Here is a 72,089-nt window from a genome sequence, read left to right as displayed (position 1 = left end):
GACAAACGAGATCTGCAGTGTGTAATCTTTCAGCAGCTACTAATAAATAAGTCTTGCTGAAATTGTGCTGGAACTACTCGTATTATACTCATTCAAAGACACATGGTGAGAGTGTGGTCCTACCACAATATACCGCATAAGATATCAAATTGTTCAGTTGTGAAGAAACGAGATAGGTAACAACCAGTACAGCATGCACACATGCATGCACAGACACACATGCTGTCAGTTCCTTCTTCTGCCTGGAGGAGGCATATCTCTGATGATGCTTCATGATGATGATGATGATGATGATGAGGCTTTCACTATGCAGTACAGAGCACAAATGATGGGTTCACTTGATGGCTAGTAAGCCTGTGTTGAGGATAAGTGGTGGGGATAAATGACTGCAGTGGCATGGGAATGGGATCAACTACACTCCTGGAAATGGAAAAAAGAACACATTGACACCGGTGTGTCAGACCCACCATACTTGCTCCGGACACTGCGGGAGGGCTGTACAAGCAATGATCACACGCACGGCACAGCGGACACACCAGGAATCGCGGTGTTGGCCGTCGAATGGCGCTAGCTGCGCAGCATTTGTGCACCGCCGCCGTCAGTGTCAGCCAGTTTGCCGTGGCATACGGTGCTCCATCGCAGTCTTTAACACTGGTAGCATGCCGCGACAGCGTGGACGTGAACCGTATGTGCAGTTGACGGACTTTGAGTGAGGGCGTATAGTGGGCATGCGGGAGGCCGGGTGGACGTACTGCGAATTGCTCAACACGTGGGGCGTGGGGTCTCCACAGTACATCGATGTTGTCGCCAGTGGTCGGCGGAAGGTGCACTTGCCCGTCGACCTGGGACCGGACCGCAGCGACGCACGGATGCACGCCAAGACCTTAGGATCCTACGCAGTGCCGTAGGGGACCGCACCGCCACTTCCCAGCAAATTAGGGACACTGTTGCTCCTAGGGTATCGGCGAGGACCATTCGCAACCGTCTCCATGAAGCTGGGCTACGGTCCCGCACACCGTTAGGCCGTCTTCCGCTCACGCCCCAACATCGTGCAGCCCGCCTCCAGTGGTGTCGCGACAGGCGTGAATGGAGGGACGAATGGAGACGTGTCGTCTTCAGCGATGAGAGTCGCTTCTGCCTTGGTGCCAATGATGGTCGTATGCGTGTTTGGCGTCGTGCAGGTGAGCGCCACAATCAGGACTGCATACGACCGAGGCACACTGGGCCAACACCCGGCATCATGGTGTGGGGAGCGATCTCCTACACTGGCCGTACACCACTGGTGATCGTCGAGGGGACACTGAATAGTGCACGGTACATCCAAACCGTCATCGAACCCATCGTTCTACCATTCCTAGACCGGCAAGGGAACTTGCTGTTCCAACAGGACAATGCACGTCCGCATGTATCCCGTGCCACCCAACGTGCTCTAGAAGGTGTAAGTCAACTACCCTGGCCAGCAAGATCTCCCGATCTGTCCCCCATGGAGCATGTTTGGGACTGGATGAAGCGTCGTCTCACGCGGTCTGCACGTCCAGCACGAACGCTGATCCAACTGAGGCGCCAGGTGGAAATGGCATGGCAAGCCGTTCCACAGGACTACATCCAGCATCTCTACGATCGTCTCCATGGGAGAATAGCAGCCTGCATTGCTGCGAAAGGTGGATATACACTGTACTAGTGCCGACATTGTGCATGCTCTGTTGCCTGTGTCTATGTGCCTGTGGTTCTGTCAGTGTGATCATGTGATGTATCTGACCCCAGGAATGTGTCAATAAAGTTTCCCCTTCCTGGGACAATGAATTCACGGTGTTCTTATTTCAATTTCCAGGAGTGTATTTTGGACAGTGTTGCTGCAAATGCTAGTATGGTACTGTACCAACTGAGACAAAGTGAGCCACATGTCTGTATGAACCACTATAGCACATATTCCTGTACATACACCTTTACAATTCACCAGAAATGAGAGGGTGTGTGTGTGTATGTTGTGAGAGGTGTTACAGACTTTGATGCCACTTCTGCTAAACCGCAAACCTTAGAAAGGAGACTATGTATACTCTGCAGGCCTGCATACAACACATTTTGGAGAACATCTTATATCACTGCTAGCTGACTTCTTTTGCTATGCCTCATGGACATGGAGCAATGGGAAACAAATATGTTCCTCTGTCATGAAACTTTGTGTGTCTGAGTGTGGTGAACTTGTGCAACTTGTACTCTGCAATATCGATTACTATGGAGAGAGTACCTATGGCAGACATATCTTAACTGCTCTTTGACTGTGTTGTCAAGTATTTGTTGGAACATGAAGTTAGTGTTCTGGTCTTCATGGAGCACTGTGGTGTACCATCTGGTACTGGTGACTGTTTCTCATGTTGAAAAGTTGTGTATAAGTAGGGAATGGACCTCCATCAGCAGGATAAATGTGGGTCTCTTGATTTTCTCGATAGGCACATTGAGAGAGAAAGGAGTGGTTTGGCTCCTTCTGCTATTCCAACTGCATATGGAGGAATCGGGGAACGGATATGCGCCTCTGTCAAATAACTCTAAATGTTCTATTGTGGTGAACTTGTGCGACTTGTGCTCTGCAATATTTATCGCTATGGAGAGACTCACCTCAGATATTGCGGTGATTTAGTGTTCTGTGCTGTTCTTGAGGTTACTGCAGCATATTGCAAGTGTGGATGTCAAATGCTGTTGTCCGGCACATGAAAATTCCTGTGAAGGAGTTCATCTAAAGGCTTCAAGGAGTGATAGTCACAGCCTTGGAATGTGATTGTGGTATGCGTTTCATTCGTTGGATAGTGCAGAAGTATCTGATGTCTGCCTGTGTATCATGCACCAGTGGTGAGGGCATAACTGCCAATGTCTGTCACTACAAGCTATCTCGCCATTTGAACTTATGGTAGCTGCTGAAAAGGGTTAAATTATTTCAACTCTAATGTCAGAGGGACTGTGGAGGGTAGCAGAGCATAACACTACTGAACTTGTGGTGGAAGAAGTGAGCCAGCATGGAGCAGAGTGGGCTTCCCCTCTCCACTGATTGTTTAAGATATACAGTGGAGAGATCCAAACTTTGAGTTAGGAGAAGCAGTAACCAGTGACCATACACTTCTGATGGGCCAATACAACAGAATTATATACTGTTATAAATAACCCAACAGGTCTGAGCTGGATTGTGATGCCACAGATCCAGTGGCAGTATTCTAAGTCTTGGATTCTGATGTCATAGAGCTGCACCAGTATGCCATGCTCGATCACCATCTTGCGTTCTGCCATCATAAAACCTGTCGCAGTATTCCAAGTCTTGGATTCCAAAGTCACGGAGTTAGTATTCCAGGTCAGCCATCTTGCATCAACATCTTCGATACTAACATCATAGACCCAATGGAAACATCTGATGTCATTATAATATGTGCAAAACAGACTAAACCGTGAAGTAACAATACTTCAGCGAGGCCCTTACATAAGACATTCAGTGCATGGTATTGTCGTTGTTGATGTATATTTTCACTGTCCTCGGATAGTTCTCTCTCTCTCTCACACACACACACACACACATATATATATATATATATATATATATATATATATTATTATTATTATTATTCACGTTTGGGCCCTACTGGACCACGCGAAGTACAATCACGGGGCATTCAGTTATTTTCTTTTAGACTTACACACACACACACATATATATATATATATATATATATATATATATATATATATATATATATAATGACATGTTCTGCAATGGAAGACGCTAGTTCGATCAATTTTAGAGTGCAATACAAACAGTGTATCGAACGAAAGCATAGATATCCTGTTAGGATCATAACATTCGTGTATAGTCCAGACGGAAGTGTAGCGGTATGACGCAAAATTCACTTCTTTCAGTAAAATTTTCATCGACTTAAGCACAAAGTTGGATGATTTGGCTTTGGTGCGTGCTGGACAAGCGAAGGAAGTTTGTGTTGCACTGTGTTCTTGCTTTCTGCGTCGATGTTATAGATCAATTTGCGATTTTGGCAATTGTGAGGTAGCGTTACTTGTTTGCAGGTGTCAATTTAGTGTCTAATCATTCTCAATCATGTCTGGCAACAGAGCACCGAACACACCTCAACCACAGTTCTTTGTACTACTCCACAGGTACATAGCAATGCGATAATTTAGTTGTCAAAAATTTCCCGACTTCTTCCTAACTGATGTGAAGTGGGGCAGTGCTGTGTTCTGTAAAGAGAATAACATAGAAAACGTTTGTGTGATCAATATTGTGTGTGTGTCCCACACTGCTAGTAGAAATAACACTCCATGTAAATAGCTTATGAGCACAATTTCATAACCACAACTGATTGTGACCATGTAGGCGGCAGACACTAGCCTGGTGCGCTCCAAGCCATACCGTGTAATTCACAGCCCCATTATGCCGGGAGAGTCATTTTCAGTCGTTACATGGATGGATTGAAGGTTCCATTGACTTGCTATCTCTAGGCCATATCAGGAGAATGTGCTGCAGTCTAGCGCTTGATACTGGTGACAGTTTTTCGGGTTCAGAGGCTATGGATAAGAAATGTACCGATCATTACTCCCATAAGATGTCATTGTTTTTCCACTGCCAGCCAGTGTGGCTGAGTGGTTCTAGGCGCTTCAGTCCGGAACCGCGCTGCTGCTACGGTTGGAGGTTCGAATCCTGCCTTGGGCATGGATGTGTGTGATGTCCTTAGGTTAGTTAGGTTTAAGTCTACGGGACTGATGACCTCAGATGTTAAATCCCATAGTGCTCAGAGCCATTTGAACCATTTTTTTTCCATTAACTATAATTGCCACATCTTTGATGGTCACAATTTGTGTTGTAAATATGTATCATCAAACATGTATTGGTCGAAAACTGAATAGTAGTCCCTTGGATTCAAAAGTACTATGCGATGACAGAAAATTCGATCAGCTTGCATGTGGTGGTGCCGGCACAAATCTTCTGCACTACACACTGAAGTGTGTACATGAATCATATAACTATAGTCCTTTTATGGAAATGCAAAGCTTTCTCCTCATGCTGTGAGAGTGTGGTGGAGGTTGTTGACTGCATATTACACCCACGACATGGATGATGACCCTGATGGTGACTGCGGTTCAGTTCTATGCCTTGAAATGTCATTTACAAGTACGGTATTTATCGTTATTCTCATAGAAAATATCGTATTTTCCTGTATGTATCTGCCTCATTTTTCTGGCTACAATTCGAGTTGTAGGTATGTGTAAACGTGTTTCAATCTCAAATGCTGTTGCTATATACCTGGTACACATAAACTCATGTATTTTGTGGCTCCACGATGTTGGTTATGTTATTTTTGGTAAATAGTCATTGTCCATTCCACACAAAATTTGTTTTTGCAGTGAATTTTACAAGAATAGCACATTGTTGTTGCGGTCTTCAGTCCAGAGACTGATTTGATGCAGCTCTCCATGCTACTCTATCCTGTGCCAGCTTCTTCATCTCCCAGTACCTACTGTAACCTACATCCTTCTGAATCTGCTTAGTGTATTCATCTCTTGGTCTCCCTCTACGATTTTTACCCTCCATGCTGCCCTCCAATACTAAATTGGTGATTCCTTGATGCCTCAGAATATGCCCTACCAACCGATTCCTTCTTCTAGTCAGGTTGTGCCACAAATTTTTGTTCTCTCCAATTCTATTCTCCTCATTAGTTATTTGATCTACCCATCTAATCTTCAGCATTCTTCTGTAGCACCACATTTGAAAGCTTCTATTCTCTTCTTGTCTAAACTATTTATCGTCCACGTTTCACTTCCATACATGGCTACACTCCACACAAATACTTTCAGAAACGTCTTTCTACACTTAAATCTATACTCGATGTTAACAAATTTCTCTTCTTCAGAAACGCTTTCTTTGCCATGGGTAGTCTACATTTTATATCCTCTCTACTTCGACCATCATCAGTTTTTTGTTCCCCAAATAGCAAAACTCATTTACTACTTTAAGCGTCTCATTTCCTAACCTAATTCCCTCAGCATCACCCGATTTACTTCGACTACATCCCATTATCCTCGTTTTGCTTAATAGCACATTAACATATTATATTTTTTAGCTTCAAAGCCATCACACAGGTGTCCTCCACCGAAGTGTTAGGCCATCAAATTGGTTGTATGTGCATGATGTCCCTCTCAGCTGGCCGGGCTGTCACTGACAGATGGTGGGCTGGCGACCGGCTGCCGAACTCTTAAGTGACACAGCGATGCTGGTGATTGTCAGCTCTGCCTAACCTTCTGAAAGCATCAGTGGTGTGTGCTGGCGGACTTCTTGACCATGGAAAGGGATCTCTCCCTGAAAATGTATTTGTTCAAATAAAGATGCAAGTGTTCCTGCTAAATGGTGTACAGTTTTGACTTTAACTTAGTGGAATAAGTCGAGAGGGACCGTTTCTGGAAAGTCTGTCCCTCCTGCTGTTTGTTTAAATAAGGATACAAGGGGGAGACCCCCAAATTTGGAGTTAGGAAAAGCAGTGACCATACACCTCTGAGTGAATAGTAGCCGGGGAACATGTTTCAAGTAGGTCAGCAGACAGGCCTGAACCTGCGCAAACATCTTTTGTCTCTGACATTATAGCGCCAGTATTCCAGAATCTCAAGAGCCTGTTCCAGTACGCTCTGGTCGCTAAGTGCGATCGCCATCTTTTATTCCAAGTTACCTCGGATTCTGATATAGTAGAGTCATGCCAGTATCTAAAGTCAGGACTAGACTGCCAGAATTCACACTCTTATAAGCATCCCAACAGGTCTGAGCTGAATTGTGACATCTGAGCTGCACCAGTATGTCACAGTCACCATCTTGCATTACAGGTCAGCCGCCTTGGATTCTGACATCATAGTTAGGCTGGTGCTCGTATGCCAAGTCAGCCAACGTGCCAACGCACCATTTTGAATTTCCCACCAGTTTACACATAGGAAAAGAACCTCCTTCCACATGAAACACACTAGCGCAAATGGGCTATTTTTTTAATTTCCCAACAAAATTTGAATTTCCGCCATTTTATCCCTGGGACAATTCGTCTGTGTCATATGGGATCAGGGTAGGGAAATCCAATGACTGATTGATGATGCCATCAGTGACACAAACTGTGCTTCAACTCTCCTTACATACCTACTGGTATACTGATATCCATGGAGATGCAGTGAGCAATTTATTGGAATTGTAGAGCTTTTTTACAGCTTCCCAACAAGTTGGTGAAGTGCTGTTTCACATGATTTGCCTAGTTGATACTTGTGTTGGTTTACATGTAGAGGAATCTCAGATAACCTCTTTTCGCTAATGTACACATAATGTTTTTAGAAGAAAGGAAGATAGACTGATCGTTCTCATATCCTTAGCCTTGATATGGCCAATTATCCCTGGCTTCAGAATGAAAACAACCCTCACTGTTCTCCAAGCATTCCGAATGATTCCTGCTACTAGGCTGACCCTAAACAATCTACACAGGAATCTAATGAATCCCTCACCTTCTCATTGCAGTAGAGCTGGAAAGATTCCATCTGGGTCTGCTGACCTGAACAGTTGCAACATTGCCACTGCCCCTGAATTTTTTTGTAACTAACACATTCTCTAGTAGATTCCCAATTTTCCCTTTGATTACCTGTCAACCAGTGCCTCTCAGGAACTAACTACTGGTCTGTGTTATCTGCCAGAGTACATCAAGGGAAAAAGAGTCTTTAGGAGCACATCCAGTATCTTATTCACTGTCCATGTATACCCACCATCATCCTTCCTTATCTCACCTCTTGGATTAGTTGGCATGCTAGTGAAGATTTTATGAAGTTTAGAAAAAGTAGTTTTATCTACCACTTCCATCACAGACTATCATCCAGGATGATAGCTTTGATTGCCTCATCAGAAGGTTGTGTTTGGCAAGGAACTCCCAATACTTTGCCCATTGTCCTTCCTTACTTACAAGGTCCAACAGTCTTCTTACTTGCTTGCTTTGCAATTCCAGAGTGTTGTTTCACCAAAGTATGTTTCTATTTGTGTACTTCTTGGGGGCTGGCGATTTTCTAAATATGAAGTCGTAATGGCAGGTGTCACTGCGTCTGTCATTTCCTCAAAATCTACTGGGTTCCTCATCGAATTCCTGACTCTAGATAAGTTTGAGTTTCGTTCTTTCCCACCTGAGTCCCAGTCTGTTTTCCTAGGATTCCTACAGGTAATGGTTTGTTTAACACCCATTTTCACCCCAAACTTAATATATATGTGATCAGATAAGGATGGCTTCAAAGCCATATGCCGTTGTCTGGCATAACTACCCATTAGAGAGGACTAAAGTTATGTCAGTTACTTCTTTCCTTCTATTCCTGAAGTGAGGCTGCCTACCCATATTCAAGATTTTCAAATTACTCTCTATTAGTTATTGGAGTACATGCTGACCTCCACTACTGGTATTGCTGCTTCTCCACACCAGGTTGTGGGCATTGGCATCACAACCAACCAACAGTTGTTCACTCTGCTGTGACCGACTGCCTATCTGTCTCCTCACTTCCTGGGAAGGAGAAATACTGTCCTCGTAAGGAAGGTAAGCTGAACCCAATAAAATTTCCCTCATGCTTGCTTTGTCACACTGTTTCATCATGGTGGTCACAAATGCTCATTGGCATTAGCCAGCCAGTCAGGCAGGGCAGAAGGCCAAGACACAAGCAGCAACAGGGAAGTAAACAATTGTTTGACTGTTACGATTTCCTATCCAGGAGCGAGTTGTATAGTTTCATCTGTGTGCTTTGGTAGTTTAGTTTCTTGAATTTTTGCATGTTAATTTAATATTTAATACACAATTCACATGTCTTCGTTTGTATCAGAAAATAAACTGATTTTGTGACATATTAAAAGTTCCTAATCAGGAACGAATTATTTACTCTCGTCAAGTGCATTGATAGTTCAGTTATTGAATCTCTGCATGTTAATCTTATTTACTAGACACAATTCTTACGTTTTTACCACTGTCTCCAGTAGAGTTCCATAGTGAATGAAAATAGTCCTTTGTTTGTGTCTGTAGTGGAGTTTTCCATGGTCTTTAGTATGGATAGGGATGGTGATTGCTGTGTGCAGATGTGAACTCAGTTGGTGACACTCTGCTTTCAGCTCCAGGCTGTGATGGCTTCAGTTACACAGTTTGAAGCTGCAATGGATGGACATCATTGTTGTGAGTTCGCCATGGGTATCCAATGGGCGTCCAACACATCTGAGTCTACCAATGGATCTGCTCTGGTGGCCAGTCCAGTTACTGCTTGCACTGAGATTAACCCCTCAGCTGTGGTCGAGTGTGAGGTCGCCTCGGGGAATGGCAGGTGGCAAAACACTTCTCAGGGGACCGAACATAAGGCCTCCCAGGTACGTCTGACAAACAGGTTCCAGGTGTGTTTGTGGCTGACACTGTCCCTCAGTTAGATGCAGTCGCTTTTCCTGTTTCAGAGGAAACCTCTCAGCCTGCAAGATTTGGGCAATCACAGAGGGTGGGATTATTGGTAGCTGGGAGCTCCAATGTTACGGACATCTGCCAAGGATGGAAAGAAAGCCAATGTGCATTCCATGTGCATACTTGGTGGAGTCATTCCAGATATGGAATTGGTCCTTCCAGATGCCATGAAGAGCACAGGGTGCAGCCAGCTGTAGGTGTGGCTCACGTTGGTGCCGATGATGTGTGTCACTCTGGATTGGAAGAGAGTCTCTCTGGTTTTGAGTGGCTATCAGAAGTGGTAAAGGCTGCCAGTCTTGCTTGTGAGAGGAAAGTAGAGTTCACCACCTACAGCATAGTTTGCAGGACCAATCTGTGGACCTCTGGTAAAAGCTGAGTGGAGAGTCTGAACAGAGGTTCAGATGGCTCTGCGACCATGTAGGATGCAGACTCCTCGACTTGCGCCATAGGATGGTTGGGTTTCGGGTTCCACTAAATAGGCCAGGAGTCCACCACACATAGGAGGTGGCTCCATGGGTAGCAGGGGCTGTGTGACGCGGGCTGGGCAGTTTTTTAGGTTAGAGGGTCTTGGAGAAACACAAAAAGGGCTTCGGTCACCAGGAGTGCATGTCGAACACAAGAACCATCGGTATAACAGTTGTAGATTGTCGTAGCTGCGTTGGGAAAGTATCAGAGCATCAAGATAGAAAGCATTAATGCTCAAATCGTTGTAGGAACTGAAACCTGGCTAAAACCGGAGATAAGTTCAACCGAAATTTTTGCGAAGGACCTAACGCTGTTCAGAAAGGATAGGGTAAACGCAGTTGGCGATGGCGTGTTTGTTGCTGTTAGAAGTAGTTTATCTTGTAGTGAAACTGAAGTAGATAGTTCCTGTAAGTTAGAATGGGTAGAGGTCATTCTTGGCAACCGGAATAAAGTAATAATTGGATCCTTTTACCGACCTCCCAACTCAGATGATACAGTTGCTGAAAGATTTGAAGAAAACTTGAGTCTAATTTCAAATACATAGCCAACTCCTACAATTATAATTGGTGGTGACTTCAATTTACCCTTGATATCTTGGCGAAAATACACGTTTAAATCAGGAGGTACATATAAAATATCGTCCGAAATTGTGCTAAACGCATTCTCTGAAAATTATTTCGAGCAGTTAGTGCACGAGTCCTCTCTCATAGTAAAGGTTGTAAAAACACATTGATTTCTTAGCAATAAATAGTCCTGAGCTAATAACGACCAGCAAAAAGGATATAGCGATTGGTGAACACAGGGTTGTCATAGCGAAAGTGAATATTGTAACTCTCAAATCCTCCAAAAATAAACGAAAATATATCTATTAAAAAAAAATGTAGATAAAAATTCGCTTGACGCCATCCAGTCTGACAAGCTCCACTCCTCCTAAATTAACAATGTACCGATAAGTGTGGACCAGATGTTGCTTAAATTATCGACAGCAATTGAGATATTTATACCAAATAAATTAACAAACGATGGAGCTTATCCCTCTTGGTACACAAAACGGGTCAGAATACTGTTGCAGAAACAACGAAAAACGCATACCAAATTTAAACGAACGCAAAATCACCTAGATTGGCGATCTTTTACAGAAGCTCGGAATTTAGCGCGTACATAAATGCCAGACGAATATAATAGTTTCCACAACGAAACTTTATCTCGAATCCTGGCAGAAAATCCAAAGACATTCTGGTCGTATGTAAGGTATGCTAGCGACAAGACAGAATCAATGTCTTTTCTGCGCTACAGCAATGGAAATATTATCGATGACAGTGTTGATAAAGCGGAGTTACTAAACGCAGCCTTCCGAAATTCCTACACCAAAAAAGACGAAGTAAATATTCCTGAAATCGCGAATCAAGAACAGCTGCCAACATGAGTAACTTAGAAGTAAATATGTTCGGAGTAGTGAAGCAGCTTAAATCACTTAATAAAAGTGTCTTCTGGACCAGACAGTATATCAGCTAGGTTCCTTTCAGCGTATCCTGATGCAATAGTTCCATTTTTAACAATCATATACAACCGCTCATTCAGCGAAAGATCCGTAACCAAAGACTGGAAAGTTGCACAGGTCACACGAATATTCAAGAAAGGCTGTACGAGTAATCCACTAAATTATAGGCCAATATCATTAACGTCGATATGCAGCAGGAGTTTGGAACATACATTGTATTCGAACATTATGAATTACCTCGAAGAGTACGGTCTATTGCCACACAGTCAACACGGATTCAGAAAACATCGTATTTTTGAAACTCAACTAGCTCCTTAATCACACGAAGTGTTAAGTTCTATTGACAAGGGATTTAAAACTGACTCCGTATTCCTAGATTTCCAGAAGACTTTTTGACTCTGTGCCTCGCAAACGGCTAGCAGTCACATTGCATGCTTATGGAATATCGTATCAGTTATGTAACTGGATTTGTAATTTCCTGTCAAAGGGGTCACACTTCGTAGTAATTGACGGGAAGCCATCGAGTAAAACGGGAGTGATTTCTGGCGTTCCCCAAGGTAGTGTTATGGGCCCTCTGCTGTTCCTTATCTATATAAACGTTTTAGGAAACATTCTGGGCAGCCCTCTTAGATTGTTTGCAGATAGTGCTGTCGTTTATCGTCTAGTAAACTCAGCAGAAGATCGAAATAAATTGCAAATTGATTTAGAAAAGATATATGTATGGTGGGAAAATTGGCGATTGACCTTAAATAATTAAAAGTGTGACGTCATCTACAGAGTTCTTAAAGGAATCCGTTAAACTTCGGTTACACAATAAATCAGTGAAACCTAAAGGTCGTAAATTCAAATAATTACCTAGGAATTACAATTACGAACAACTTAAATTGGAAAGAACACAGAAAATGTGGGGAAGGCGAACCAAAGACTGTGTGTTATTGGCAGAACACTTAGAAAATGTAACAGATCTACTAAAGAGAGTGTGTACAGTACGCTTGTCCATCCTACTTTGGAGCCCAGCTGGACAGTGTAGGATCCTTACCAGATACGATTAATGAAGTACATCGAGAAAGTTCAAAGAAGAGCAGCACATTTTGTGTTATGGAGAAGTTAGGGAGAGTTTCACGGCCATGATACAGCATTTGGCGCGGACATAATTAAAACAAAGGCTTTTTGGTTGCGACAAGATCTTCTCATTTGCTTTCAATCACCAACTTCCTCCTTCGAATGCGAAAATATTTTGTTGACTCCGACGTACATAGCGAGAAACGATCATCATCATAAAATATGGGAAATCAGAGCTTGCACAGAAAGATATAGATGTTCGTTTTATCCCTGCACTGTTCTCGATTGGAATAATAGAGAATTATTGCGAAGGTGGTTGATGCCATGGTGGCTTCCGACGTCCTTTATTACCCTGACAGTAACCTGCGAGAGCCCTAAATACAATTTTTGGTCCTGTTCTAGCATTCCCATCAGAGATTTTTCAGACTGCCACTACAAGTTCTTGGCTACCTACTCCAGTCCGGTCAAAAGCATTACCTCTCCCATCAAAAGTAGAGAGCTCCCTGTGGAACCCGTCATGTGATCTGCTAAGCTAAGCTGCAACCACTGTGCTATGATCTACATGGGCACGAGAACCAACAAGCTGTCTGCCCCATGAATGGCCACCGACAAACTGTGGCCAAGAAACAGCTGGGCCACCCAGTTGCTGTGCATGCTGCTCAACACATCGTTCTTCATTTTAATGACTGCTTCACAGCCTGTGCCATCTGAATCCTTCATACAAACACAAGCTTTTCCTCCTGGCCTCTCCCTGTCATTGTCCTTCACCCCCTATCCCCTTTCCTGTTCCCACTCCAGCACTGCACAGCCCTCTGTTCCACCAATGCTCTCACAGTCCTTGTACTTCTCTCCTTTTTCACCCCCCCCCCCCCCCCCATATTCCATCTAAATTTCCCAGCTGCACCTAGCTGCCCTGCCCCCTCTCTGTCTTGTTCCTGTATGCTCCCACAATTAGCACTTTACTGTCTCCCACCCCTACCCTGCTATCCCTCACCCTCCCTGCCCCAGCTTTCTCCTTAACCTCTCCACCCAGACTGCTGCTCCCATCATGCACAGCTGCTCGCAGTATTGCCTCGGCAGCCAGAGACAGTGCTCATGGGGTGTGGTTTGCGCGCGCGCGCGATTTTGTGTGTGTGTGTGTGTGTGTGTGTGTGTGTGTGTGTTTTTCTTTTTTTGTCTAATATGGAATAAGGCCTTTTGGCTGAAAGCTTACTTGTTTGACACTATTTGTTGCTGTGATTCAACATCTCTGCTACATAGTGAGTAGAACAATATTGTCATTTTTGCATCCTAGATTTTCCATTGTTTGATACAACCTTTTGGTTGATTACTCTCCAGTATTCTGCCAAGACCACTTCATTCCGTTCCCATATATTCTCAAACAGTCTTACAAGGCATATCCTTAAGAAGTTTCAGTACCCAAATTGAAATCTTAGGAGTCTTTAAGAGCTCAGCTGCTGTCTTGAGCAGCAACTTTGCTTCCTCACACAGAGACATTTTGGGCATCATCTCCTTGAGCCAATCCACTGTTCCCATCCCATCAAAGACAAAGGTGAGAGCACAGTTGTCCAGATAGACCATCCTGAATTCAGGGCATGGACTAGCACCTTCCCCAATCTTCTCAAAGACAGTCATCTGAACAAGCTCCATCTGCTGCAATAATGTTGACCAGAAGATATCCTGTCAGTAACTGCTGTCCTAAAAACTAAGCCTAAATTACTACACATCTGTTTTCCCATTTCTTGTCTCAACTTTTTCTCGCTCTGTTTATCCTGAGAATTGGGAGTATTGGATACCTCCCTTGTTCTCTTGTTCCCTCTCTTAGAAGTATAAGACATCTGATAGTCTCTTCTTTGCAGGTCTTAGGTTCAAGGCCTTTTAGTTCTCTCCATTTATGTTCAGGAAGCCATACTTCTTTAACAGCATTTCATATTTCATCAAAGAAGAAGGATTCTGTGTAATTGCATACATTGATAGTTACGTTATTCTATGAGAGCTACTTAGCTTTAATTGAAACCTGTTTGTTGTTGTCACAATGTGTAATCATTAAGTAACTACATGTTTCAATCATATCAGTTTCCATTGAGACTTTGTTTATTTGTAATCTTTAGGATGATTTGGGCACTATCTCCTTGTGCCAATCCACTGTTCCCATCCCATCAAAGACAAACTAATCCCCTTAGTAATGGTACTGAATTGGTCTTTATACAGAGGTGTCTGATACTCTACTCCAGTTTCCTTTATCCTGTGATACCAAGTACAAGGTATAATTGCCTGCTACCATCTTCAGAATTCACACAACCTGCAGAACAATTACACCATACTGTATGAGTGTTCCCACTGATCAGTAGTTACGTAGGGCCACAATCAGCTTTAATGTGTCTACATAAATTGCGAGGATACAACATTAGATCTGCCACTTGATTGTCAAAATACCAAATATACTTTAGATTAGCCTGCATGCTCAAGACAGATAATTAAACTTGTTTCATATGAAGTTAGTGCCTCTTTTGATCAACCAGCATGTGGTTGCAGGGTATTTCAAGTCTGAAGAAAAAGCTCCTTTGGAGAAAATACTTTAATGGGGAAGGAAAAGCCATAATAAATGGTACAATGGGACATACCCTCTGCCATGGACTTCATAGTGGTTTGCAGGGTGTAGATGTAGATGTACACGATGTTCTTGAACAGAATTGATCAAAATTTCAGACACTGTAATCTGACACAAGAATCGCAAACTGCATCCTCTTAGCACGATAATATGAAATCATCAGAGTGCATCCACTTTGTCGCATTGCAGAATGCCCCACACATGTGCGCTCACATAGGAAAATTCAACCTCTGGCCATTTAATATTATGGCATGGTCACCACATTGCATTTGCAACAATTTACTCATGTAGGTATTGCATTATGCACTGCACTGAGTTATCACATTTGCTGTTTCCAGCAATACCTTTTCAAAGTCATTTACCTGGGACATGGTGACATAGGATTCAGAGGAAAATGTTTCTCAATCAAATTTCTTAATAAAAACCTTGGCAGATCATCAGTGGGGCTTGAGTGTGGTACTAATAAAATGAGTGGGTATTGGTCACTATCACAGATATCTCTGTGGTCATGTCATTGTATAACAGCATAAACTCTCTATGGTAAACTGTTACCATAATTAAATTAATTCCTGGCAACTGGACTATTTAATTAGTAGTACAGCTCACATCAAGTAGTCATACTTGTTTTTAATAATCATGACTATGTTCCCCAACCAATATGATAAATGTTAAAGTCATTAAAATTGGTATGTACTATTACTGACTGCAAAAATATTTCGTAACAACAGTTCAAGTTTTGCAACACCTTTTAAATTTCGCTTTTAAATATCAGTCACTATAATTTCTTTGACATTATATGCACACTGTTGACATTATAATTCCACCCTCCACACACAAAAGTGCACTACCCATGACTGTTTTCCCGTTGTATTAACTTCAGTATTTTCAACCTAACCATAGACTCATGTCCATACTGTGGCACCTGACTCCACAGACTCCCCTTGAACCTTCAGACAATGCCTACCAACTGTACTTGTCATGCTGTGGTCCCAAGAGAACCAATGGTGGAATGAAGGATACATCACTCCTGCCTAAGGTAAGCAGTACCCTTTAAGAGACGTGAGATAGATATTGCAGGGCACAAAGTCGATTGCAGGGAAACTGCCACAGGTGTTGGTAAAAAGCATTGTCATCCCTGTATACATCAGACAAAAGTTAAAATCAATGTGCTGCTTGTCTAATTGACACCTACAGTTTATATTCTCGCTGCCCCACAGATAACTGTAGGTGTTGACATCTCCCAGCTGGATAAAGGGGAGGTGTAACTAATGTAATAATTCTTCTGTCTCCTGATAAGCTGTATCACTACCTGGTGAGAGGTGTAAGTTGCAAATCATTACCAAGGCAGAGTGTCGGATTCGAATGGCAATGGCATAGAGTGTGGTGTCTACTAGCATGTGCTCACTAAATGGGGTTGACTATACCAGTCTGCAAACACTGCCTGATGTTGTCATAGCATTAGTTCAATTGTTACTAAAAATGTGGTAATTTTGAACTATAGATGGATGGTCTTCTAATGACTATGATTTCTGTAGTGCAACACATATGGCAGAGAATAGAGAAATCAAGTGCTTGAGTTCAGCCAGGAAGTGGCAATAAGCATTAAAATTACACCATGACATCATTTAAGTAGGGGGCATTGGCAAAGCAAAAGTAAAAGTTGTTTTGGTTAAGTCACTGGTTTCATATATGACTGGTGCAATATCCATACCAAAAGGTAACTATTTCTGCTGTAGGACAAGATTCAAGGTCGAACAGTACTGTCAGAGGCGCTTTTGATTTACATCTGTTCTTTTTCTTCTCTCGTGTATTTTATTTTGAAGGTTTTAATTCTTGATGGGGCTTGTAGGGTTGTACATCCAATTAAGAGACTTAGTTTACTTCTTTACCCAAATGGTTGTTATTTATGTGTGAGTCAGTTAAAACACAGAAGAAAGTCCTAGGTAGGAGCAACCTCCTCTCCATAGACACTGTAGAAGGATAGAGGGCCTCCAGGGGGAGTCAGCATCAGGGTATTCATGTCATGGTACGAGTTATGATCAGAGGAGATGGTAACGTCTCTCTGAAATGGTTTACTGAATTAGGAAGGTGTTCATGACTTTGAACAGTGGAGGTAGTAGCAGTAATCTTTGCAAAATATCCACTGAATGAAGCCATTCATATTGTTTCAGACTCTGAAGTATGACAGGCAGTCAAATATCTCATGTTGATATATTTGCTTTTCCTTTTTAAAAATCGAGTAAACTTTCTGTCAGGAAAGGTAATGATCTGGGCAGTTTGTGAACAGTGGAAGTTCCTCACAAAGGCAGTCACCATGTGGCGTTCTGAAACAGTTTCAACAGATGGTTTCTAAAGTACAGCAATACAATATGTGGCCAAACTGGAAACAGTCAGAAGCACATCATTGGTGGTGGGAAGATGTCTTAACATCACATGTATACACCACGATTTTCACATTTTCCAGTAAGATGTGTTCTTAAAGTGCCAATATGACGACACCTGGGTGAATTCAGTTTTCTTTTGGACCTCTCTGTATGTGCCCTACAAAATGAACGCCGTAATGTTCCATGTTCGCTCTGAGTTATTTTAAAGATTGTAATATAGGGCTTCTGTCTATCTTCTGCCTTGGTACAAGCTTGGAGTACTTGCAGTTGTGTTTTAGTTGCTGCTTTGATCAATAAGGAACCCATTCTATATTTTTTCCAGGGTCACTACTTCACCAAACCTATCATTGATTTCACAAAAAACGTAAGTTTTGTTGATGTGATGTGTTAGTGGAAATTAGATCTTGAGTAAATTGTTTGTTTCATTGTTTCCTACACTGTCCCTCATCCAAAGGTATGGCTATGGAAAGGAAGACTTGAGGCAAAATCAGTTCCTGCTTCAAATTTTCTTCTTCCTGTAACAGACAGCTGGCTCCACAATGCCATTATCTTGTGTAAGTTTGATTCTTTTCATTTAGTCAAGAGCATATATGATAAGCCCACAACAATGAACTGGTTTTTTGGCAGCAGTGGTAGTTGTCATTATACTGAGAATATGTAGGAGATTGTCATATGGCAAGCATAGGGGGGGCCATCTAAAGTCACCTTCTCCAAATAACCTGCACTACTGTCAAAAGTTTGTAAAAATGAAGAAGGTGAGTGAAACTCAGAAGTTGAGACTAAGCATTAATTTGCTGAAAGGCTGACAGTAGAAAGCAAAAGGTGCAATCTTACTCAGAACCTAGGAATTGTCTGAAAAGACATATATGGAAGAATGGGGTCAGGGAACTGCAGTATGGGAAAGGGAGAAAAAATGGTGCAATAGCTCAGGGCCCCATTGTCACCATATACTTACCCACAAAAGAGTTGGGGGAGGGGGTGGGCATCACAAACTGTTCTACAGTGTACACATCTACCCAGAGCTTGGTAAACAATGACCAAGAGTTCCTCTACATACTCTTGTGCAGAGCTAAATGTTTCAAGTTTCTCCTTAAGATTTGATACATACTACTGCCCCTTTATCTAGTTTAATGAGCAATTAAATCTTCCTGTTTGTTTTAGTTGCCCTTTGTGCTTTGGTATTGACTGTTTCTACAGCTGCCTCATGATCACTAACACCAGTTTCAATGTATATATCCTCAAAGACGTCATGTCTATTTTCCATTAGGTCTAATATATTTCTGTCATGACTGGGCTTCTGAACAATCTGTTCTTAGTAGTTTTTAGAAGCATTCAGCTCTGCTTTGCATGATTTTTTGTCACACCTACCACTTATACAACGGTATTTATCCCAATCGATTGTCTGGTTTTCTCCAAAGTTTTGGGTTACATCTGGGATGAGTCTCGTAGCTGATAGGACATAATTCTAAATTTATGGCCACCCTTGACACTGAATTTTGCCCAAAGGATCTCACATGTAGCTTCAGTTTCTGTCTCAGTGGATGAGAGTTTTCTTGGCTACTACAGGGCTTTGGATTTGAAAAGAAGGTGATAAAAAAGACAAAATTTAGCAAAAAAGTAACTAACTTTATTTAAGATGTGACAACATGTATTACAAAATTAATTCTTTGATTTTTTGTTCACAAATGATCTTATTCAACACTTCTCTTTCATCAACTCTAGATTGGACATCACCTGCATCTTCTCTCTGATTTTGAACTTCTTTCTGGTCCTGAAGAGCACCTGTCAGCATCGTCTGGGCAAGCCTTGATTCTTGAAAGTCTTTTTTTCTGTAGGGCAACCTAAAATCTTTCAAGAGCTTCAGAGGTCAGCTTAGCAGCTGTCATATTTTTTCTGTCCCTGTTGTCTTTTTTCTTTAAGTATTTCTTTACATGATTAAATCTCCTTTTCTTCTCCTGCAAGTTTTGTCAACTTTCTTCATCCTGAGCTGTTGTTTTTTCCTCTTCATATCTTAATTTATCCTTCCTTCTTTCTCCTTCTAGGTAATTCTGACATTTCTTGTATGTACATTACACCAAAGGAAGTAGCTCTTTTGGTGTAGTTACCTGTCACCACCACTTCACTTGTCTGGGAATATTTTAGTTCTCCTGTTCCACATTTCACGCTGATAAATTGGGTCCAAACTCTGTCAATTGGAGTTTGTGTTGTATTCCAACTTATGCTGGTTTCCAAATGGAGAAACTTCCAGTCATCCAATAAATAATCACAAGCAATATCAAGTGATAATGCTTTTGCAGTGCTTACAATATCACTGACACTGTCTGCTGGTATTCTGTTCCATGGATGAAGACACTGGAAATGCTGCAGATTCCTTGATCCTGCCAGGTTGGCTTTAAGAATAATGTGTTTACAGAGGAAGATAACTCCTTTTGCTTTAACTTAAGCATTTTTTACATATGAAACACTGTAGATTCTCAACAGAATTCTGTACTTCATCTCCCACTCCTCAGTGAAAACAAGGTTTTCTGGATTATTTCTTTACGACATCCTTACTAATCATAGCAGAAAAATGCTAATAACCAGACTCAAAACCAGAATAATAGCCACAGTAATCAACATAATGACAACCTGACCAATAGCACAATTTTACGGAAAGTAAATCTAAACAAAACATTGCAAGCAAGCTCATTACCGAAACAGCGATGCCTCTTGATGTCTTCTGGTGAGTGAAGGTGTGAGAGCCTATGCTGTGAGGAAACCATCAAAAAGATGCTGCCCCACTCGACTGCTGATAAACTAACAAACAGCAGGCAGTGCAAGGCAATGGTGACACTGTGCGAGTACAGTTGCAGGGGAAGCGCTCATTGGAGGGGAGTGACTCGCGAGCCATACTTTGGCAGGCCTGCAGTACATTGTTGCAAGAACATAAAGGCAACTAGGAAGCCTTATGTCCACTCTCACAAGACCCTGCAATGAAGATATAGCATGTGATGTTGTATGAATCTACAGAAGTTTCAACTTGAAAAATTTTGAGTGAGTCTGACTTTCACACAAGAAATGAGTATTTATGGAACTCTGGTTTCAAGGTATCTATGGAAATGTGGCAACTGGATGATTAAACTAGTCATGATCAATTCTGACTCAATAATTCAGTAACTGGACTCTGTCCCTAATTGGCACTCAAAGAAGATATGAACAACAAAATGTTTACTACGATTTTGAATGGATAAACTCTGTGTTAATGCAATATGGAGTTCATAACAGACTTAGTGCTTTTCTGATCACCAGTGGCAGTTGTCAGATGTATATTCCACGCAAATCACACAGTTACGAACATCGATGCACGTAAAATTACTATATTAGCTCTGGTATAACCAGGACTACACCGAAAGCATGGCAAGATATGCTACTGGCCAAGGGCACAGCCCCAAACCAAAGAGCATGCAAAAATTGACCAGAAAAACAAACATGAAATACAATTTAAGAATCAACTGGGAAGGTGCATGAATTCAGCTACTCCTCATGTTTCTATTTTCTGTCTATGAGAAGAAGCCTTTTCCTCAGCACGTGACTGTAAATGCAAGTTGTCACAGTGTCCATTTATTGAAGTAGCATTATAAAGAAACAACTACCAAAACAAATGTTTATTTCTAACATGGTTTACATGACAGGCTACCACCTTAACATCTCGCTCATCTTCAACAGAAGATTTCTTGTTGCTGCTTCGCTATGATATTGTAGCATCCCAAAGGTCGGGGAGTGGGTGCTGAAGCACAAGTATCTGGATAGCCCTATGTAATGTTGAGCTGACAACTAGATGCATGAGAGGTGGACCTGCCAGTATAAAATGAGGCGGGAAGCATTGTACTGTACGTAGACAAGCATTACTAGCAGAATGGGTTGGTCAGGAGAGCTCAGTGACTTTGAATGTCGACTAGTCACTGAATGTTACCTGAGTAACAAATCCATCAGAGATATTTTAACCCTTATAAAACTATCCAACTCAGCTGCTGGTGGTGTGACTGGGAAATCAAAACATGAAGAAACAACAACAAGCAAGACCAGGAAGACCTCCGTACTGATCGACAGGGACCATTCAACATGGCATTAAATCAATGAAAGGAACCACTTTTGAGTTCAAAAGTGCTATCAGCAGTCTAACTAGCACAATGACTATGTGTATGGAGTTGAAAAGAATGGTGTACAATGGTTGAGCAGCTCCCCATAGGCCACACATTTCTGTAGTCAATACTTTGCGACACTTCAAGTGGCATAAAGAGCGATACCTACCACCGGGCAGTGAATGACTGAAAATGAATGATTTTGAGCGATGAACCACCCTATACCTGGGGCAATTCAACAGAGAGGTTTGGGTTTTACGAATGTGTGGAGAACATTACCTGCTATCATAAACAGTGCCAACAGTGAAGTACGGAGGAGGTGCTGTTACGGTATGGAGGTGGTTTTCATAGTTAATGTGTGGTCTGCTTATTGTGCTTAAGAAAACACTAAATATGGAAGGATGAGAATACATTTTATAGCATTTTGTACTGTAGAGGAACAGCTCAAGGGTAATGGGTGTTCATATCTCTGAGGCAATGGTTGTGGACAACAGCATTCCTGAAATAAACTGGCATGCTCAGAGCCACACCATGAACCTATAGAACACCTTCGCAATGAGTTAAAATATTGACTTTGGTTCAGATCCCAGGCTGAACGTCATTACCTTCTCTGGTTTTGGCTCTTGAGGAAGAACGGGTGATCATTCCTCCAGACATTCAGACACCTCATGCAAAGTATCCCCAGCAGAGCTCAAGCCACCTTAAAGGCAAAGGATACAAACACCCCATACTAATGTTCAGTATTAGGAGTTCAAATACTTTTGATCAGATAGTGTACTGTTTTAACAGGCTTCCGATTTTTGCAGATTTCTGCTGACAGAAGATTGGAGCACAATGGTTCTTGCTAGTGTGTTACAAAGTACACTGAGGTGACAAAAATCATGGGATACTTCCCAATGTTGTGTTGGAACCCCTTTTGCCTGGAGCAGTGGAGTAACTCTATGTGGAATGGACTCAGCAAGTCACTGGAAGTCCCCTAAACAAATACTACGCCATGCTGCCTCTATAGCCATTCATACTTGTGAAAGTGTTCCTAGTGCAGGATTTTGTGCACAAACTAACCTGTCAATTATGTTCCATAAATAATCAATGGGATTCATGTCAAGTGATCTGGGTGGCCAAATCGTTTGCTCAAACCGTCCAGAATGGCATAACCAGAATTTAATGGATTCCTTCTAGTACTTACATGGATGACATCACATTTTTCATTATTTCGGGTCAATTTCCACTTTTTGCACAGTAGAGATATCTTTTCTAAATCATTTTGCAAATTGGTTTTGATCTTCTGGTGACTTTACTAGACTGTGAATAAAAGCATCTGCAAGATATCTAAGAGGGCTGCCTAGATTGTCTCCTAAATCATTTATATACATTAGGAAATGCAGAGGGCACATCTACATCTACATCATACACTGAAAGCAACCTAACAGTGTGTGGCGGAGGGTGATTCTGGTATTGCTCTTCCCTGTTCCACTTGCTTATGACATATGGGAAGAATGATTGCTAGTGAGCCTCTGTATTAGTTCTAATTTCTCAGATTTTCTTGTCGTGGTCATTTTGCAAGATGTGTGTGGGGAACATAATATGTTGCCCAACTCTTCCCAGAAAGTGCTCTCTCAAACTGTCAAGAATAGCTCTCCATGATGCACAATGCCTCTTGTGGTGTCCGCCTCTTCCTTGGGGAATGCCCGTAATAACTTTCATTTTACTAGATTTTTTTTCCATCAATTGCTATTACCTGTGACCTTCCTGACAGGAAATCATTAATCCAATTGCCCAACCAAGACAATACGCCATTGACATGTAATTTGATTAATAGACACTTGACGAACGGAGTTAAAAGCCTTCTGGAAATCTAAAAATATGAAATCAATTTGAGATCCTCTGCCAATAGCACTCATAACTTTGTGTTAATAAAGAGTCAGTTTTGTTTCACAAGAACAATATTTTTGGAATCAAAACTGTGTGTCAACAGATGGTTCTCCAGGAGTATTCAGAACGTTTGAACACAGTACATGCTTCAAACTCCCACTGCAAATTGAAGTCAGTGATATGAATCTGTAATTCATTGGATTACTCTTTCTTCCTTTCTTGAGTATTAGTGTGGCAACTGTAACTTTCCAGTCTTTAGATATGGTTCTTTCATTGAGTGAGCAGTTTTCTATGATGGTCAAGTACAGAGCTATTGTGTCAGTATAGTCTGAAAGGAATATAATTGGTACACAATCTGGACTGGACGACTTGCCTACATTAAGTGATTTAAACTACTTTGCTATACTGACAAGGGAACCTCCCCACCGCACCCCCCTCAGATTTAGTTATAAGTTGGCACAGTGGATAGGCCTTGATAAACTGAACACAGATCAATTGAGAAAACAGGAAGAAGTTGTGTGGAACTGTGAAAAAATAAGCAAAATATACAAACCGAGTAGTCCATGGGCCACATAGGAACATCATGGAGACCGGCAGCTCAAGAGCGCCGTGGTCCCGTGGTAGCGTGAGCAGCTGCGGAACGAGAGGTCCTTGGTTCAAGTCTTCCCTCGAGTGAAAATTTTACTTTCTTTATTTTTGCATAATTATTATCTGTCCGTTCGTTCGTTGACGTCTCTGTTCACTGTAATAAGTTTAGTGTCTGTGTTTTGCGACCGCATCGCAAAACCGTGCGATTAGTAGACGAAAGGACGTGCCTCTCCAATGGGAACCGAAAACATTCGATCGCAAGGTCATAGGTCAACCGATTCCTCCACAGGAAAACACATCATATATATTCTATACTACACTGGTGACGGCATGTGCATCACATGACAGGAATATGTTGTCGACAAACCTAACTTGTACACTTGGCGAATGGGTACAAAGATTGTTCTACCTTGCCCGATTTACGTTTTCTTGTGAATGTGATAATCACTCCCAATAAAAGTGATGAAAACATAAGAGTTTGTCACATAAACTGAAAATAAAAAATTAAAATTTTCAGTCGATTGAAGATTTGAACCAAGTTCCTTTCGTTCCACAGCTGCTCACGTTACCACGAGACCACTGCGTTCCTGCGATTTTAGTGTCCTTAATGTTGTTTATGTTGCCATGAACTACTCAGTTTGTATATTTTGCTTCGTTTTTCACAGTTCCACACAACTTCTTCCTGTTTTCTCAATTTACCTGTGTTCAGTTTTTCAAGGCCTATCCACTGTGCCAACTTATAAGTAAATCTGAGGGGGGTGCGATGGGGAGGTTCCCTTGCGAGGAGATCTACTTTCAAGTAACTAACGTTGGCAGCAGTTCCTGATTTAAATTCTAGGATATTTACCTTGTCTTCTTTGGTGAAGAAATTTTGGAAAACTGTATTAGTAACATTATCATTGTTATCATACAATGAAGGTATTGATTCAGATTTTCTGCCAGATTGTGTGACAGAATTTCATTGTGGAGACTATTAAAAGCACCTTGCATGGAATTTCATTCTAAATTTTGAGTTTCTGTAAAACTTTGCCAATCTTGTGGATTTTGTATTCTTTTAAATTTGGCATACTTTTCTCATTGCTTCTCCAAATGTGCTCTATCACGTTTTGTATACAAATGGGGAAAAGGAGGGGGTGGGATCAGTTCCTTCTCTTATTAATTTGTTTTGTATATATCTCTCCACCACTGTTGACACTATTTCTTTGAATTTAAGCCATCTCTAATCTACATTTACATTATTCTGAAGGAATGGAGGCAGTTCCCCAGGAAGGCATCAGGAGAATTTTTATCTGCTTTTTTAAAAAGATTTATTTTGTATTTTTTTTTTTTTTTTTTTTGGTAGGTTTAGAAGTTATGGTATTCAGTCTAGCTACAACAATCTTGGAAGTCAGTAACCCCTGTATCGATCACAATGCCCCATATTTGCTCGAGATTATTTGTTGCTAAGAGGTGGAGTATGTTTTCACAACCATTTACAATTTGAGTGAGCTCCTGAACTTATTGTTCAAGTTAATGATCTCAGATGATATTTTATGTTTGCCATCAACTTTGAATGTATATTTTTTGCCAGCATCAAGGGTACACATTGAAGTTACTGCCAAATATAATTTACGAGTGAGGTTATTCTTTGAAATGAAGCTTAAGTCATCTTTGAACTCTTCAGCAACTGTATCATCTGACTTGGGATGTCAGTAAATAGGAACCAATTATTAATTTATTCTGGATTTCAAGTATAACCTCTATCCATTGTAACTCACGCGGAAATATCTACTTCGGTTTTGCTATAAGAAAGACAACTTCTGACAGTAACAAATAAACTACCACCAACTGTATATAATGTATCCTTTCTGAACACCAACAGATCGTTTGTAAAAATTTTGGATGAACTTATTTCCAGCGTTAACCATCTTTCAGTACCGTTAAATGATTTGTGTCTCAGTGCTTCCCATTAGCACCTGGAGCTCTCTTAATTTCCCAGCACAAATATGACAATTTACTGTCATAATACCTATGGTTTCTAGGTCAAGCCTTCTCCTGTGTTTGACCTGCACACTTTGAGAATGAAACCCGTTCTATTCTTTCCTGATACCCTGTAACCTAAAAAGCTACCCAGCCCACACCACACAGCCCCCACTACCCATTTAGCCACCATCTGTGTGTAGTGGGCTTCTGAGCTACCAAACAGGACTCAATACCCCACCACCCTGTGGAGAAAATCGAGGCATCTGCAGCTCACATGTTCACAGAACCGTCTGATCCTCTAGTTCAAACCCTCCACTCATCTCTGTACCAATGGTCTACAATTGGTCCTGCCAACAATGCTACAGATGATTAGCTCTGACTTGATCCTACAAACAAGACTGGCATGCTTTAACAATTTGGATAGCCGCCAGAAACCAGAGAGAATCTCTCCTGATATGAAGCATCACCCATCATTAGTAATGACAATTTATGAGGAAGAAATAAAATTTAAAAAATTAATTTCATGCTAATAACAAACAGTGAGGTGGCGGAGTGGTTAACATGCTTAACTCACATTCAGGGGAATGGCTGTTCAAACTTCCTCATGCCCATCCTGATTTAGGTTTTCTGGAGACCAAGAGATGAATACACTAAGCAGATTCAGAAGGATGTAGGTTGCAGTAAGTACTGGGAGATGAAGGAGCTTGCACAGGATAGAGTAGCATGGAGAGCTGCATCAAACCAGTCTCAGGACTGAAGACCACAACAACAACAACAACAACAACATGATTTCCCTAAATTTTTCCAGGCAAATGCTGGGATGGTTCATTTGATACACACTCCTGGAAATTGAAATAAGAACACCGTGAATTCATTGTCCCAGGAAGGGGAAACTTTATTGACACATTCCTGGGGTCAGATACATCACATGATCACACTGACAGAACCACAGGCACATAGACACAGGCAACAGAGCATGCACAATGTCGGCACTAGTACAGTGTATATCCACCTTTCGCAGCAATGCAGGCTGCTATTCTCCCATGGAGATGATCGTAGAGATGCTGGATGTAGTCCTGTGGAACGGCTTGCCATGCCATTTCCACCTGGCGCCTCAGTTGGACCAGCATTCATGCAGGACGTGCAGACCGCGTGAGACGACGCTTCATCCAGTCCCAAACATGCTCAATGGGGGACAGATCCGGAGATCTTGCTGGCCAGGGTAGTTGACTTACACCTTCTAGAGCACGTTGGGTGGCACGGGATACATGCGGACGTGCATTGTCCTGTTGGAACAGCAAGTTCCCTTGCCGGTCTAGGAATGGTAGAACGATGGGTTCGATGACGGTTTGGATGTACCGTGCACTATTCAGTGTCCCCTCGACGATCACCAGTGGTGTACGGCCAGTGTAGGAGATCGCTCCCCACACCATGATGCCGGGTGTTGGCCCTGTGTGCCTCGGTCGTATGCAGTCCTGATTGTGGCGCTCACCTGCACGGCGCCAAACACGCATACGACCATCATTGGCACCAAGGCAGAAGCGACTCTCATCGCTGAAGACGACACGTCTCCATTCGTCCCTCCATTCACGCCTGTCGCGACACCACTGGAGGCGGGCTGCACGATGTTGGGGCGTGAGCGGAAGACGGCCTAACGGTGTGCGGGACCGTATCCCAGCTTCATGGAGACGGTTGCGAATGGTCCTCACCGATACCCCAGGAGCAACAGTGTCCCTAATTTGCTGGGAAGTGGCGGTGCGGTCCCCTACGGCACTGCGTAGGATCCTACGGTCTTGGCGTGCATCCGTGCGTCGCTGCGGTCCGGTCCCAGGTCGAAGGGCACGTGCACCTTCCGCCGACCACTGGCGACAACATCGATGTACTGTGGAGACCTCACGCCCCACGTGTTGAGCAATTCAGCGGTACGTCCACCCGGCCTCCCGCATGCCCACTATATGCCCTCGCTCAAAGTCCGTCAACTGCACATACGGTTCACGCCCACGCTGTCGCGGCATGCTACCAGTGTTAAAGACTGCGATGGAGCTCCGTATGCCACAGCAAACTGGCTGACACTGACAGCGGCGGTGCACAAATGCTGCGCAGCTAGCGCCATTCGACGGCCAACACCGCGGTTCCTGGTGTGTCCGCTGTGCCGTGCGTGTGATCATTGCTTGTACAGCCCTCTCGCAGTGTCCGGAGCAAGTATGGTGGGTCTGACACACCGGTGTCAATGTGTTCTTTTTTCCATTTCCAGGAGTGTAGCATGGGTGATTTCCTTCCCCATGCTTTAAACAGTCTGAGCTTGTACTTCACCTCTAATGATGCCGATATCAATGGAACGTTCAACTCTCATCTTCATTCCTTCCTAAAACTAATTCACAAGATATTGACATGGTTTACTATCAGTTTTGTTACAAAGCTTATACAACCCGTAATTTATTTATTAAAATGATAGATTTAATTTGTTGTGTGCAATATATTAATATAATTCATGTAAGTAATATTTTACAATAATGCTTCATTTTTATTAAACCTAATTCAGAGTGTATACGTGGACAAGAAAAAAAATTCCCAGATTTCCCGGATAAAAATACACTTTCTCCCGGGTGACAATATATTTTCCCTTATCAATCCTTTGAATGGTTATGGTTTTATACGCGGGGGTACTATTTCCCAGCACTTTAGAAAACGAAACTCAGGGAAAAAGACACATTTTGGAAACATCTTTGATGTGCAGCAACATGTTCGCTGCGTATTTTCGTATTATGAAAGTATATACTGGAATTCCACCAAACACCACATGTTGCTTTCCGAATCATTGAAATCGAGATTTCGATGCGCTTTTGTAGGCCGCTCGTAGCTCATGTCACATGATCTCGCCAGCCGATGACAGCGGATATTCAGAGCATAGGACACGTGATGTAGTCAGCAACAGCAACATCACTGTTAAGTAGCACGAACACACAGAGAGGGAAAGATAATAGTTTAAATTAATAAACACAGTGTTGCTACAAGAAAAGTTTTTGCATATAATATTGTTCTCAAGCTGCAAGAGAAGCTAAGCTTTCGCATATACTGTTGATCTTTTTTGCGCGTGTTACACTTTAAGATATATCACACAAATGTGCCAGTAAAATTTTTAATAATGACATAAATGTCTGATCTTCAGGGTTCGAAATTCTTCTAAATGGCGCATCATCAAAGAGTTGATTTTTAAATGAGAGTCAAACGCTCTGTGATTTAATAAATTCATGGTACATTCTTGCACATAGTTCAGCTTACGTAAAAGGATATTTACTTTGAAAGTAACGCTTTTCAAACCACTAGTCGCAATATTTTCCCACGACCTGTTAGAAATAGGTTCCTTTCAGCAGTTGCCAGAAAGCGCAGATAACAGGCGACACCAGTCTTGGGTAGCTATCATGATGTAGGAAGCCCGTATGTACGTACGTGTAGCCGGCCGGAGTGGCCGTGCGGTTCTAGGCGCTACAGTCTGGAGCCGAGCGACCGCTATGGTCGCAGGTTCGAATCCTGCATCGGGCATGGATGTGTGTGATGTCCTTAGGTTAGTTAGGTTTAATTAGTTCTAAGTTCTAGGTGACTGATGACCTCAGAAGTTAAGTCGCATAGTGCTCAGAGCCATTTGAACCATTTTGTACGTACGTGTAAAACATTAAAAGATCATACATTATGTCATAAAAGAAACAAGACATCAGAGGATACTGCAAGAGCATCGGAATTTCGTGAACAATATTAAAATGTGCACATTTAAAGTGCATACTTAAAGTACATACTTAAAGTGCACATTCATATGTCCGCATTCCCAATGAAGTAGACCTCAACCTGATATTAAGCTTTTCAGTGCAGTTTTCGGGATGTAAATTTTTCTTGGAGCACCAGTACCGTATTATATCATGTTTGGTTCTTTATTATGACGTAATGTTATACATGCTAGAAATTGAAAACGTGCACTTGAAATGCAGCGATCAGTTGAAACTAGCCAGTCTAGTGGAATTAAACATTTCGTTTCAAATACATTGACTGCCTCTGCGGAAAAGGTTAACAGAAGTCAAATTTCTTTAGCAGACAAACAAAAATAACTTCATTGTTCCGCAAGGCGATTAATGCTTGACTGTCAGAAAGGTGGAAATAAAATAAAATCTGAATCTAATGACATATTTTAGCCTTCTGTAATTATGTGAATGTGTTTTAATTCACTTGATAGCTCCCGGCCACAAATATCCATTTTGTTATCATTTGATGTGAGAGTAAACGAAGGGGAAACAACAAAATCACTAAATGTAAACACGTATCATGTGGAGACTACCCACTACAACTCAGATTGCTCTGCGCATCAGCCCCGGATCTATGACATTTGCGAACCGATTCAACATTTAAAAAAATCGAGTTTTCAAAATACGTTCATCTTGTAGCGCACATCTTTCTGAAAAGTCTGAAACATAAAACATATGTATTCGAGTAAGTGTAAGACATATTATTTGGTCTTAAGTATGTCAAAGTACAGTGCCACGCCTCTTCATAAAGCATTTTTCTACTATATTCAGGTCAGTGAAAATTGAAATGTCCTGTGGTGCCTCTCCTTCTCCCAGTCGGCCAGTTTGACAGCCTGCCCCTCTTTAAAAAAATCTAGCAATTAATAGCGGATGGAATTATTTGTAATTGAGAGAACAAGAACTCTTCAGAAAATCTGAACTCTTTATTGCCTATTAGTTAATAACTTGCTGTTTTGTGTGACATAAAATTAAATATAGGATATATAAAACCAATACTGACAAGAAATTACACATTTCTTCAAACCTTAGTTCCTAGAATGTTCTCTCTCTAATCTTGCTACAGCTTTACATGGCGTGCTTTCCTTTCTGCGAAAGGATCTATTACCTCATCAAAGTTCGTCAAACGTTTTGCTACATGAAAAATCGAAATGTCGTTATCTAATACTGAAAAAGCTGTTAATGCAAATAATACCCAAGACTGGTGTGGTTTCTCGATCTGATTACGTCTGTTTTGTCACTGTCTGCTAGATGAAACAAAATAGGCCTTTCTAATATGGCAGCAATTTTGCAACACACCAAATAAACGAGACTGTTTTGGCACAAATGGCCATTTTTATAACACGACAGAATATAATCCACGAAGTACCAATATCAAATGCCTATTAGGCCTACTACAAGCAAAAAGCTTTATGTTAGGAAACAGTTTCAAATTTCATTCATACGCACCAGCTTCAAGCATGAGATCGACAAGTAGTATTACGAAATTTTTATATAAATTTGGAATTGTCTTATTCTTCCATAATTTGTGTGATGTCCGCGTTTCTTCTCCTTCCTCGTTCTAACAATCTTGTCATCAACAATTGTGTAGCTATTGCTGCCATTGTCAATATTTGTTCGCCGATTAACTTCACTAACCCTCTCAGAATCACAGGTTTGGTTATCCCGCGATTATTTTCCGGTTAGGCATTATTACGTGTTCGAACAACACGTTTTCCTTGTTGTTTCCAGAATAGAACTTACGTGTATGCTAGCCAGGTGCTGTACAACTGGTCTTTACTAATGTAGCGATCTGGCCAAAAATTTTCTGTCAAAATTTCATTTTCTTGGATACACCGAGAAGATAATATGTAATCTTTCTCACCTGTTATTCTTGTTAGTCGTTTATTTCCATTCTGGTAGTCTTAATCTATGGATTTCGCTAGTAATTATAACAATGCTGATAATCTGCAAACCCAATCAACCACATAATCAGACAGCGATTGGCATTCATCCGTTCGGCTTTACTCCCTCAGCTCGTATTGCCCCGCCCCCGTTTGTCTGCGGAAAGTTTATTTCTAGATGTGACAAGGATTCTCCTGACAGAGACATCACGTACACTATGCATGCATTCAAAAGTCAACTTATGATTCACTCAGAAATCAACTTAAAATGTGTTCAAAAACCAACAGGGAAGCGTTTCAAAATCATATGAATAATTGATAGACAAACATGCGCTGGATGCTAGGCGCTTTGTGAAACAAGTTTTTTCCCCCTCAAGAATATGAATTTGGCGCCCCCTTTTCCCGGTAGCATCTAGCCATCTAGCTGCTTGCTGTGACTGCTTGCACAGCCAACAGCCACACTCCTGTAGCCAGAAGCGGGAGAATCTACTACTCAAACGTGACTCAACTGCGCATGCGCATGAGCCCGCGCGTAACTGCTAAAACAAATTGAATGTAAACAGTTGCGACTTCACCCTCATTGGAGGCAATTTGTTGTTATGAAGCACTGCATAATCTTCCTAAAGCCTTTGACACATTTTCAATTGGCAGACGCTTGCTTGAGCACTGTGTGTCGTTTTTGTATATGGCGCATTTCCTTTGCAGTTTAAGTTATTTTTTTTTTTTCCTCGTTTATGTTTTATTGTTGAAGTATTATTCTGCAGTAGAGGGATACAGTAATATCCTTTGTTAGAGTATCGGTTCGTACCAGTCAAAATTACAAAAATTTAACTGGAAACTCAAACAATGAAAAATTCCCGGAATTCTAAAAATATCCCGGGTTTTTCCCGGTTTTCTCCTGGATGAAAAAATTCCTGGGTTTTTCCCGGATCTCCCGGTTGTCCCGGGTCGTATACACCCTGTAATTACAAAATTATAACATATGGTTAATCTGTGATGACAAAATCCAAGAAAAGTATTTTTATGGTCAGTGGAAGGAGAGGGAGAAGCCACAACTTTGGCAGTTCTGTTAAGGATGCTGCATCAACTCGGTACAGCTATGGTTACGATATTCATTTTCTCTCTTGTCCATGTGCTAGCCACATTGTTCCATCTGTAGTATACTTAATAAAAACTTCAGTACCAATAAACATGGTACAGGGCAAACAAGAAAATTCCATACCGTGTCAATAAGGACATCAGCTTTGAACTTCCATTTGCAATAGTCTTCCACATAAGGTATTTCATCATTCTCATATTTTAGCAACATCCTAACGTCTTTCTTATGACTTCACTGCTTCTATTCAGCAGCAGAATTTTTAGAACATGTGAAATACAAGACTTCAAACAAGAAAGTGCAAAATCTCCTACGCACAATCTGAATTTTTTTTCAGATGAGTAAGTAAATACTGAACATCAATTAAGTTAAGCAGTGACTTAGAAAGCAATCTGGTAATTCACTGGGCCATGTTCCACGGCATGTTCACATCATCGAACTAACTCACTGCAGATAGTGAAATCGTATACAGAGTTCTTTACAATTCCTCTTACAAACCTCTAGTGGTTGTAGAGGTGACTAATTAGATATAGTTCTGATAAGAACCCATGTCCAGAAATGTATCATTTGGGTGCAAAATAACTTGGATGATCAGATCACTTAAATCTCACACAGTGCAGACAATGATCACTGACCAGTATGCTCTACAGGAGCTGCCTCAAGTGGTGAGCATTCTGGTCATTGCGCAAGGTGTATCTGTGATGTGTGCTTTCATACACATGTTCCACAAACCCCTCATGCACACCCGTGATGTGCCACAGTCTACCCATCTAGTTGTTCTAGCAGTAGTGGACACCATAAGATCCTGAGGATAATCCAAGGAGAGGGATCGAAACATCGATCATTTTAGTAGCAATATGACGTGGCCTCATAACCCAGAAGATTTTAACTTCAGTGACAATGGCCATGGAAGCCTGCAGAATTACATAAGTATCCAATATGCTCTGAAACAGCATTTATCCATAGGACATAAGATATATTATAAAACTCACAAAATATAGGCTTCAGCTGTAAATGATATATCCAGTACGGGGGCTTCTAACTTCTGATTCTGATATAGCAAGTGATCTTGCATCTCGTTTACTACGTTAATCTCAATAAAGCAAAAATCTCACTTGTCTAATTCAGTCTTTCACATCCCAGAATGCTCTGGAATGTGAAATTCCATGTTGTGACATCACAAAACTCTCCCAGCTCCACATTCACTAACATTATCATGTCCTGTGTGATGACAGCTGCTCAGTTGCCTGAGACTGCAGTCGTGTGTATGTGAGTTGCGTTAGAGAGAGAGAGAGAGAGAGAGAGAGAGAGAGAGAGAGAGAGTGCGGGGAGGGGGAGCACAAACGCGCGTGCATGTCTGTCTATTGTTGACGAAGGCCTTAATGGCTGAAAGCTATAATTTTGAGAGTCTTTTTGTTGTGCCTATCTGTGACTCAGCATCTCTGCTACATGGTGAGTAGCAACTTGCCTTCTCATAATACTGTTCCTCTACAACTAGTCTTATGTGATTGTCCCATCTTATATTGCTCCAGACATATACTTATAGATATTTTATGGTTGTCATTGATCTCAAGAGTCAAATGCCAACAACGGATACACACATAATATGTCACACCTTTAAAGAAATCACCAGCAGCAGCTTTAATATTGCTATTGTATCTTTGACATCACAGGCTCACTACTAAGTATAAGAGCTCACTGCCAACTTGAAACCAGGTGGTTTTCAGGCAAACTGTGCACTACGAGTGATGGGGCATTACTCCCTACCATTTTCGGAGCTTGTAATTGTCATATAGTTCAGTTGTACTAAGGAGTTGTGAACTGAAGGATTTTGCAAAATAAACTACTTTATTCCATCTGCCTCCAATATCACCTTAAGCTGCTGGTGTCAACCTGTAAGGTTTCTTCAACATAAGTTGTTTATGCATCTACAAGAAAGATAACATCAAAACCATGATCAGTTAAGAGCAAACAATATGGTATAGTCCTATGGAGAAGCAGGGAGAGATTATTATGTCACATTGACTGGAACGAGTTGTCAATCAGCTTTAGTTTGATTAAACCACAGGCAATTTTTTAGATTGTTTTCCTCTACATGTCCCCTGTGCTATTAGTGGCAGCATTTCTCATCAATGCAAAATCTGCTATTGATACAAAAGGTAAGTCAGTTTGGTTGGTCTCATTCATGTGATGCTGCTTCTCATTCATTTCCCTATAGCTTAAAAACACATACCACAGAGTACAGTATCACATCATGTATTTTCAAAAAGGTAGGTAGGTAGGTAGGTAGGTAGGTAGGTAGGTAGACAGACAGACAGACAGACAGACAGACTAGGGAATAATAACCTGGTGACTATGGTAATAGTGTATGATGATCAACAAATTTCTCCTTGTTGCAAATTGTGGCTAGCTTGCATACACACACTACATACATCATGAATATGACTGATATGGTATGTGCTCCCGCAACCAACCTCATTCCTTCATGGTGAAAACAATCTTACATTTTCAAGTCACTTAAACTCAGCCACGAATGATGCAGTCATAATGCAACATAGGGTGTAAAAGGTTCCTATAAAATTGCAGCAGAGGAAGACAGAGTGTATCCTGTGACTAGTTACAGACACTTAAATGTACAGATCCTTAAGCCGTGAAAGTCAACTATGGCCAAACAATTTTATTTTCTTTAAACGCAAAGCACACCTGTGTCAACTTAAATGGTTTCCTGATGTAATACTTGTTTGTATCTTCTGGAGTTTCAGCACGTTGCTAATTCTGTACATTTTGGGTGAAACATTGTGTACTTTTATTAACATGCAGAACAACTCTTGAAAATTATAAACAGTACATAAATGGCAACCGCGGGTAAAAAACACTGATGATTCAGCCCCTCTATACACTGTGAGCCGCAACTGATGTTCAGCAACTTTCAAAGCCATGTTGTCAGAACATTTCAGGTGACCTGTTATACGTTGTCAGAAAATTTCAGGTGACCTGTTATACGTTGTCAGAAAATTTCAGGTAACCTATTATCAGCCACTGTGGAACTAATTAAATTTAGTCTGCATACTCATGACATTAGTTTGTATTGACTTTGCTCAAAAGTGGTTACATAGGTAGTCTCAAATTTATCAACTGAGACAGTGTACACAACCATTGTCATTTCCCCACAGACAGAAATCTAGTAATCTTAATCAGAACAACTACATTGTCATACTATACATACAACTCTCTCAATACCAATCCACTACTTTCTGCAGGTATTTTTGAGACGACCTCATACAACCAGGGGCAAGCAGTAGGAGTAACTTATTTAGTTTAATAAACACACAAAAACAGATTTGTTTCTCAAACAGATATACCTAACCTACAGAAAATTCACTGACTGGTTTGTTAGAACACATTGTCTTACATGTGGAGAGATCCATTATTCTGCCAGGTTGATTAAAATGTCTTGACTCATGTTATCTACTAACCTATACAGCAACCTCTGTGTATATGAAGTAATGCAAAAAGAAAATTAATATTTTTTACAGTCTTTATTATTTTCAAACACCAATATTCAGAATTAATGTATTAATTTGAAATCACCATTTGCTGTTTTACTTTAAAATAAGATATGTATAATTAATAAAGTATAAATAATACATTTATGAACTCTGTGAGTGAATCCAGTCAGAATGATGGAAGACATGAGTTGTGTGTAACTCAATAATGATGGCAAATACTGAGGAACTGTGTGTGAACAGATTTGGCTGTTATGAAATGCAGCCTCGGTCTCTGCTCACATTACTTCCATGCAGCATTAAGAACAAGAAAGTAATGTTATCTACCATTATGCAGAACAAATGTCAGAAGAAATTTTTCTTGTAGTATGAGAAATAGTACAGATACAAAAATACCACATTCAAGAAATAATTGCACGAACTGCAATTAATGAACCATGACTCTACAAAAGAAATGAACTAGTAAAAATTAAACATCTCTTATTTCTTATTAGGTATGCGATAGCAGAACTGACATTTAATGCAAAATTAAAGTCACTGTTTAAAAATATATACAGTAATAGATCATCCCCTCCATTCATACATGTTCATGAGACTGTATTAAGGCACAGCTAGTATAATCACTTGAAAAGGCCACACACTGTCTTTGAAGTTTGCTGTGTGAGACTCACTATAATGGAGCAGGTAATAATGTCTTAGTCTCTGAACACTGGTTTCAGCTGGTACACAAACACGAATGTTGTCACACCCATCACAATCTTTGTTTAAAAGTCACAGCAAAAACACTTGCTTGCAAAATTACACACCTTCAGCCTCACACATGAAAAACGTAAGTAAAGAAATAATGGTAACACAGTTGTTTACTTGTACTTTTACACATGGAAAACATTTGAGTGATGTGAATTCTTGTGAAACAACACAATTCAGCTGCTGATGTAAATGATACCAAAGCAGCCAAATGAAGCTTAATATAGTCACTACCTCCATATATTTTTTAAATGTTCCAAGCTTAATTTTTTCTCTTTATGTGGGAGCATGGGAAACCGTTATTTCAGCATCAGCAATACCAAACACATTTACTTGTCAGATCTCCATAATTTTTTCCCTGCTGCAAAAGACTATAATAGCTTTGGTTGAACACACTGAGGCTTGCCTCACACTCATTACACACAATAAACATTTTACAGACACAATAATCAGTAATACTTATTTTGAATCCATTTTAGATCTTAGTCTGGCATGAACTTTCATGAATTCTGGCTCACTACCAGAACAACTGTCTGCATCATCATCTTTCTCCATCTGAAAGAAAAACAAATAAAATAAAATGTTACATTATTATTATAATTAACCATATGTTCTTGTAGGAAGGTATGATGGATGAATTTAGTCTGGAACCAACACTGGTCTTAACAACACAGTGGTGTTATTTAGTTTCCTCAACCTTTGCCTTAGACAAGGAATTTGCTATTGTTCCACTTTTCAAAGAATAACAACAAAACCAGTGAGGTCTTGGCTGATAGAGTACCATGGGAAATTAATGAGATTAAGATCCATGGCCCTTACTGCTTATTTTATTCAGATAATGTGCTCCTCCAAATCTCACCCACTACATGACTCTGCCTGAAGGGGCATTACCATCTTCAAAACCTTCATTGATTCTTTTCAGACAGATTTCCTTCTAATCAAAGAGCACGGAGCACCACTGTCTACGGAAATCAATGTCCATCTGAAAAATATGAAGTCTACACAATTACTGCACCTAAAGGATTTAAAGGTCAAATGTCTGATGACATTTACTATACTGAGATCATCAATGATAAAACCCACTTCAGTTGTAAAAATTATTTATTTCTAAAAAGGAAAGTGCAACCTGGTTTCAAGATGTGCCCCAGCTTCAGGTGCATATTAAAATGTGAATCCACTAAGGATACATAACTATGGTTAAACTATTTTAACCTCAGTTATGCATTCATTGTGGACTCTCATTTCAATATTTGCCTGAAGATGGGACATGTCCTGGAACCAGATTATGCTTTCCTATTTAGAAATAGTTATTACAACTGTATCAGATTTTCACGTTGTTGGTTAATAACTGTTGTCAAGAGAAATCTGTATATTATATATAAAAAAACAAAGATGAGGTGACTTACCGAACAAAACCGCTGGCAGGTCGATAGACACACAAACAAACACACAAAATTCAAGCTTTCGCAACAAACTGTTGCCTCATCAGGAAAGAGGGAAGGAGAGGGGAAGACGAAAGGAAGTGGGTTTTAAGGGAGAGGGTAAGGAGTCATTCCAATCCCGGGAGCGGAAAGACTTACCTTAGGGGGAAAAAAGGACAGGTATACACTCGCACACACGCACATATCCATCCACACATACAGACACAAGCAGACATATTTAAATATGTCTGCTTGTGTCTGTATGTGTGGATGGATATGTGCGTGTGTGCGAGTGTATACCTGTCCTTTTTTCCCCCTAAGGTAAGTCTTTCCGCTCCCGGGATTGGAATGACTCCTTACCCTCTCCCTTAAAACCCACTTCCTTTCGTCTTCCCCTCTCCTTCCCTCTTTCCTGATGAGGCAACAGTTTGTTGCGAAAGCTTGAATTTTGTGTGTTTGTTTGTGTGTCTATCGACCTGCCAGCGCTTTTGTTCGGTAAGTCACCTCATCTTTGTTTTTTTATATATAATTTTTCCCACGTGGAATGTTTCCTTCCATTATATTGAAATCTGTATATTTACGTACATCAGCAAAAGTTCATTTGGAGCAGAATGAACACATCTTCTCCACTTCTAGAAGGCTCCTATGTTGTCCCAGGTTGACTATGGATGCTCAGTTTATGGGTCAGCTGGAGGAACATCACTGAAAATCATGAGTGTTGTTCATCATGAGAAAATTATGATAGTTGCCACATCATCTTTCTGGTTCTAAAAACATCAAATATTTCTGACTCCTTAGTCAACTGACTATCATGGTGGGAGGGGGGGGGGGGGGGGGCGGCGGACCTGGGTTTGATTTTCGGTACAGCCAGGTATATTTAGTTGGTGAGGGGACTGGAATGGGGTGCACTCAGCCTTGTGGTTCCAACTGAGGAGCAACCTGACTGAGCATTAGTGGCATTAGGTCTGCTAATCCAACAATGGCCTGGAGTGGTGTGCTGACACCATGTCCCTCCATACCATATCTTGATGATGCCATTAGCCAAGTAGGACAACAGTTGGTCAGGCCTGACTGGCCCATCTGTGGCCAGAATGATGGTGCTTGCTTGCTCGTGATCATTCTGTTTAACTTACAAACATACACTATGGTATATTAGAATTACTGCCGAGGATATTCTTGCATAAATTGGTGGCTGTTAATTGCCTGGTGGCAGTAAAAAATAAACAAGCACCATATGTTGTTTCTGTTTGTTTGTTTGTTTTGTAAAAATCTTGCAAATGATTTGTCTAGGGCAAATAGTTCTAAGCAAGTTAACACAGCTTTTAACAGAGGGGTTACAGAATTTTTGAGAAAATTATGACTCCTCTCAATTTTCGCTATTTTAGCAGCAAAATATAATTACCATTAGCAATCGTTTCTGTCGTTCTTCAATGAGCCTCTGTAGATCTGACAGGGAGCTGGCCTTCTGCTGCTCCAGTTCTCGTCTCGCTTGCTGCTCACGGTGGCGGCCAAATGCTCGCTGCAGTTCCGACTTTTGATTCAAGACATTTTTCCCACTGGAACATACATTACATCTAACACTATGTGTTTACTTTGTAACCTACATATTTACTGAAACAGAAAAATATTACCAGTGAAACAAATATATACAGGGTGGTCCCTCTGAAGTTTTGGATGAGATTATCTCGAAAACTGTAACTATACATCGGGTAAAAATAGTGGGTAAGACAAGTTTGTAAGCTCAAAGGGGGGCATCAAATGATACTACATGGGGCCCCCAGCCCCACTCCCCCTTGGGTGGGGGGTGGGGGCAACTTTTAAATCTTAAATGGAAACCCCCAGTTTCATTGCAGATTCAGATTCTCCATAAAAAAGTAATCAAGTTTTGTCTGAAATATTTTATTAAACCATTGATAGATGGCACTGAAATCGAGAAAAATTAAAATTGGGGAAGAACTCCAATTTATTTAGAATGATCGATACAAAATGTGCTCCAATTCTTTCATTACGCCAAATTAAGATTTTTTCACAAAATGTATCCTACCCGCCACAGTTTTTGATGGAGGGAGGTGGAATGGTATTAAAATCTCGTTAGGGAACTCTTCACAATTTCATTACTCACCCAACTGAGGCGCTACAATGGCCAAACTGCGAACTACGGCTCAGTATAAAGGTCGGTGCAATGCGATCAGAAGTCATTTCACTTTCAGACCGTGAAACGTAAATTTCAACAGATGAAACTAAATTATTCTTTAGTGAAACACGGCTCACTATCCTCCTACAGATATTTTTGATATTATGATAATTTTAGGTGAATGCCATACGAATTACACTGCAGCCGCGCAATTGTATGCGGATCATTTCCCAAACAGACAACATCCAAGAGAAAACATTATTCGAAATTGCACTCAATGAGCTCGAAATGGATACACGCACTGTGCCCCTCGTTATCGCGAATACAGTGAAAATGACACTCGTACCCTTACTGTTCTCACCTGTGTTCAACTGGATCCCGAAATGAGTAGTCGTGCGATTCAAAGACAAACTGGAATACCGAAATCAACTGTTTTGAGGATTTTGAAGGCACAAATATCATGCATATCATATCACACTGACACATGCATTAATGCCAAAAGATATGGAAATACGCATGCATTTTTGCCAATGAGCCTTGGATGTGATAAGAGGTGATGATTTTTTAGATACGTTATGTTCACCGATGAAGCCATATTTAGAAACAATGGCAAATTAAATAGTCATGATTATCATTATTGGTCCCCTGTCAATCCACACTGGCACAAACCTGTTTACAATCAACACAAATGGTTGTTAATGGTCTGGTGTGGAGTTTTAAATGGTTACTTGATAGGACCATATTTTTTTGACCGAAATGTTACTGAGGAATCTTATTTACAACTTCTCCGTGATGATTTGTTGGAGCTAATGGACAATATTGACTTAGAAACTAGGCAACGAATGTGGTTCCAACAGGACAGAGCAGATCTCCATTATGCTAAAAATGTGCGGAATGTTTTAAACTTATGGTACCCTGGCTGGTGGAATGGACGTGGCAGACCAATTCAGTGGCCTCCACATTCAACAGACCTAACTCCTCCTGATTTTGTCTTGTGGGGTTATTTAAAAAATATTTTTTATGACAGACAGCCCACAACCCGAAACGATATGGAACAACGCCATACCACGAATGTGCTGCTCAAAACTTTCACAGATGATTGACTTTATGCATTAAAGCAAATGGGGATAATTTTGAACAATTTCTTCGTGGCTAATTTCATTAATTAAGCACCCCAAATTGTGAGAGGCAAGGGGACTCACACCAATGAAGCACCTCATGGGAACATCATTCTACTACATCCATGTCGTCATTCCCGGGTAACGCTAAAAGTAGGGTACAGTACATTTTGTACAAAAACAGCTTAATTTGGCATAACGAAAGAATTCGTTCACATTTTGTATCGATTTGATGCATCCTTCTCAGATTATTCTAAATAAATCAGAGTTCTTCCCCAATTTTAATTTTTCTCGATTTCAGTGCCATCTGTCAATGGCATAAAAAAATGTTTCAGACAAATCTTGATTACTTTTTTATGGAGAATCCAAATCTGCAATAAAAAATGGGGGTTTCCATTTAAGATTTAAAAGTTGCCCCCCACCCCACCCAAGGGGGCGTGGGCTGGAGGTCACGTGTATCATCATTTGATGTCCCCCTTTGAGCTTACAAACTTGTCTTCCCACTATTTTTACCTGATGTATAGTTTTCAAGATAATCTCATCCGAAACGTCAGATGGACCATCCTGTATATTAACGTTGAGTGAGACATCAAACCGATTTCTTCAGATACATATTCATGCCAAATAATTTGAAATTCTTTTGCATAAAAGATTTTTGAATTCTTCCAGTGACAAGGGAAAAAAAGGAAACAACAATAATTATTTGACTGTCGGCATGTTTTCTTCAACTCATTTTCCAAGACCTGGTATAAACACAATTTCTGTGTCTACATACTAATTTCTAAGCCTTTTGTGCCTTAACTTCTATTTCAGTTGTAATTACAAAATCCTGAAATAAAACTTTTATTTGTGTTAAGCACTCAAACATGACTGCACTACTTCCTTTATTTACTGTTTCATTATTAAATTGTTATATTCATTCTACAATCTGTTTCATATTAAAATCTCAGGAAGTTTTTTTATAATCACCCCATTTTTTCCATTTCCTGATCTTTACTGGCTATCACATTGCACTGTGATTCAGTTTCAGAAAAACATTTTCCACACAAAATTTATCTAATTTCATACCAGTTTTAATTTACAAAAATAAAATGATTATTTCTATTTTTTCATTAAAAGGCTCAGTTACTTCTATAACAAGAACTGGATGATGTTTTTAATACATGGTGTGTTAATACAGACACAGTTGTGAGATTTGGCAGAGTGTGTGAACAAATATTTCACATGAATCTCTTTCACAAATTGTCAATAACATCCCACAACACAATAAACAAAACAACAAATTCAAAACTTACAGCATATTATCAGAGACAACCAAATTAATTTAAATAAGCAACATCAGATAAAATGATTTCAGAAAGGCATATAGCAAACATATAATTGTTGCAATTAGGGCCGTGGCTACATTATGTAAGATGCAGAATCCTGCAGTTCTGGGAGCCAAGGCAGTTTCTTCCACAGCTACAAGAGAAGCAAGCAAGTATAAAAACCGGTCAGAATGCTTGCAATAATTTACTGGCCCATTACTGTGGGAACAAATTTGTGGAAAAGCAGTGGGCTTCCTTCTAGATCACCATCACCTAAGTACAAAAGGAAACATTTTTAAGAGCATTCAGATACACTGCCCCTACATTGAAATCTACTGAGAGCACAAACTAACTCAGAACTTTTTCACAAGATGAACAAATATTCCTGTTGTTATATAATTTACAGTAGTTACAATTACTCCCTCTGGGAAAGACTGTCTCCTAACAGGTTTAATGACTCTCCACAGGACTGCCAATACACAATTTTATCTGCACAAGTTTTTTCTGGGTTTAGCTCTGTAATGCAGTTGGCAAAATGCCAGATTAGTGAACACAACCAGTAATGGGAGGTGTCTCAATGCAGTTAAAAGTCACTACGGCCCAGGGAAAACTAGCATCCCTCTCAAGTTTATACTAATTTACAAGCAAATTAACTATATTCTTGACGAAAATTTACTACAGATATCTTGAGCAGAGAGACATCAGTGCTATGGCTACTGGAAACCAGACTGATTTGGTGTTTGTAAAATTTCAAACAGCATTTTACTCAGTACCACAATGACACCGTCGAAAGGAAATACATTTCTTATCGAATATCTAACCAGGTTTTCAACTAGGTCGAAGATTTCCTTACAAGCAGGATGCAGTACATAGGACAATATTAGTTCCACCTTCACACTCTTTGCAGATTATGAAGTCATCTACAAGGAAACCCTGTTTGGTAATAACTGCGGTAATGTCCAGTTACATTTTGACAAAAATCTGTCTGGTGCACATGCTAACTAGCTTTTAATGTAGAGAAATATAGAGCTGTTTGCTTTACAAAATGTAAACGCATACTATTCTTTGACTACTAGGTTAAGAGGCACAGATAGTCACACCCATATCATAAAGACATTTGAGAGTAATAATGTGCAGACACTCAAAGTGGAATGACTACAAAGGCTCAGTTAAAGATAAAGCAAACTGCAGACTAGGATTCATTAGTAGGGAGACAGTAGCTTGTCTACAGAAGATACTGCATACAAAACACCTGCACTTTTCTTCTTGTTGGCTACACAATGATGAAATAGAAGGGGACAGTAGCTGCAAACTCCCCCAGGCTACAACCACTGATTACACATGATAAGAACTATTTATTCCCTTTTCTATTATTTTTATGTCTGAGCAGTTGCAATTATTGTTTTACACTAATTATAATCCATTTCAAAGCTGAAAGACTTCCTCCTCAGGTACATACTGCCAGTCATTGATGTGTTACACATCTGCAAGTCTATAGTGTAACATGAAGTAACATCACCAGGTATAGCTACACCCCAACTTTGAAATTTACTGCAAGCAGTTGACAACAACAAATACAGTTGGCTGACCACAACTAATAAAAAACGGAATAAACAGTTTGTATTCTCCATATAAAAGCTGTAAGTTCATAATAAAAGAAGACATTGAATTTATACAAGTAAGGGTAATGCAAATGGTCATAGGCTTCTTTCACTGCTGAGAGACTGTAACAGATATGTTGGAAAATATTAACTGGCAAGCACTTTGAAGGAAGATGCCATTTATATTACAAGAATCTGCTTATAATACTTTGATAACTGTCTTTCACAGAATAAACTACAGATATTCTCCAGCCCGACATACACATCCTGTGAAGGTTGTGCAGATAAAACTAGGGACAAAACAGACTGTACTCAAGATATAGCAAAGGTGCTAAGTCGCAGGTAAGCACAATAAAAAGACTGTTAAATACGCAAGCTTTCAGCCCTCGTTTTGTTGTGCATGTGAGTGACTCAGCATCTCCACTATATGGTGAGTAGCAATCTATCCTTTTTCATAATATTGTCATAGGGACAAAACAGCTAGCACAGAAGTGTACAAGAAGTCCCTGTTCCCAAACACCATCTGTTAACACAACAGGAAGAAACCTTAACATATGGTGCAATAAACACTGCCCTCTGCCATACATTTCATTTCATAGTGATTCACTGAGTGTAGATATACATGTAGAAGGGACTGAGTGACTACATATTTCTGACTGGCTTAAGACAGATCTACCATTATAAACATGAGACTGCATCCCAGTATGGTAACTACTATACATATCTACAGTAAAATTGAGATGTTTGGCACTCATTGTGGACCTCAAGCATTTGCTCACTGAGAACTGAGATATCTCTCTGCAGTCTGAATACTGTCTTCTGAATTAGTAAATCAATATCAACTTCAGGGCATTAGTCTATCTGCTGTATAGTATGACCCGCGTACGTTAATTTACAGGCTAATGCATTAAAACGGATGAAAACTAGCTAAAAATGATGAGAATTTCAAGATTCCCACTCGTGGACTAAAATAAAATGCCATTTGGTATGGATGAAGTCATTAGGATATGGAGAAGTCCATTACTTTATATAATGTTTGTGCAAAAATAAGATCTCTATCATGCAGAACTTCATAAGGGACATCGGGGCCACTCGAAAAATACTGTGTGAGGCTGAGAAAAAAATTATACACTACTGGCCATTAAAATTGCTACACCATGAAGATGACGTGCTACAGACGTGAAATTTAACCGACAGGAAGAAGATGCTGTGATATGCAAATGATTAGCTTTTCAGAGCATTAACACAAGGCTGGCGCCGGTGGCGACACCTACAATGTGCTGACATGAGGAAAGTTTCCAACTGATTTCTCATACACAAACAGCAGTTGATCAGCGTTACCTGCGATACGTTGCTGTGATGCCTCGTGTAAAGAGGAGAAATGCATACCATCAGGTTTCAGACTTTGATAAAGGTCAGATTGTAGCCTATCGTGATTGCGGTTTATCATATCTACATCTACATACATACTCTGCAATCCACCATACGGTGCGTGGCGGAGGCTACCTCATACCACAACTAGTACACGACATTGCTGCTCGCGATGGTCGAGATCCAATGACTGTTAGCAGAATATGGAATCGGTGGGTTCAGGAGGGTAATACGGAACGCCGTGCTGGATCCCAACGGTCTCGTATCACTAGCAGTCGATATGACAGGCATCTTATCTGCATGGCTGTAACAGATGAGGACGTTTGCAAGACAAAAACAATCTGTATGAGCAGTTCGACGATGTTTGCAGCAGCATGGACTATCAGCTTCGAGACCATGGCTGCGGTTACCCTTGACGCTGCATCACAGACAGGAGCACCTGCGATCGTGTATTCAACGATGAACCTGGGTGCACGAATGGCTAAATGTCATTTTTTCGGATGAATCCAGGTTCTGTTTACAGCATCATGATGGTCGCATCTGTGTTTGGTGACATTGCGGTGAACACACGTTGGAAGAGTGTATTCGTCATCACCATACTGGCGTATCACCTGGCGTGATGGTATGGGGTGCCATTGGTTACACGTCTCAGTCACCTCGTTTGCATTGACTGCACTTTGAACAGTGGACCTTACATTTCACATGTGTTACGACCCATGGCTCTACCCTTCATTCGATTCCTGCGAAACCCTACATTTCAGCAGGATAATGCACGACCGCATGTTGCAGGTCTTGTACGGGCCTTTCTGGATACAGAAAATGTTCGACTGCTGCCCTGGCCAGCACATTCTCCAGATCTCTCACCAATTGAAAATGTCTGGTCAATGGTGGTCGAGCAACTGGCTTGTCACAATACGCCAGTCACTGCTCTTGATGAACTGTGGTATCGTGTTGAAGCTGCATGGGCAGCTGTACCTGTACATGCCATCCAAACTCTGTTTGACTCAATGCCCAGGCGTATCAAGGCCGTTATTATGGCCAGAGGTGGTTGTTTTGGGTACTGATTTCTTAGGATCTATGCACCCAAATTGCGTGAAAATGTAATCACATGTCAGTCCTAGTATAATATATTTGTCCAATGAATACCTGTTTATCATCTGCAGTTCTTCTTGGTGGAGCAATTTTAATGGCCAGTAGTGTGCTTACAAAGCTTCAAGAAATAGCACAAAGTGAGGAATCTAGGAATATATTACAACCCCCATCTGTCATTCCCATGTGGACCACAACAACAATATTAGCCTAATTAAAGTGTGCACAGAGTCATTCAAGCAATAACTCTTCTTGCACTCCCTTAAGTGAATGGAATGGCACGAAGTGGTACAATGGGATGTACCCTCAGCCATGCCCTCTGGTTTGGAGAGAGACTGCATGGCAAAAAATAAGCTGGTATATGTAACACCAGCCAATGGACGAGTAACAGGCTGGAATGAAACAATAGAAAAACAAGAACACAGCAGGCACAGAAGCCAACTGTTTCTAAGAGCATTAAATGTCTACATACTCAATATGTGTGAAGTAATATCAGATTCAGAAGATAATATGACTGAAGTTTCCACTTAAAATTGAAGCTAAGGCTCACAGCGGTGCAAAATAGCTGTAATCAATAAAATAAGACAACATGAATTCAAGAAATTACTGACCGAGTCACGATGGGATTTTTTTGTGGCAGCGGTGGTGGTGGTTATGGTTGTGGTGGGGTGCATTTTGATATTTTAGTGATAAAGTAGAGGTGACTGAATAAAAAATATTACGCTATAAATTTGAACTGCATATTTATTACCAGGTTTTAGAGCTTAGTAACCTGTCTGGGTACATGTCTCAGCCAAAGAAAACACTTCAGCCACTCATATTTAAGTCCTGTGCCCTCCACTTCAAATCGCTTTGCAACTCTTACCAGTAACAGAAAATATACTGTGGTTATGATTAACACCAGATAGGACTCTTAAACAGCAAATTTAATGTGGATGATTCTGAGAGGAATCTTAGGAGACACAAGAAGGTCTAAAGATGAGTAAACTATAAAATACTTTTAGACACCTGCTTTGATACTTTGAATAAATGGTTTATGTACTCTAACACAAAGCTGTAAACACAAGTGTCATTACTGGTTTGGCATACTGGCAAATCTGCCAACAATCAAAAGTTTGTAAATGGCCACCAGAGTGAATGAGAGTTGATTGTGTTTTGTGTTGTCAGCAAGTCTGATAGGGTACATAAAGGCATGAAGAGTGCCAGAATGTGAACCATCACTGTAAAGAACACTGATGTACTCGTGTGAGACTGCACCTAACAGAGTTTGAAAGGGACCTCAGTGTGGGTCTCCACTTGGTCGGCTTGCCCAATCATACAATATCCTTATCTGTAAGACATTCACACATGAAAGTGGCCCGGTGTTGAACTGCATGTGAAAATGAGGGCAGGCATACTCATTGCCAAGGTTCTGGTAAACCATGTGTGACCACCACAAGGTAAGGTCGTCGTACTGTGCACCAAGTACATTGTAACCTCTTTGCATCTGCGCCTGCCACCTGAAAACAAGTAATGGACTCTGTGCAACATTTTGGGTCATCATGCACCACTGGCCAGAGACTATCAGCAACCACACTAGGTAATTACCACCTCATGCACTGGCTGCCATTAACACAACAAACAGCCGCATCTGGAATGGTGCGTCACAGCACAACATACATCACAGACATCCTGCATCCTCATACTGTCAAATCTTAGTAAATTTGGGTCAATTTTGTAACATCACATGCACTCTTAATTCTATTACCATTTTTGTAATAGAATTAACATTCAGAATAAAAATTATAATTTTAGCTGAAATAATTGTGTTGTCATAGTCAATGTGTCAATTAGTTTGGAAGAATTGTCCTACCACTTATTCTCACTGAAGTCCATCATGAAAATGTTTATCTTTCAAAAGTATTTTGTATATCGACTGAACTTTCTTCATAGGTTGCAACAGTCATTTCATCCCCAGTAAAGAAATATAATTACTACTAGCAGGAGAATCAAAGTGTGCAATCATTTGTCCGAGGTTGTTAAAGAGAGAGAGAGAGAGAAAATCAATGCAGTTAGAAATTTCTCTAAAATATTACATACTACACAGTAAAAGGTCGTCTACCTAACAAAAAGAGATATTGGTAAAAAGTATTCAGAGAATAATGGAACACTTCAAAATCTACAAAATATTCTCACAATATATTTCATGTTACTATTAAATCTTATGATCAGGATCTGTGCCAAAGAATATTAATCTCTCTTCTTCTTCTTCATAAGTTCACCCTCACCACCACTAGGTAGAGATTCCAACACAGTTTTTCAGATTGATATACCTACATGTATGAATTTATTAAATTGTAATTACGTTTTTTATTGTGTTTCACTGGCATGTCTAGAATCATCATACAATGATCCATAAGCAAGTAAATAATCAATCAACTAATACATCAATTACACAGTGAAGGCAATAAAGCTAGTGTGTAACTCTTACACTACTGGGAATCACTCACGTCTTTTGGTTGAAGAGTAATTCACGGTGGAGACTACGCCTGTCTGCAGATTCCACACAGGGGTTTTGAAGTTTCCGAGGTAAGATAAGCCCATCATGATCAACTGGCGGCAACGGTGGTGCAGGGGGGGCTGTACCACCTCCACCCCCAGTAGTGTGGCGAGTATTGCGAGTCTCCACTTCTGCTTCTGGGATCATAGCCAAACCAGCAACACCTGTTTCAAATAAACAGGTTATACACTCGTGTGATCTGGGATATCAATACTTACTGCTCCTAGACTACCAAATGTTGTTATAGTTTCGTATGTCAACACAGATAAAACACACATGCACACACAGATGAGCACTGAATCACATTTAATGACACACAATGAAAGAATGGAAAATTCACATGAATTCATGCAGTTTGCTAGATAAATATGGGTATGCTAGAACTTAAGAAAAGCATGCTCTGTCACTATAAAAACTATCCATATCAGTTGAGAAACAATTAAAGCACCTGACAAATGTTTAGAATTTGTTTTAAATTTGTTTCACCCACATCTAAAACATTTGTTTTGCTCAGATGCAAATATAATGAGGACCTCTTACAGAAATGTAACACAAATTGAATTAAATGATGATGTACTGAAACTGAAATGTCAAACATAGCAGCAATTGGTGTATTTTACATGCCACAGTTGGATCAGTGCAACATTTTTGCATTCTTAATACCATACACAATTATCAACACAATAAATCAATAAGACAGTCATTTACATATGTACGCACAACCTGGGGAGAATGTAGTGTCTGGAACTGTTTGGAATAAAGCTGCTCAGCATTACTACAGCACAAACATGGTCTTATTTTCAAACAATACGAAGGTGATTTCTATGCATATAGGCACAAGATGTCATCCCATTAAGTACATGACTATGTAGAGTGTAGATCAAAAGACATTAAATAGTGTAATATTTTAGATGGGAGAGGGGCCAAATGGAAAAAAAATATCTTAACATATATTGACAATGAGGCCTTTAGAAATAGAACAGTAGTTCGGTTGCAAAGTTGACAGGCTGTGAGCATGTCAAAAGGAGCATGCTGACATTTTCCTGACGTCATTTAGGCAAACAGAAAACCAAAAACAGTATAGCTGGACACAGTTTTGAATCCAGTCCCTCCCACAACTGAATGGCATCTCATTTGATGCACCAAATCAGTCTTTTGTTCTCTGACATGCCACACTTTAATATTATGCATGAGAAATGACATGTTCGTATACAGAGAGAATTACCCCAGAAACCAAACTGTGCTTCACTCAGGGGACTACATTTATGCTAGTAATTCATCGGTCTGTCCTTCAAAATCTATTCCATTAGTTTGAGAATTGACATTTTTAATGTGTGTTGTTGCAGAACATCTATATACAAAAAACTTACCAGACAAGAAAACGTCTCAAAACATTTCACAGGACTGCAAAAAATTGGGCACATACAACAAACTGCAACATTTTTCGTTGTTGGTTAATACGGATGAAACACAATGATGCGTCAATTTCATTAACACACCATGCGATCTACTAGTATGTTGCAAAACGAAAAAAGTTATGAAGTACAGACAGTACTGGAGTTTATTGTCATAACACTAAAAAAGTGGCAGAATATTTACACTCTTTACTGACAGGTGGTTTTTCAGTTGAGTTTGTAACTTGCGTAGTTGTGTTAAATATTTCAAAATGACGTGTATGTTGACCCTCAGTCAAGAAAACAACAATTAGATTAAGAGAGAGATTTCTGTTTTAATGTATTACACATGATGATGAATAGCTTCTTCCAACAGGGTAAATGACACTGAATAGTGTGAATGTGTGACTTCATATATCCTCATATTCAATAGTCAAAAGGTGTGAGGTCTAAGGTCCTCAAGGCACACATGCAGAAAAGAGCGGCTGAGGATACCGTTGTGTTGTGAAGCACTTCTTTACGGAGCATAGAGGAGATAACGCTCTCTTAAAAGTGCTGCATAACCCTCACCTGACGAAGTTTAAATGTAGCACTTTGGATTTCCTCAAAGAGGAAACGACTATTAATGGTGTAGTAGACACGCACCAAACTGTCAACGTTTGCTGTTTCTTAAATAGTTATCCTGTCCCTGGGATGCGACGGTTGTGTGGATTTAGATTTTTTCTTAGGTAAAAGTTTTCACCTGTCCATAGAATTCTTAACAGTAGCTCGGAATTATTTTCTGTTTTTAGAAACAAGTCGTAAATTTTTGACCTCTTACAATGTAGACTTGTTTCAGCTCCAGTAGCGGCGGGATTTTATTAGTTGCTCTAAGACGCTGTGTCACCAGGCAGTTCTGTACAAAATGCCAGCTTGCCCTGATATTTCGCGCGCGCTGCATTCTCCTTGGGTGACTTGTTTGCTTGCCGTGTGTTCGATGTAGCGTAGGTGTTTCCAGTCTTCCGATGTGGAGCAGTGGTTAGCACACTGGACTTAACATTCGGGAGGACGACATTTCAAATCCGCGTCCGGCCGTCCAGATTTAGGTTTCCTCCGATTTCCCTAAATCACTGGATAAAATTGCCGGGATGGTACCTTTGGAAGGGCACGGTCGATTTCCTGTCCCAATACTCGAAATATTCAGAGTGTGTGCTCCGTCTCTGATGACCTCCATGACAACGGTACGTGGAATCCTAGTCTACCGTTCTTCGTTCTTCCTCCTTTCCAATACTGTTACCCCGCATTGGACGATAAGAGTGCGAATTTGCACTTTTAGCTTTGGAATTTTTGTAATACAACGTACTGTAACAGCATTCTTTCTTCCCTCAGTCTAACAGAACTTCAATACTTTTTATAGAGAAATTTCGCCACTGATAGTGAAACCTGAATCATCCTCGTTCATACTGCTAGGCACAATTTCAAGCATGTCTGTTTAAACAACAATAACGAACTGCAACTCTACCTGCCTTGAAGAATTTAACTACCCTGACAATTTTAAAAAGCTCCTGTCTTCTGTCAAATGCTACTGTTTTCATCTTATTTAACGTTGCTGACTGATCGATTATTCGAACAAGATACTAAGTAGCCAAAGGATCAAATATTTAATATTTACCAGTGTGAACTTATTTGATGTGTCCATTTTTGTTATCTAAATAAGATTACATCAAAGTGACATGTTTATGCCGTTGTGTGGGCTTTCGCAATAATGAACTATGACTTACATAGCTGAAAGCCTTGACAAGGTTTCGGAATTTAATCCACTAATGACCGACTGCTTTCTCTATTGTCACTCCGATTAGTAGTAGTAGTAGTAGTTGTTGTTGTTTTAGTAAATGGTAGAAGGTAAAGTAGACTACGAAATTTAATATTTACAGAGAGACAATCTACCATTTTCGTTCCATAAAAACTTTCACTTGAATAAATTTTGTTCCCAAAGCTACAAAGTACAGTAAGCAACTTGTTTCTCATCGTTGCTATGTAAGAAATTTTCAGGGACTGCGTAAGTTTAAAAAGTTTGTGCCTGGAATGGTTTTAAACTTGAAAAGTTTGGATGCGTCTGTGTCTCCTACATTACTGCGTTACTCCTTCCACATTTAGCAACGAAATTAATTCCATTTTCTAGTGGTTTCTTCTAACAGACTTACTTTATATTTTCTCAATAGGAAAGCGGGTAAAATATACAAACAGAAGTGTCCACACACAGCCACTTGGTCAGCACATGCGTGGGAAGAGTAAGGATCTGCCACTACGCTGTAACTAGAAGGAAAAAAGGGCGGGAGGGAGGGAGGGAAAGTAGGGTTTAACATTTCGTCGACATCGAGGTCATTAGTGACAGAGGGCAAGCTCGGAATGAGGCGGGAAGAATCAGCCGTGCTCTTTCAAAGGAACCATCCCGATATATGCCTTAAGCGATTAATAGAACTCATGGAAAACCTAAGTTTGGATGGTCGGACGGGGATTTGAACAGTCGTCCCCACGAATACAAGTCGATTGTCTTACTACTGCGTCATCTTTCTCGGTATCCCATGTAGATGCTATTGTTGCGAAAGCATCTGCAGTCGCATTTTCTGAAATTAGTGGTTAAGTTGAAACCAGTGTTATGTGCATAAGCATATTAGTGTATTTTTAGTAGCAGATTCGTGTTTCGTCTGAAGTATCGTAGATGCACGTCATTATACTACAGCTTAACTGAAAGTAAAAGAGCGTTCGTCTGGAATGATTTTGGTGCACCAGAAAGAAACAGAAGCAAGATTGTACGACCGAAATTATGATACAACTCTTGATCATTAGTGCAAACTTTTCGTTCCTTTGCCGTCTTTGAAGCAGCACAGTGAAATAACGCAAAATGAAATTGCAGAGCATCAACCCAATGATCCTCAATGAGTCATGTAAATTAATGACTTTATAAAGTTCAGGTCACTGAGAATTCTGTACCCATCTTCTGAATCCTAGTACAGAATGTTGATTCTACTTCATTGTACGCGCTCCATTTCCGAGAACGCAACATCTACATGCAACAGTGAAATTTTCGTTAGTATGTTCTCAAAGGAACTGCACTCGATTCGTGTCTTTCGGGACTTTTATTTGGCTGTAGTAATGTTCAGACTATTTTCTCTCTCTTCTTTTCAGCTTTTATGTGAACATTCAACACAAAGACTGAGATGGGGTGGGGGGCGTTGAGGAAACTGCTCAAGAGTTAGTATCGCGTCGGTAACGATTTCGTTGTCTGCAGGATTCAGACCTACGAAGGAAAAGAACGGAAAATGTACACACATCGTGCATCAAACTTTAACAGAAATTGCGACCGGCACTAGATATACAACTTTTACAGAAAATTACTGATAAGAAAGACGTAGGCGTTGCTATACACACGGAAAAAATAAAGTGAATGGTCATCCTCACTTCAGGGATTCAGCACACTGCAGTCTTTTCTTCTACGTTTTCTTTCGAAACTGATTCCGCTTTCGCTCCCAAGTAATGTAATTACATACGGTCACATCATTACCTGATCGGATATATGCGCACGGCTCCTGCTGACTTCTACCCAGTCTGTCACTTTGGTCTTCAAAAACATTCATTTTTTGCAGAATACTCGGCGCCGGACGGGGCAACATGGTGTTCAGCCACGAACTGCACACCGGAGACTGATCGCTGGCAAATTCTGCCAACATGTTGTCGCCGTGCGTCACAACAGTTTGAAGACTTACAAAGGCTGTTGGGCAGGTCGGGTCACAGGAGATTTCCCCAATCCATTTACAAGCAGGAAAAGAGAGTCGCCCACAATGGCACATCGATTCTACCGCGTTTACACGAGCAAACGACACATACACGTACGTCCTGCCTCAGAGCCTCATTTTCATTCGTTTACTGTCCACACTACGCTCGACAGAGAATCTCACAAGTTACTTGCGATCCAGTACGGTGGTTTATCCCACACATCCGCAACTGTTAAAATATTGTATTACTGGAAAGAGTATCTCCCTAGTGATTTTCTGTCTCCAGACTGACAAATGTCATTATGGTCAATATTTTCGGGGACAAGGCTTAGGATATACTTGCATCATACACACATTTACTTCATCATATATGCTTGTTTGCAAAAAGCTTTCTAACACTGAACTTCTGTGACAAGTAATTGCATAAAGCATATGGATGGACACAAAAATGTGACTGCAATACACGGAAGTCTTAACTATGCTAGCACGACACTACGATTCCCAAGAGTCGATGTTTTCAATGACTTTCGCTTTTTAAGCAGGAGAATGAAAAGGGTGGAAGACGTCAACAGTTGCAAAAATGATATGGAAACACTCGCAGCGGCTCTTTTTGTAACAGTCAACAGTGTAACAATGTCAGTGCCTTCTTAGCATCACGTTCTTCAAGGTTTTTTTTTAAAAAAAAAAAAAACATGGTAATGTCCATTTATTAAAAGATTAGTCTCTGGGAAGCCCTTGCATCAAGATGCGGCAAAGAAAGTCCCAATCGCACAGAGAAACAGAGCAGTTTGAGAACCGATTTTAGAGATTAACAACACTTAGAAGATGCAACAAGTCCACTAAAGAGACAGCTTACACTACACTCGTTCGTCCTCTGTTAGAATATTGCTGCGCGGTGTGGGATCCTTACCAGGTGGGATTGACGGAGGACATCGAAAGGGCGCAAAAAAGGGCAGCTCGTTTTGTATTATCACGTAATAGGGGAGAGAGTGTGGCAGATATGATACGCGAGTTGGGATGGAAGTCATTAAAGCAAAGACGTTTTTCGTCGCGGCGAGATCTATTTACGAAATTTCAGTCACCAACTTTCTCTTCAGAATGGGAAAATATTTTGTTGAGCCCAACCTACATAGATAGGAATGATCATCAAAATAAAATAAGAGAAATCAGAGCTCGAACAGAAAGGTTTAGGTGTTCGTTTTTCTCGCGCGCTGTTCGGGAGTGGAATGGTAGAGAGATAGTATGATTGTGATTCGATGAACCCTCTGCCAAGCACTTAAATGTGAATTGCAGAGTAATCATGTAGATGTAGACACACACAAGTTCAATACATGTCAGCATTGGAGAAAACACAAGACGATATAAACTGTGTGCCCAGAAGTCTACACAAGTTCATTGCATTTCGTACCAAACACGCCATCCACATAACTAATAGACTATAGGATGCATCTGTATTACTATTACAGTCATTAATACTAGGGGAAGCATACTAAATTATGAAACACTGAAGGTGGATTTTTTTTCCCTTGATGCATGGTGTCAAGTTGCTGCAGTGTTTTTGGCACAAAAAGGAGGCTCAAACGCATTGCAAAGTTGTTAGACAGGGTTCAGATTGGGACTTTCAGCAGACCATGCTAAAAAGAACACCTGATTTTCTTCGAATCGGGGTACGATGAGCTCATTTGTGGGCAGGGCCGTTGTCAGCTGTAAAGAGAAGGTCTGAATCCAATCTGTTGCTTGCTGTTTTCTATCCTCGTACATACCTGCGTTTATTTTTCTACCGAGGAAAACTTTCAGTCCTGCCAAAGACCATGACTCCACAGATTCCCACTATCTCCACAACGAATTCAGTTACGTATCATTCGCGAGGCGTTGGCCAGCTCCACATACAACCACCGAGTGTCGCATCACATCATGTAGCGGGATTCACCACTCCGCAGTATCAGTTTCCAAGTGCACCCTGGACCAATGATTGCATTGTATGAATGCAGAGTCTCGCGGCGATAACATTTTATTCAATGTTCTCGGGTTTCCAACCGCGTCAATTGCTTATAACCACACGAGCTTTCGGCCAATCACTCCTTGGCCATTGTCAAGTGTTATGACAGGCAGTGGGATGTTGGTGCGCCACACGGACGCGAGAAATTTGACGAGTTTTTGGAACACCTCAATGGCATCAACAGTAACATCCAGTTCACCATGGAGGTGGAAAAAGAGAATGGATTGCACTTCCTCGACGTCCTTGTCCATCGTAAACGAAATGGGTGCCTTGGCCACAGCGTCTACAGAAAACCCACCCACACAGACCTGTACCTGCACGCTACCAGCCATCATCATCATCATCATCATCATCATCATCATCATCATCATCCAGCACAGAAGCACACAGTATTACAAACATTAGTGCATCGTGCAAGAGTAATATCAGACGACGACAACCTGCCCCACGTACTGAGCCACCTACGCAAGGTTTTCAGGAATAACGGCTACAGCGCCCATCAAGCGAAAGAAGTGATTCCTGGGAAGTTACAGAATAAGACCACCGACGAAGAGCAGGAAAAGAAACTTGCTCTGCTGCCATTCTGTGGCTCTGTGTCGGGCAAGATAAGTCGCCTGTTGAAAACACGCAAGATCAAATCCATCTTCAGGCCTCCAACGAAAATCCGTCAATTACTGAGACCAGTTAAAGACGCAGTAGGTCTCAGAACACCTGGAGTCTACGAAATACCTTGTGAGTGTGGCCAGAAGTACATCGGACAAACAGTGCGCACTGTGGAACAACGCAGGAAAGAACATGAGAGGTATTATCGCCTACGCTATCCAGAGAAATCTGCGTTAGAAAACGGTCACCACATAAAATTTGACGATACCTCTGTCCTGGCTCGCACTAACGGCTCCTGGGACAGTTTAATAAAGGAAGCTATTGAAATAAAAATTACTGCAAACACCCTGAATAGAGACGGTGGCTTGCAGTTCAGCGCTGCGTGGGATCCAGCGATCGCGCGGTTGAAGAGGGCACATCGAACGCAGACTCAAAACATGCCCATATATAGCAATGTCACGGGCAACAGTGACGTCACAGCCGGCAGCTAGTGTATACAGGGTGTTACAAAAAAGGTACGGCCAAACTTTCAGGAAACATTCCTCACACACAAATAAAGATGTTTAGTACACATATGTCCGGAAAAGCTTAATTTCCATGTTAGGGCTCATTTTAGTTTCGTCAGTATGTACTGTACTTCCTCGATTCACCGCCAGTTGGCCCAACTGAAGGAAGGTAATGTTGACTTCGGTGCTTGTGTTGACATGCGACTCATTGCTCTACAGTACTAGCATTATGCACATCAGTACGTAGCATCAAGAGGTTAGTGTTCATCACGAACGTGCTTTCGCAGTCAGTGCAATGTTTACAAATGCGGAGTTGGCAGATGCCCATTTGATGTATGGATTAGCACGGGGCGCGGTACGTTTGTATCGAGACAGAATTCCAGAACGAAGGTGTCCCGACAGGAAGACGTTCGAAGCAATTGATCGGCGTCTTAGGGAGCACGGAACATTCCAGCCTATGACTCGCGACTGGGCAAGACCTAGAACGACGACGACACCTGCAATGGACGAGGCAATTCTTCGTGCAGTTGACGATAACCCTAATGTCAGCGTCAGAGAAGTTGCTGCTGTACAAGGTAACGTTGACCACGTCACTGTATGGAGAGTGCTACGGGAGAACCAGTTGTTTCCGTACCATGTACAGCGTGAGCAGGCACTATCAGCAGCTGATTGGCCTCCACGGGTACACTTCTGCGAATGGTTCATCCAACAATGTGCCAATCCTCATTTAAGTGCAAATGTTCTCTTTACGGATGAGGTTTCATTCCAACGTGATCAAATTGTAAATTTTCACAATCAACATGTGTGAGCTGACGAGAATCCGCACGCAATTGTGCAATCACGTCATCAACACAGATTTTCTGTGAACGTTTGGGCAGGCATTGTTGGTGATGTCTTGATTGGGCCTCATGTTCTTCCACCTACGCTCAATGGAGCACGTTATCATGATTTCATACGGGATACTCTACCTGTGCTGCTAGAACATGTGCCTTTACAAATACGACACAACATGTGGTTCATGCACGATGGAGTTCCCGCACATTTCAGTCGAAGTGTTCGTACGCTTCTCAGCAACAGATTCGGTGACCAATGGATTTGTAGAGGCGGACCAATTCCATGGCCTCCACGCTCTCCTGACCTCAACCCTATTGACTTTCATTTATGGGGGCATTTGAAAGCTCTTGTCTACGCAACCCCGGTACCAAATGTAGAGACTCTTCGTGCTCGTATTGTGGACGGCTGTGATACAATACGTCATTCTCCAGGGCTGCATCAGCGCATCAGGGATTCCATGCGACGGAGGGTGGATGCATGTATCCTCGCTAACGGAGGACATTTTGAACATTTCCTGTAACAAAGTGTTTGAAGTCACGCTGGTACGTTCTGTTGCTATGTGTTTCCATTCCATGATTAATGTGATTTGAAGAGAAGTTATAAAATGAGTTCTAACATGGAAAGTAAGCGTTTCCGGACACATGTCCACATAACATATTTTCTTTCTTTGTGTGTGAGGAATGTTTCCTGAAAGTTTGGCCGTACCTTTTTGTAACACCATGTATATCCGACGGAGCATTATATATATATATATATATATATATATATATATATATATATATATATAAAATGATGTTTTATGCTCCGTCGGACAGATGGCCATTGGCGTGTACGGCATGAAACGTCGGAAAGCAAATACCCAGGCCAGAGGGGGGAGCTTTATGGTCTGGAGAATGTTTCCGTGACATTCCCTGGGTGATCTCGTCATTCCGTAAGACACAATAGATAAACACAAGTATGCCTCTATCCTTGGTGACCATGTCCGCCCCTACAAGCAGTTCGTTTCTCCTCGGCACGATTGCATCTAACAGCACGACAATGCAACGTGCCACACAGTTCGCAGTGCACATACGTGGTTCGAAGAGCAACACGACGAGTTTTACCGTATTCTCCGGGCCACCAAACTCCCCGGATTTACCAATAGAGAATCTGCGGGGCCACCTAGATCGCGCTCTTCGCGGCATGGATCCTCGACCGAGAAACCTAACGCCGCTGGACACGCCACTGGAGTCGGCATGGCTCCACATCTCTGCCGGTATCTTCCAGACCCCTCACTGATTCTCTCCCTGGACGTCTGTGCTGCAATAGATAGTTATTCCGGCTTCTGACAGGTGGCCACGATAATGTGACTGGACAGTGTAGAAGGTTGTCAACAGATATCTAGCAACAAAATGGATATTTAGGCGGTGTACGCATACTTTCTTCCAGAATCATCACGATAAACTGCACAAATTGCTAACAAAATCGCCATCTGAATGATCACTGATGTCAGAGTTCTCAAACGCAGAAGCCCAAAGGTGTACGGCGATTCGTCATATTTTAGTTTAATCCGTTTTGACAAAAGGCTTATTCGGGAGATTCATCAACTTTTCACGAAAAGCAGGACAACTGTTTTGGAAAAATCTCTGCGATTCTACACTACTGGTCATTAAAATTGCTACACCACGAAGATGACGTGGTACTACAGACGCGAAATTTAACCGACAGGAAGAAGATGTTGTGATATGCAAATGATTAGCTTTTCAGAGCAATCACACAAGGCTGGCGCCAGTGGCGACAACTACAACGTGCTGACATGAGGAACGTTTCCAACCGATTTCTCATACACAAACAGCAGTTGACCGGCGTTGCCTCGTGAAACGTTGTTGTGATGCCTCGTGTAAGGAGGAGAAATGCGTACCATCACGTTTCCGCCCTTGATAAAGGTCGGATTGTAGCCTATCGCGATTGCGGCTTATCGTGTCGCGACATTGCTGCCCGCGATGGCCGAGATCCAATGACTGTTAGCAGAATATGGAATCGGTGGGTTCAGGAGGGTAATAGGGAACGCCGTGTTGGATCCCAACGGCCTCGTATCACTAGCAGTCGAGATGACAGGCATCTTATCCGCATGGCAGTAACGGATCGTGCAGCCACGTCTCGATCCCTGAGTTAACAGATGCGGACGTTTGCAAGACAATAACCATCTGCACGAACAGTTCGACGACGTTTGCAGCAGCATGGACTATCAGCTCGGAGACCATGGCTGCGGTTACCCTTGACGCTGACAAAACGTCATTGTTTCGGATGAATCCAGGTTCTGTTTACAGCATCATGATGGTCGCATCCGTGTTTGGCGACATCGCGGCGAACGCACATTGGAAGCGTGTATTCGTCATCGCCATACTGGCGTATCACCCGGCGTGATGTTATGGGGTGCCATTGGTTACACGACTCTCTCACCTCTTGTTCGCATTGACGGCACTTTGAACAGTGGACCTTGCATTTCAGATGTGTTACGACCCGTGGCTCTGCCCTTCATTCGATCCCTGCGAAACCCTACATTTCAGCAGGATAATGCACGACCGCATGTTGCAGGTCCTGTACGGGCCTTTCTGCATACAGAAAATGTTCGACTGCTGCCCTCACCAGCACATTCTCCAGATCTCTCACCAATTGAAAACGTCTGGTCAATGGTGACCGAGCAACTGGCTCGTCACAATACATACGCCAGTCACTACTCTTGATGAACTATGGTATCTTGTTGAAGCTGCATGTGCAGCTGTACCTGTACACTCCATCCAAGCTCTGTTTGAATCAATGCCCAGGCGTATCAAGGCCGTTATTACGGCCAGAGGTGGTTGTTCTGGGTACTGATTTCTCAGGATCTATGCACCCAAATTACGTGAAAATGTAATCACATGTCAGTTCTAGTATAATATATTTGTCCAATGAATGCCCGTTTATCATCTGCATTTCTCCTTGGTGTAGCAATTTTAATGGCCAGTACTGTAGTATCAGCACTGGAGTGCTCATGCAAACCAAAGAGCTGTGTAGCAAATACACAGATTTTCGCAGATCAGCGAAGGGTGATAACCGTTTCGAAAGGTCGTGAGGCAGCAGCAATGCAGAAATAATAAACAAGACGGCACAATAACAAGGCAGTCATCTTCGAATAATTCGGAAAGTTTGTGTTGACGACATCTACTGAAGTTCTTCGTACTAGATAACGTAATATACACTACTCCAGGAGGACGATATTTATGAAGTTATTCACACATACCTCAAACCTTGGCTCCCACAGAGCGTGAAAACTGGAGATGAGACGCAGGCGGATGCGAGACGCGAGAAACTGAGGCGCGCATATTATAGTGGACGCAAGCAGTGTTTACGGGAACCAAGTTAATCCCTACGCAAACTTAAATTAAGTGATACAGACGCTCGCCCCCACCAACCATTGTGCTTTGCGAACGCGCACTGGAATGATAATGAGCTATGGCGTGTCGACGCCGTCGTTTTCGCGTTAAATTTCGGCGCATGAAAAAGTCAATTTCACATACAGGTAACAATGTCGCTGCTGATTCATCACGTCTCACGCCGCACATTCCTAGCCAAGAGCAGCATTCTACGTCACTGCCAGCGTTCTTCCCTGCAGACGTGGCTCCTTGGGACCTAATTTCTTGGAAAGTCGAGAGTAACACATGCCACATGGGGCGAGAGAACTACAATTCATTCCAAAGTAACTTTTGCAGAAGTACTTTGGCTTACGAGGAAGGCCTAGCGTGTGTCACGCACTTTATCTTTGTGAAAAATGAAACATCAGTCGCAGAGAGGTCATCAACATTGAAGAATGTGCTAAAATATTATAGATTCTTCTGACAACATTTAAATCAAAACTTTTAAGGAGTTAAACTGGTACGAGTACAGAAACAGATTAACGACGTACGCAGGAAACATGTAAATGCCGTGTCTCTTAACCTATCAGCACTGAGTGTCCCTTTCACTCGGCAATAAGAACTGGAACGCAACAATAAAGAACGCCGGCCTCAATGTTCCTGGCGTCCCAGATGGCATCTTCACAGAGAGCACTTTCACCGCCAAGTCTTCCATTCACCCGTATATGCGGGTTTGCTTTCAAATGGTCTCACATGTGACGACCAATACTTTTAGAACATTGCAATGATTTTCTCAGTACTTGTGAGGAAACATTTGTCAAACCAAATCAGCGCTAACGGAACGTTCCTTTACGTTGGTGATGCCCCCAAGAAAAGTCTCATCGCCAAATACCACTAAAGAAATTCGAATGACTTATGAGTACGCCTACAAGTGATATTCACTCCATTTTATAGTAAATGGCAACTCGTCGTGAATGTCGATAAATACGCATTACTGGGCATAAAGAGATAGACGCAACGCACCGAGCGATGTGATGCAGAGATTAAGGTATTGGATTCTAAATGGAGAGGACCGAAGTTCAATTCCACGTCGGGATATCACTCTAGGCGAAAGCGAAGATAGTCTTTTCAACAGGACACCGCCTATTCCTTCCTTATCCTTGCCAAATTACGTTGGTGCAGTAAGTGAAATGAACAGGATGTTAAGGATAAATGTTTACAACGTACCACAGTGATGTAGGGGAAGTCGAGACTTACAGTTTCATGTAGGACACTTATTGCCTATAAAGTATCAGAAACGAAATTTCTATGGTATTTGAAAGGCCGCACTAAGAGACACAAAATTAGAAACGAAGTGATAAGGGAAGAATTAGGGATGCAACCCAAAAGACAATCCAGTAAAAACAAAAATGATAACTCTTACTTCGTATGCCACCACAGAGACTTACTAAACTAGCAATGGATTATAAATCGAAGGGCAAAAGTAGTATGGGAAAAGACCAAGGAAGAAGTGACGATACCAGAAAAAGCCTTACGCCTAACCCTGAAGTGGAAGAAGAGGAAGTACGTCTATCAAGTCGGAAACAATCTCAAATTGCTCTACAGAGGCTACCTAAGCTACAGATCTGATTTTTGTCACAAACTTGTGCTGTAAAATTTACACAAAAGGCAGTCTTACAACATGTAAGTGCGAGAACAAGGACTATTTTGGCAAGAGGAAGAGAGAAAAAAAAAAGAAAAAAAAGAAGAGCTCGAAACGGTTAAGACATACTAAGCCAGTGAGGTGAGCATGCGCTGTAGCTTAGGTGGGGCATTTGTAGAACAGTTTGAGGCTGTTTCCTGGCTTCACAGACCACAAGTGTTCCATACCAACTTGTTCGTAGTTACCACTCTTTATGTTAAGAATGATAATATGTAGCTGTGACTGATGGCTCCCTGAAATTGCTAAATTTCGATTTATAAAGGGAAAAAAAAAACACTGAGTCATCTCGCTCACTGGGAGGGACTGACTTTTGCAGGAAAGTAGTAGGAAAATAATGGCGTGCTGACGATTTCAGTCGCCCCGACGCTTGCTCGGATGCCAGTGCCTTGCCAGCGAAAGGCAAACATCCGGTCCCAGTCCTGGCCAGATACACAATGTTGATCAGACGAGAAAGTTCATTCTGTTATAGTCTGCATCTATTTTTGCTTACCACAACCGCTCGTTCACAATAACGATGTAGCCATCAGAGCCTAATTGCATGCGTAGCCGGCAAAATAAGTACACAAGTACTGCCTAGATTCTACGCGAAATCAACTTGCCAGTATTATACAGTTTGTGCGTTAGAGAGCAAGCCATGTGCGATCCCTCAAACAGGGAAGAATGGCATCGTGCTAGGAATAAGTAATCAGTGCTGCTTGTCAAACTAAAAGAGTGAACGGAAATTTGATTATGCAAGTCAACGAGACAGCGTATTCGAAAATTCTTGTTCACACGAATTAATTAAAAATTTTGACCAACTGAATCCACCTACAGGTATGTACCAGCGTGTAGCTATGTAGTGGTGGCAAACTGTGACATGGATTTCACGAGACACCCATAGCACTGGGGCGTCATCCTGATTCATGACCGTTCAACCACTGCCAACAGCTCACGAAGATTGGTTATAGCTTGTGCGAAGGCGAGTTCTCTTCGTTCGACTGTGTCCCAAATGTAATCAGCAGGATTGAAGTCAGATGACACAGACGTCATGAAATCCTCCTCATATCTCTGGCGTGTTCACCAAACCAGGAGGTTGTGTATTTTCGTGCTGAAGGCACGGGTCACCTATGTGGTGCTGTAAACGAACAAATCGGCGTGTGCCGGCGAGTACTGCAACTCAGTGGTCCATGGGGACTTTTCCCATGCTTCGAGCTTTAAATAGCCGTGATCCTCCCCCCATGCTACTTTATGTGCACTGTGACGTGTGGTGACGGCGGCTTCTGTGCCTCCACAGCGACCACATGTTTTTGGATGGTGTCAATGCTGACGGCTAGCCATCTTCGACCAGCATTGAACTGGCGAGTGATTCGCTACACTGTGTGGCCAATCCATCCGTTGTCACAATCCACAGTAAGTGACACTAACTGGCTGCTGTAATTCTCCAGCCTTACCTGGATGCGGTGGCACGTGGAAAGACCTGTGCGTGCACGTCCTCTGAGATGGAGAGTCCCATAAATTGGGCACCCACAATCCAGCCGCGATCTAATGCGCTGACATTACACGTATTTCGCATCCTACACACGATTGTCACGTTGACGGTCGTACACAATCTCTTTCCAACACAGCCCCCCCCCCCCCCCTCTCTCTCTCTCTCTCTCTCTCTCTCTCTCTCTCTCTCTCTCTCTCTCTCTCTCAGTTTATATATAAATAAATGTCGTGTGGGTTCCAGCCTGGTGCAACGCTTTCGACTTGACGTCACTTCGGAGACTTGCGTGCCATTTTCGCTGCTTATTTAATAAAGCACCTCCCTGCAAGGCTAAGTGCTTCCCGTTCTAGACCTATCCATCACAGAACCGTGAGGATACTGAGAATCGAACCCGGGACCTTCACGTCACTAGCCACCAGCACTAACCACTTCTTTCCTATCTGTTTCTTCGTGTTTTTTTTTTTCCTCACTTCTGTGTGGATGTCGCATGACATCTCTCAATTTCCAAAGATGACAACTTAACTTTCATTACTACTACTACTACTACTACTACTACTACGGAGGGTGGCCAGTCCTCTGACCAAACACACTGAGCTGCCGTGCCGCGCTTTAATTCGTCATTTGTGTGTAACTGAATAAAAATTAGGATAAAACACCATTTTTAAGGAAAGCCTTGCTATCCAAGTTTCACGTCTGGAAGATCAACACAAAAATGTTACAGAGAAGCTCTAGTAAGGAAACGCACACAAATTGATGTAGGCAGCACACTGGCAGGAATGGACCGAGAGGAACAGGTGCGATTATGGTTCGGGACTTTGTAATTAGTACATTCCTTCAAGCAGTTTCAATAAGCGTGAGTTCTGTGAAAGAGTAATCATCATCATCATCATCATCATCATCATCATCATCATCATCATCATCATCATGTACAAGGACGTTGTCTGAGTTGTGTAGCTCATCTAGCAGGACAAAAAATGACGGAAAGAAAGAAAGGACGGACGGACGGAAGATTAGGAGTTGACGTTACATGGACATCTAGGTCATTAGACGCTCCGCACAAGCTGCAGTTGATCACGGATGGGGAAGGAAATCGGCAGGGTCCTTTCTAAAGGAACTAAAACAGTATTCTCCTGAAGCGATTCAGATACAGCCACGGAAGAGCTAAATCGGGATTTTCCGACAGGGTTTTAAACGCAATTTCCCATGATGGTGATAAGTATTGCGTCACATCGTTCGGTCGCCCGGCTGGCTGTGGCAAGCCTATTGCCAGCCTATTTATTCGAGCACTCGGGCTAATGTTTCGATCATTAGTAACCGATGTGACTCGCGGCCGGCCTTCACGATTTCGCAAGGCATCCAGAGTTAACTGCAACTGCTTACTCTCTGGCCACCACATAAGGATTGCTGTGCCATATCGCATCCGCCGTTTCACTCTGGGCTCTTTCATACCAGATAACGGTAGTTCTTCTGAATTATTGTGGGTGCAATCATCAACGCACTGGACGCGCAGCGTGTACGTGAAATATACAAAACAATATCAACCTCAATTAATGTTATGTAGAGCTACCTTTGACATCTAGAAAAGCCTGAATCGTTGGGGAGATGCGATCATCGTGTTTTTGGTGTTTAAGTATTTTTGTCCAACCCCTGAACTACTATCCACTATCATAAAGTGCGACGTCAGGCTATGCATCCCCGGCACAATGCCCTGGCATCCTAGACGCGTTTTATGTCACAAGAAGTCAACAGAAAGAATTGCGTTCAATAGGAAAAACTGTATGTTGCCCAAAAAATTCAAATATTCCATCAGAGAGATTTCAAGACAGCTACATAGGTTGAGGTCCTCTGTAAGCAATATTCTGAATTGGAAACTGTAGGAAGGTACCTGACCCAATAATCTCTCCGGTAGCTCTAAGAAATTAACTGAAACCCTGCTGAACTGTAAGGGCAACTGTAAGAAGCAGACCTCCACGTCAACAATTATATGGGACACTGCTCTAGCTTAGGGACAGAGATTAATACCAGAACGATCCGCCGAATGATGATATGGATTGGTTATTACGGTCGTGCTGCTACCAACATGTCCGTGACGAACGGTACGAATTAACGAAGACGGTTGGTGAGGAGCAAACGTCGTTGTTATGACTATGGAGCAATGGAAAAATGTTACATGCTGTGAGGGGTACAGAATTTGGCACTCGAGCGGTGTGTGTGTGGACTTAGTGGACGCTTACTTGGCGAACGGGATTAACCTACGTGTTTTGTGGCGACAGTGCAATTTTACAGCGACAGTCTGAGCTGTTTTCCCTGGTTTGGGCTCCGACCAGGAGAGCTTTGGTCGCTGGGAAAAATGGAAGCAAGTGTTTCCGAAAACAGTTTACTAAATAACAAGCTTGTAAAATCGTGGCAACAGTTTGGAATATTAATTTTTCTTCATCAGCGTGGCAGCACCTCTGAGCACTAAGCAAGGGCGATTTAATTGCGGTTCGAAGGAATTACAATATATTTGTTACATCCGCCTGCTTAGAGCCCCGACCTGACTCCCAATGAACACCTAGGGTGTGAACTAGCGCGTCAGTTGCGTGCCCCAGAATGCCTGTGAACTACTCACCAGACTTTTGGAAGAATGATGGCAAATTTCAATCTTCAGTCTATCATGCGTTTAGTGGAAAACTTTCTCCTGAAGTTTAAAAGCTGTAATAGTGGCAAAGTAGGTTTTACAAGCTGTTAGAAACTCGAGTGGCGTCTTTGGAACGAACAGCAAAGGACGACTGGAGCCTTTCAGCCATTTATGGTCCAAACCATTATACTAAAATTATTTTCTCTCCGGCACTGAATAGCGTGCATGCATCTCTAGTGACGCTGTTATAAAGGGTTGAGCAGATACGACAGGCTACCCAAAATATATTCAGGACGAATAAATATATCGGGCTGCTAATTTCGCGAAGTTATAGCGGACAATATTGCGAATTTCCGGACTTAATTTTTATCGTTTATAGTCGCCAGATTATGTGACCGACGTTTTTTTTTGCTAATGGAACTATGCTTTTTCCTGTGGCAGCTGAAAGAAGCTTCTAAGAGAACGTCAACGACGTAACATGTCTGAGATTTGATCAAATGCTATCAAGGTAACATCGCTGCAAACTATTGTCCCGCTGTCAGGAGGAGAGGTTCAACAAACATCTGTCCTATTATACCAAATGTAAGCAAACACGTAACTCAGGTATGGTTCTTGTGTTTATCTCACTTGAAATCCCATCAGTCTGTGTTCTAGCAATCAAGTAACTTTCTCGCAAAGTTATTGAGATAGCCACAATGTATACGACGGTCGAAAAAGTGAATATCGTTTATGGCGAATGTCACCAAACTATCAGAGCAGCGGTGCGACTGCATGCTGAAGAGTATCTATATAGTGCCAAGCACTCACGATCTATTTTTGCAAACTTTTTTTTCCCTGTTCTAGAAACTGGAAGTGTGGAAAATAAAACATACCAAGAACTGCAACTGATGAAAGAAATGAAACTAAAATTTTGGCAGCAGTAACACAATGCAAGTGTAGCTGAGAGGCGTCTCGGAATTACGCGAGGGATGAACCAAACGAGTGTTCTGCGAACATTACTTTCCATCGAATTTCTTCTCGCTGCATCTAGAGCTTCATGGCTATGACTTCCGAAATTCTTTAGAGTTCTCCGAATGTTGCCCATGAAAAATGTATTGCAAAATTTAGTTTAAGGAAGAAGCATCGTTTACACACAATCGGCAAGTCAATCCTCACAATATGCACTAGTCGTCAGCTGAAAATCCACGCTGAGTCATAATAGTGGATAAAAACAACGCTCTTGGTCTATCAACGTTTGGTGTGCGTTTTTCAAGAGCCGCATGATTGGTCCATATTTTATTACTGGGACTCTAAATACACTCAACTGTCTCGAGTTCCTAAGATATACTGCTACCGCAGTTACTGAAAGCATCTCACTGGACATTAGGTAATCAGTGCGGTATCGACAAGACTGATGTTACTCCTATTCCGCACATGTAATAATAGACCCTCTTAAGAGAACATTTGGAGAGCACTGAAACGGGCGTTCAGGAAACGCAAAATGGCCTGCACACTCACCAAACTTAACACTTCTATGCTTTTACCTATGGCAAAATTAAAACAAGAGGTCTGTTAGGAAATACCGACGACTCCCAAAGGCACGAAATACTTTATAACACGGGCCTGTGCTGTCAAACTCCAGATGAAATTCAACGTGCAGTATTGTTTCTCCAAAATCACTTTATAGCGTGTACCAATGCTCAAGGCCAGTATTTTGAGCACTTGGTACGACAGGTGTGATGATATAACCACACACACACACACACACACACACACACACACACACACAGTACCTGAGTTACATGTCAGCTTGCATTAGGTATAATAGGGCAGACGTCCACCGGAACGAAATAAATTTAGTTTCAACGTTTTGGATGGAAGAAGTTTATTTATAGCCTACACTAGTAAGCAACCACATATTTCCACCACGTTAATTGTATTTGAAGACTGCATATATAATAATATTTTGTGTAGCTGTTTCGTTGCTGTGCCAATGTGACTTCAAAATAAATTTTTGTCTACAAACGGCGACGGCATCTGTGGTAGCCCCCTTTCGTTACTAAAATTGAATTGGTGCACTCGGAATGTACCTCATAAGCAGTAACTAGCAGTAGCATTGGTTCCAGTTGCGGCTTGAAAGAGGGAGAGAACCGTCACGTGTCCCGAGCTGTGGTACTTTTTCTTGCTGCCTGCCTCGGGATCCCACAGTTGTTATGAGTTAAGATTTCTGGTGCGTCTTTTTTGTAGGTTTTCTGTGGACCTGGAAAGAGGCACCTGAAAAAAACCGGTACTCTGGAATAATAGCGCCCTGATCGTGGAAGTTACTCTCCCAGAATTTGTGAACTCGCTTTTTGGTCATCAAGAGAGAGAGAGAGAGAGAGAGAGAGAGAGAGAGAGATGTTTAACAACAGCACGACTTTTCCATCTTTTTAAAATCCTATTTGCCACATATTTAATTGTTGTGTGCCGAATAATCTACCAGGCAGTGTCCCATAGGGGTTATGCCTTACGGCACTGAAGTCTCATTCAAGCTATCCAGCTTCAGGTTTTCCACTGTTTACTTAAATCCGTTCAGGTACTGCTCTTTACAAAGGACACGGCTATTTCGTTGCCCGTGCTTATCTTTCTGGACTCGTGTTCCGTTTCTAACAACCTTACCGCCAATGAGACATTAAAACTCTTACGCTCCTTGAATAATCTGTTTGAACTAAAACGACAGTAACTGCATTTATGATTCGCCGATGGTAGACACTAATCATGCTTGTGACTTCCTTAGTTTAGTTATGTAAGTAATAATCGTATATCGGAACACCTAGTACTGTGAAATTGTAGAATTATCTTCAAGAGGCCATATTAGTAACGACATGGCAGCAAATGTGAAAGAATGGACACCTAAAAAATTTCAAACAAGAGGGCTGCATTCTACGACCGCTGCACAGGAATTTTCTCTTATTTAAAGGCTGCAAATATTCCAGACAGGAACATAGGCAGCTGCCAATTTTCAGAGACATAGCCGCACATTAAACTTCGGGTAGATAAATGGGCGTGCTGGCACGATTACATTTTAAGAGTTCTGACCACGTAACGGTGCGATCAGGTCTTAATTCCTAGCAGGGTATTAGGGCTGAAATGACGCACGAATCCTTTCAAAGAAGGGCGCAAACTTTAAATACGAACGAAAATTTAGCGGCGTTAAAGAACACAAAGCTTTGCAGAAACTGAGATTTTTTGAACTAGTTTTAAGAACTGTAGTGTCTGCACGTTATAATTCCAGAATGTAACTGGACCTAAAGACGGGCGTAAGTCAAACCAGCAACACAGCACTAAAACAAATTACCAACAGGTAATGACAACAGCAAATTTCTCATAAATTTGTGTATTTCGATTTAGCCATCGCCACAAACGTAAACAATACATGACTAAAGAAAGAGCCTTTTATGAATGTCCTGTATTTTCAGGCCATTAACAACGCTTCTGGAAAATTTAGAGCGTAATGCTTCCGGCGTATAGACAAAAGGATAAACTTCGGGAATTATATTTTCCGTCACGAGCTATTTCTGAGTACAGTTCCCGCACTTCCTGTGGTTCGAGACCCGCGACATCCAAGGTCTTCTGGTTGACTTTCTAAGTACGAATCGTGACCCAAACCATACACATGGCAGACGTGACGATGTGATTGTGGGACCAAGGTATTCGCTTTGAGTGTATACCTTATCTTCAGTCATTATACGTGCTGTAGCATTTGACAGTTCACGGCCACGTTGAAGCGGACTGAAGGTCAAATTTTTCTTACCCTACAACTTACAGAGCCCACGAGCAACTGATTTCTGCTGCTAATTTACAACCATCCAGTTTTCTTAATTCGTCTTACCAGATTTCTTTCTATACGCCCGGATAGCTGCTGGAAACAACTGTTTCAGGTCAAGGAAGTTCACATTACGGATAGGACTATTATACAGACTACGTTAAGGAAGTTCAAATTACGGTTAGGACATATTTTTGGTCTTGAATCGCCTGTTCTACCGACTATTAACTCAAGGAGGGATTCGAGCAATTTTTTTTCGCAACCAGAAATTCTGTATTCAGTATTTTACACACTAAGGATAAATTGATCCTATAATTTTTATAACGAATCCCAAGCGGCATAACTGAAACTGACATATTACATAGTAAGGAGAATTTTTACAGCGGCAAGGTATAATTTTCT

The 72,089-nt window shown here is 41.5% G+C and overlaps 1 protein-coding gene across 1 annotated transcript; it reads right to left on the bottom strand.

Moving 5' to 3' along the window:
- Positions 1 to 36,342: 36,342 nt before the first annotated feature.
- LOC124555119 (protein FAM107B) lies at positions 36,343 to 54,715 on the bottom strand. Its single transcript, XM_047128921.1, has 4 exons — positions 54,590 to 54,715; positions 49,602 to 49,815; positions 39,895 to 40,048; positions 36,343 to 37,626 (listed from the first exon to the last, which is right to left on the bottom strand). Exons 1-4 carry the CDS (start codon positions 54,696 to 54,698, stop codon positions 37,531 to 37,533), a joined length of 573 nt encoding a protein of 190 aa, XP_046984877.1. The 5' UTR covers positions 54,699 to 54,715; the 3' UTR covers positions 36,343 to 37,530.
- Between the last annotated feature and the right edge of the window lie 17,374 nt (positions 54,716 to 72,089).

The sequence above is a fragment of the Schistocerca americana genome, chromosome X (assembly GCF_021461395.2).
Source record: "Schistocerca americana isolate TAMUIC-IGC-003095 chromosome X, iqSchAmer2.1, whole genome shotgun sequence".
NCBI classification, from domain to species: domain Eukaryota; kingdom Metazoa; phylum Arthropoda; class Insecta; order Orthoptera; family Acrididae; genus Schistocerca; species Schistocerca americana.
The sequence above is the reverse complement of the archived record's forward strand: the minus strand, read 5'-3'. Positions and strand labels throughout refer to the sequence as shown.

What these genes read in the sequence shown, in the direction of transcription:
- LOC124555119 (XM_047128921.1), bottom strand. Translation starts at nt 54,698, where the DNA reads ATGTTGCCCCGTCCGGCGCCGAGTATTCTGCAAAAAATGAATGTTTTT. An exon ending in GTGCGCATATATCCGATCAG is followed by an intron (nt 49,816 to 54,589) that starts GTAATGATGTGA and finishes TATTTGAAACAG; the next exon opens with GTGTTGCTGGTTTGGCTATG. An exon ending in GACAGAAACGATTGCTAATG is followed by an intron (nt 37,627 to 39,894) that starts GTAATTATATTT and finishes TTTTTCTTTCAG; the next exon opens with ATGGAGAAAGATGATGATGC.